Raw genomic sequence first — 60,948 nt, forward strand, 5'->3', positions numbered from 1 at the left:
GGCTATTAACTGACCTTCTCTAAGAATGGTCTGAATCTGTTCTTTTTGTGTTTCCAGTAATGTTTCAGAAACATCCTGAGTTTCCCAAGTTTAACAAAATTGTTTTGGCCATGACAGTTCGGTAATTTATGATTCTAAACAGTAATGTTGTTGATGAATACACCATCTTGCAAAGCCTGATCATATGGAGTTGACTTGGCATTATGTTGCTTGCTTCATGCATTAACCACATCCACTATGATGGAGTTGGGTTGTGGATGTTGAAAACAAAGTCTGCCTCTTTGGGTAGAGATGTAGGGTTCTTTTTGTTTACACTCTGTTGCTGGTTGGTGCAATGGAGGCTGGCTCTGCCAGATGATTTTGGTAGGATCTAGAATCAGCTCATTAATTGGAAGGACAATGGTAAATGGGACAAAATACAACATGGTTTTGCAAAAGATAGATTGTGCCAAACCAACCTGATCTTCTTTTTTGAGGAAGTAACAGATTTTTTAGATAAAGGAAACGCAGTGGATCTAATTTACCTGGATTTCAGTAAGGCGTTTGATACCGTGCCACATGGGGAATTATTAGTTAAATTGGAAACAATGGGGATCAATAGGAACATCGAAAGGTGGATAAGGAATTGGTTAAAGGGGAGACTACAATGGGTCCTACTGAAAGGTGAACTGTTAGGATGGAGGGAGGTTACTAGTGGAGTTCCTCAGGGATCAGTTTTGGGACCAATCTTATTTAATCTTTTTATTACTGACCTTGGCACAAAAAGTGGGTGTGCTAATAAAGTTTGCAGATGATACAATGTTGGGAGGTATTGCCAATTCAGAGAAGGATCGGGATATCATACAGGAGGAACTGGATGACCTTGTAAACTGGAGTAATAATAATAGGATGAAATTTAATAGTGAGAAGTGTAAGGTTATGCATTTAGGGATTAACAACAAGAATTTTAGTTATAAGTTGGGGACGCATCAATTAGAAGTAACGGAAGAGGAGAAGGACCTTGGAGTATTGGTTGATCATAGGATGACTATGAGCTGCCAATGTGATATGGCTGTGAAAAAAGCTAATGCGGTTTTGGGATGCATCAGGAGAGGTATTTCCAGTAGGGATAAGGAGGTTTTAGTACCATTATACAAGGCACTAGTGAGACCTCACCTGGAATAATGTGTGCAGTTCTGGTCTCCCATCTTTAAAAAAGGATGAATTCAAACTGGAGCAGGTACAGAGAAGGGCTACTAGGATGATCTGAGGAATGGAAAACTTGTCTTATGAAAGGAGACTTAAGGAGCTTAGAATCATAGAATCATAGAATATCAGGGTTGGAAGGGACCCCAGAAGGTCATCTAGTCCAACCCCCTGCTCAAAGCAGGACCAAGTCCCAGTTAAATCATCCTAGCCAGGGCTTTGTCAAGCCTGACCTTAAAAACCTCTAAGGAAGGAGATTCTACCACCTCCCTAGGTAACGCATTCCAGTGTTTCACCACCCTCTTAGTGAAAAAGTTTTTCCTAATATCCAATCTAAACCTCCCCCATTGCAACTTGAGACCATTACTCCTCGTTCTGTCATCTGCTACCATTGAGAACAGTCTAGAGCCATCCTCTTTGAAACCCCCTTTCAGGTAGTTGAAAGCAGCTATCAAATCCCCCCTCATTCTTCTCTTCTGCAGACTAAACAATCCCAGCTCCCTCAGCCTCTCCTCATAAGTCATGTGCTCTAGACCCCTAATCATTTTTGTTGCCCTTCGCTGTACTCTTTCCAATTTATCCACATCCTTCCTGTAGTGTGGGGCCCAAAACTGGACACAGTACTCCAGATGAGGCCTCACCAGTGTCGAATAGAGGGGAACGATCACGTCCCTCGATCTGCTCGCTATGCCCCTACTTATACATCCCAAAATGCCATTGGCCTTCTTGGCAACAAGGGCACACTGCTGACTCATATCCAGCTTCTCGTCCACTGTCACCCCTAGGTCCTTTTCCGCAGAACTGCTGCCGAGCCATTCGGTCCCTAGTCTGTAGCGGTGCATTGGATTCTTCCATCCTAAGTGCAGGACCCTGCACTTATCCTTATTGAACCTCATTAGATTTCTTTTGGCCCAATCCTCCAATTTGTCTAGGTCCTTCTGTATCCTATCCCTCCCCTCCAGCGTATCTACCACTCCTCCCAGTTTAGTATCATCCGCAAATTTGCTGAGAGTGCAATCCACACCATCCTCCAGATCATTTATGAAGATATTGAACAAAACGGGCCCCAGGACCGACCCCTGGGGCACTCCACTTGACACCGGCTGCCAACTAGACATGGAGCCATTGATCACTACCCGTTGAGCCCGACAATCTAGCCAGCTTTCTACCCACCTTATAGTGCATTCATCCGGCCCATACTTCCTTAACTTGCTGACAAGAATGCTGTGGGAGACCGTGTCAAAAGCTTTGCTAAAGTCAAGAAACAATACATCCACTGCTTTCCCTTCATCCACAGAACCAGTAATCTCATCATAAAAGGCGATTAGATTAGTCAGGCATGACCTTCCCTTGGTGAATCCATGCTGACTGTTCCTGATCACTTTCCTCTCCTCTAAGTGCTTCAGGATTGATTCTTTGAGGACCTGCTCCATGATTTTTCCAGGGACTGAGGTGAGGCTGACTGGCCTGTAATTCCCAGGATCCTCCTTCTTCCCTTTTTTAAAGATGGGCACTACATTAGCCTTTTTCCAGTCATCCGGGACTTCCCCCGTTCGCCACGAGTTTTCAAAGATAATGGCCAAGGGCTCTGCTTGGCTTGTTTAGCCTAACTAAAAGAAGGTTGAGGGGAGATATGATTGCTCTCTATAAATATATCAGAGGGATAAATACAGGAGAGGGAGAGGAATTATTTCAGCTCAGCACCAATGTGGACACAAGAACAAATAGGTATAAACTGGCCACCAGGAAGTTTAGACTTGAAATTAGACGAAGGTTTCTAACCATCAGAGGAGTGAAGTTTTGGAATAGCCTTCCCAGGGAAGCAGTGGGGGCAAAAGATCTATCTGGTTTTCAGATTCTACTCAATAAGTTTATGGAGGAGATGGTATGATGGGATAATTTGATTTTGGTAAGTAATTGATCTTTAAATATTCAGGGTAAATAGGACTAATCCCCTGAGATGGGCTATTAGATGGATGGGATCTGAGTCACCCAGGAAAGAATTTTCTGTAGTATCTGGCTGGTGAATCTTGCCCATATGCTCAGGGTTTAGCTGATTGCCATATTTGGGGTCGGGAAGGAATTTTCCTCCAGGGCAGATTGGAGAGGCCCTGGAGGTTTTTTGCCTTCCTCTGTAGCATGGGGCATGGGTGACTTGAGGGAGGCTTCTCTGCTCCTTGAAGTCTTTAAACCATGATTTGAGGACTTCAATAGCTCAGACATAGGTGAGGTTTTTCGTAGGAGTGGGTGGGTGAGATTCTGTGGCCTGCGCTGTGCAGGAGGTTGGACTAGATGATCAGAATGGTACCTTCTGACCTTAGTATCTATGAATCTATGACAGTTCTAGATGAGAAGGCAGCGTGCAGAATTTCCATCAACTTGTGATGTGTATCTGCCACCTCCTGTAAGGGAATCTGCAGCTCGTCTGCCACCCTCTTGGTAATATCCAGAAAGTTCTTAAATCTTCACATAGTGATGCGGGGTGGGCAACACAGTCTCATCTGGGAGAGATGAGGAGAAGTGTGTTGAAGAGGTATCTTCCTCTTCAGGTGTGTTTTTTCTCTCCCCCCTGCCCCCCACTTCTTTCCTGTTTTGAAAAAGCTTTCTCCTTCCCTGGCTCAGCTGCCAGGCTGTAGCAAACCATCTGGTGGACTCTTCCTAAGAGATACCAGAGATGGTCACGCCATGTGCGTGTATATACCCAAAGAGTTACAATATGGCCTTGGGAGGGAGAAGCAGGAAAGCAGGCATGGGCGGTTGGCGTGATGGAATTGGGGATGCAACCTTGTAGTGTGGTGGTGGGCCACCTTGAGGGGCCAGGGAATGATCACTTCCTGCCCAGCGTCAGATTCGTCAGTGCGTAAGGGTGCCGCTGACTGGGGTATTGGCAGTATACAGACCAGTGCTAAGAGCGATTCTGGGTGCTGGGATGTGTTCGATACCGGGGTCCTGGTACCAAGTAATGGGGATTGTGGTTCTTCCCCAAACATCAGGTCTCTGGGGTACCAGAGCTCATACAGTACCATGGGTTCATTTGGTACCACAGAGGAGGGTCTGTGGTACATTGTCAGTACCGATAGTTGGGCAGAGCACTCCCTAAATGAGAGTTTTGGCCAGTAGAAAAAGTTTGTTGGTGCCACTTTTTTTTTTAGAGACGGTATGGTAATTGTCTCTCCCTGGGTACTGAGGCCACAGGTCTCCAGAATATCAGAGTACCTGTATTACCATGGGCTCATCCAGAACCCTAGAGGAGCATCTGTACTTGGTGTCAATGATTGGGAAGGTGCAGAATGCTTCCTACACGGGAGTTTTGTTGCATCTGGTACCAAAGGGTTTCTCTATGCCGCTCTACTAGATGGGGGGGGGGAGAGGAATGTCGCCAGACAGGGAAGGAAAGGAAAGTTCTTTTCCTTTTTCCTCTTTTCTTTTTAAAGAAAAGAAAAGAAAAGGAGTACTTGTGATACCTTAAGAGACTAACACATTTATTTGAGCATAAGCTTTCGTGAGCTACAGCTCACTTCCTCAGCTGCATTCAGTGGAAAATGCAGTGGGGAGATTTTATATACAGAGAACATGAAACAATGGGTGTTACCATACACACTGTAATGAGAGGGATCAGGTAACACTTAGTGTTTACTAACCCAGGAACCTATCCTTGCAACAAAGCCCATTGCCAACTGTGTCCACATATCTATTTAGGGGACACCATAACAGGGCCTAATCATATCAGCCACACTATCAGAGGCTCGTTCACCTGCACATCTACCAATGTGATATATGCCATCATGTGCCAGCAATGCCTCTCTGCCATGTACACTGGCCAAACTGGACAATCTCTACGTAAAAGAATAAATGGACACAAATCAGACGTCAGGAATTATAACATTCAAAAACCAGTCAGAGAACACTTCAGTCTCTCTGGTCACTCAATTACACACCTAAAAGTTGCATTCTTCAACAAAAAAAAGTCAAAAATAGACTCCAATGAGAGACTGCTGAATTGGAATTAATTTGCAGACTGGACACCATTATATTAGGCTTGAATAAAGACTGGGAGTGGATGTGTCATTACACAAAGTAAAACTATTTCCCCATGTTTATTCCCTCCCCCCCCACCCTACTGTTCCTCACACGTTCTTGTCAACTGCTGGAAATGGACCACCTTGATTATCACTACAAAAGGTTTTTTTTCTCTCCTGCTGGTAATAGCTCACCTTACCTGATCACTCTCATTACAGTGTGTATGGTAACACCCATTGTTTCATGTTCTCTGTGTATATAAAATCTCCCCACTGTATTTTCCACTGCATTCATCCGATGAAGTGAGCTGTAGCTCACGAAAGCTTATGCTCAAATAAATGTATTAGTCTCTAAGGTGCCACAAGTACTCCTTTTCTTTTTGCGGATACAGAATAACATGGCTGCTACTCTGAAACCTAAAATAAAACACTGAGTACTTTTAGGGAGAACAAAGGTAACAAAACAAACACTACTTATGCTAATGACACAGATAAGGAAGGGACAACTGCTCAGTTCAGTCAGAGAAGGATTCGCCCTTGCAGTGCTAAATAGCCTTGAGGCAGACCAGAAGGGAGGGAGACCACATGCCTGGGCTCAATGGGACACTGCTACCAAAAATCTCCAACTAGAGGTGCAAGAGCACACAGATGCCTGAAGTGGAGCACCCATAGGGACACTCCTTGAAGAAGAAAGTATGTTCTGCAGGTGCACCCAATTGACACTGCCAGCATGCTCATTAGCCTATTGCTAGGATGGTGGGGAGGGGCATATGCCAGACACCTGAGGAACTGCAGTACCATTTTGACTTTTCTTCCTACACTTGCATTCTCATCAGTTCCAGCTCTCTTGCCGGTATTTCAAATGCTCCTCCCTGTCTCAGCAGGGAAAGTTGGATCAGACCAACCGGGGGACGGATCAGAGTTAGGCGGACACAGGTCATGCTAAGACAAGCTGGTGAAGAGGCCTCTCCTTCTGGCTCAGAGTGCATTTGTTTCCTCTGCTTCCCATTGGCCAGCCAGGGAGGGATTGAGAAGCCCTTTTCTCTCCTCCCCTTATCAATTTAAAGCCGAGACCAAGGGCTATCTTGCTGCTTCCTCCTCCCCCATAGGTGGGAATGTTGATGTGTCCAGGATGCTGTGGGTCTGCGCTATAGCCTGTTTTGAGGACTATGAAATAATTGTTTCACATTAGGCCACACAGACCAGCTGCCAGGAGGTTTTTGCCTTCCTCACAGCACCATAGAAGAACAGCTCAGGTTGAAAGGAGTAAGAATAGGAACGTATTGCTTGCAGGAATAGAGGAATGTTCAGTCTGCTGCACTACGTGGCCGGTATCCAATGTAGAAGTAGGTTAAAAAGGCCAGCTCCCAGCAATAAATGAGACCTGGACTATGGCTGGAGAACCTTTTGACCATGAAGAGAAGGGGAATCCTAAAGTCTTCACAGATTGAGGTCCCCATTGGTTCCCTCAGTCACCTCATTGAGGGGGCATGCAAGGGGATTTAGAAGTGAGCTGACGCCTACGGGTCAGGCTGAGGAGGATCAACCTCAAGTTGTTGGTTATATGGTGTGAGCCCTTTAAACACCACACAGGAACCCAATTAAACATACATGAAGGGGGAATGGCTAGATAACTATGGATAGGGACACTAAGTTAAATACACTTAAATTATTTGGGTCCATCTTTCATGCACCTGCTTGTCCTGAAAGGCGGGTACCTGCAATAAAAATCCTATGGCACCGTATCTGAGGCTGGGTCAGCTACCTCTCAGGCTTGGGTTGCAGGGCTAAAAATAGCAGTGTAGACATTTGGGTTTGTGCTGGAGCCTGGGCTCCAGCCCAAGCATCAATACTGCAATTTTACAAACCCACAGCCAGAGCCCCATAAACCTGAATCAGCTGACTCAGGCCAGCCATGGTTGTACCAAGGGTCTTCTATCTACACCCCCTTAGTCAACTGTGTAAATGATACAGTTGTGTAGGGAAGATCACAAAATGGAGTTTTTATTTCATGTGTGTTTGGCACTATGTTTCCTACCTTAAAAGCAATTTCAGATTTCTCACACACACTTTACTACACTGGGTATTAGCCAATGTGTAAGGCACTTGTTGATAAACACATTAGACCAATGGTGCCCAACCTTATTACACAGGAGGGCCACATAAACCTAAGAATGAGCTTGTGTGGGCAAAGCAGATTCTACATATTTTCATAAAATTTAAAGTCCCCTGTATTGATTTATGGCTGCACAAAATGGGGAAGAGATGGCCAGCCCTCTGTAGAGATAGAGGTGGTTAGGGACTATTTAGAAAAGCTGGACGTGCACAAGTCCATGGGGCCGGACGAATTGCATCCGAGAGTGCTGAAGGAATTGGCGGCTGTGATTGCAGAGCCCTTGGCCATTATCTTTGAAAACTCGTGGCGAACGGGGGAAGTCCCGGATGACTGGAAAAAGGCTAATGTAGTGCCCATCTTTAAAAAAGGGAAGAAGGAGGATCCTGGGAACTACAGGCCGGTCAGCCTCACCTCAGTCCCTGGAAAAATCATGGAGCAGGTCCTCAAAGAATCAATCCTGAAGCACTTAGAGGAGAGGAAAGTGATCAGGAACAGTCAGCATGGATTCACCAAGGGAAGGTCATGCCTGACTAATCTAATCGCCTTTTATGATGAGATTACTGGTTCTGTGGATGAAGGGAAAGCAGTGGATGTATTGTTTCTTGACTTTAGCAAAGCTTTTGACACGGTCTCCCACTGCATTCTTGTCAGCAAGTTAAGGAAGTATGGGCTGGATGAATGCACTATAAGGTGGGTAGAAAGCTGGCTAGATTGTCCCGCTCAACGGGTAGTGATCAATGGCTCCATGTCTAGTTGGCAGCCGGTGTCAAGTGGAGTGCCCCAGGGGTCGGTCCTGGGGCCCGTTTTGTTCAATATCTTCATAAATGATCTGGAAGATGGTGTGGATTGCACTCTCAGCAAATTTGCGGATGATACTAAACTGGGAGGAGTGGTAGATACGCTGGAGGGGAGGGATAGGATACAGAAGGACCTAGACAAATTGGAGGATTGGGCCAAAAGAAATCTAATGAGGTTCAATAAGGATAAGTGCAGGGTCCTGCACTTAGGATGGAAGAATCCAATGCACCGCTACAGACTAGGGACCGAATGGCTCGGCAGCAGTTCCGCGGAAAAGGACCTAGGGGTGACAGTGGACGAGAAGCTGGATATGAGTCAGCAGTGTGCCCTTGTTGCCAAGAAGGCCAATGGCATTTTGGGATGTATAAGTAGGGGCATAGCGAGCAGATCGAGGGACGTGATCGTTCCCCTCTATTCGACACTGGTGAGGCCTCATCTGGAGTACTGTGTCCAGTTTTGGGCCCCACACTACAGGAAGGATGTGGATAAATTGGAAAGAGTACAACGAAGGGCAACGAAAATGATTAGGGGTCTAGAGCACATGACTTATGAGGAGAGGCTGAGGGAGCTGGGATTGTTTAGTCTGCAGAAGAGAAGAATGAGGGGGGATTTGATAGCTGCTTTCAACTACCTGAAAGGGGGTTTCAAAGAGGATGGCTCTAGACTGTTCTCAATGGTAGCAGATGACAGAACGAGGAGTAATGGTCTCAAGTTGCAATGGGGGAGGTTTAGATTGGATATTAGGAAAAACTTTTTCACTAAGAGGGTGGTGAAACACTGGAATGCGTTACCTAGGGAGGTGGTAGAATCTCCTTCCTTAGAGGTTTTTAAGGTCAGGCTTGACAAAGCCCTGGCTGGGATGATTTAACTGGGACTTGGTCCTGCTTTGAGCAGGGGGTTGGACTAGATGACCTTCTGGGGTCCCTTCCAACCCTGATATTCTATGATTCTATGATTCTATATTTTAAGTTGTTTGTTTCGTATGTATTTAGATAGAAACAACCTATGTACAATATTGTCCATTTACCCTCTTGTGTAAGCCAAAATGATGCAAACATTGACACCAAACACTAATGAATCGGCTGTTAGTATATTATGCTGAAACCGGTTGCAGGCCTTATGAAATGCTGCTCTGGTGTGTCATGTACAGGCTGCAGGTTGGGCTCCCTACATTACACCACTGGTTAGCCTCTTCCTTTTCTCAGGGAGAGGGATTTCTGCTATTTTTCAATGCAGATGTATTAAGTAATAGATATTAATTTAAGCAACAGTAGTTTATTTCCTGAACCCAATTCAGGCAGCATATCCATCTTAACAGTATTGTTATTGGCTGGATGGGTTTTAGGTAAAGTATCATTCTTGTTTGCAAAATACAGTAAAATAAAGCCTCAAAAGCTACAGGCACAACTGAACTTCACTTTTCCGCCAGACAACAGCACAACTATGGCTGTACATACAGCTTTACCTTCAAGACTAGACTGACTGAGGTGTGCAACTTGCTATTTCCCTGCTGCAGTAGAGAATGAAATTCTAGAACACTTGGCACTTGTATGTAGGGCTCTACCAAAATTCACATAAGAATGGCCATACTGGGTCAGACCAGAGGTCCATCCTGTCTTCTGACAGTGGCCAATGCAAGATGTCCCAGAGAGAATGAACAGAAGAGGTAATCATCAAGTGATCCATCCCCGTCACCCAATCCCAGCTACTGAGAGACTAAGGACACTATCCCTGCCCATCCTGGCTAATAGCCATTGATGGACCTGTCCTCCATGAATTTATCTATTTATGAATTCACAGTCCACTGTGGTCAATTTCATGGTCATAGGATTTTAAAAATTGTAAGTTTCCTGATTTCAGATATTTAAATCTGAAATTTCATTGTTTTGTAATTGTAAGGGTCCTGGCCCAAAAATGAGTTGTGGGTCACAAGGTTATTGTAGAGGGGGTTGCGGTACTGCTACTCTTACTTCTGTGCTGCTGCTGGCGGTGGCACTATCGTCAGAGATGGGCAGCTGGAGAGCAGCAGCTGCTGGCCGGGAGCCCAGCTTTGAAGGCAGAGCCACCACCAGCAGCAATGCAGAAGTAAGGGTGGTATGGTATGGTAGTACTGCTCTTACTTCTGCACTGCTGCGGGCAGGGTGCTGCCTTCAGAGCTGGGCACCTGGCCAACAGCCACTGCTCTCTAGCTGCCCAGCTCTGAAGGCAGCACAGAAGTAAAAGTGGCAATACTGTGACCCTCCCCCCCACAAAATAACCTTTCGACACCCCCCTCCCCACAACTCCCTTTTGGATCAGGACCCACAGTTTGAGAAATGCTGGTCTCTCCCCATGAAATCTGTGTAGTATAGGGTAAGCGCACACAAAAGACCACATTTCATGGGGAGAGACCAGATTTCACGGTCCATGATGCGATTTTCATGGCACTTTACTTCTTGAAAGTGCTGCAGAACATTAATCCTTATAATATACATAAGATGTATAATCCATAATTTTATAGATTGACAAACAGTAGTTAAGAGACTTTCCCAAGGACAAACACTGAGTTAATGTAAGAGACTGGAATAGAACTCAAGCTTCCATCTCCAAGTACTATGCTCCGGCCGCTAAGTCTACCTTAGAAGCCAAGTGGAATGTTTTTGCACTGATATTAACCAACGAACAAAGCACAATGAAATTATAGCAGTTGTCAGGAGAGAATAGGAATCATACCTAGAGTTTTATTTAAAAAGATATTAAGATAAATTTATATCACGATTGTTTAACAGTTTCTTATTTTGCTTCAAGGTTGTTTATTTTTAGCTGCTGCACAAGAAATGTCTTAGTAATAGTTGTAAAAATGCCTTTCCATATTTATCCTCGTTTTCTGGAAAGAATGGTCTCATTTGTCATACTCTCTCTTCTCATTCAAGTGACTGAAATATCACATCTAAACGTTCATCTCTTTCCTCTACCCTTGATTTCTAGTGTCTCCATTTTTCATTTCGGGAGGGGGAGGGGGGGGAAATCAAGTAAAATATCTCCCTCTTGTGGTCTTCTGTGTAAACTGGTTTAACTAAGTTTGAGTCCAGCAGAAAAATCTCCTGCTGCACATTCTTTAGAAAGATTTCCCTGTATTTTCTGTGTTCAAACATTAACAGAAATTGGAGATGATCACATTAAATTCATCCAACTTCTTTCTAGAAACTATAAGAAAAACTTGCGCTTCACTTTATTTTTGCTCATAAGCTACGAAAATTGAAAAAAGGCAATGCTGTCTCCTGCAAAACACCACAGGAACTGAAATGAAAAAAATGTAGCAATAAGCTATGGAGATGAATAAAACCAAATACTGAGCTGTATAGACTGATTAATTTAGATGACGCCACACAAATTTCAGTTCTAAAAATTTCACTTTAGTTTGAGCAATGCACATAGTGATCTCTATCTTGCAAACCAGCTGAGGAGTGTATGAAGACTTTGTGCAATGTGATCAACAAAGCCTCACACAAATATAAAAAGAGATGTTGTGCCTTTATTGGAATGGTGTTAGGCTTTAAAATATACCACTTTTGATAATCGGATTATTTGTTTTTTAATTAGAAATGAAACTAAGGAACTGCAATACTGGTCCAACAGTCTTGTCTTTACTTTTGTTTTTTTAAGCAAGAAATAGAATGAAAATGCACCGAGTAATCAGAAAGCACTAGCAGGCATCGGTTAACCCAAGATACTAGCTTCTTTGTTCCAAAAGCACTTGCAAAGTTGGAACCCAGGACTTAGACTGGTCATAATTTGCAATAACTAGAGTCACATGAGTAAGCTTCATGTGCCCAATATATATATTTTTTTTAATTTACCATTAAGTTGGTCACTGGTATTTTTTCCTCAAATATTACAGTTTTTCTTTAATTGATATTTTTCCTCAAAGTATAAAAAAGTATGAAATATAAACAAGTTTTTGCGTTGTACACATGTAAGAGTACAATTGAAGCATTAGAGAGCTGACTATCTACACACCGTCAAATCCCATCAAATCTTGGATAATTCATTAATATACAAAATATCAGGGCACAGAAAGAACTAAAACCCACATCTTTGTTTTGTTACGCACAGGTTCAAATATTCAATCTAAAGAAAAACACTTTTAATTATTTTGGCTTTCCACTATATCCGCATATTGAGACACTTATTAAAATATTCCTGTTTAATTGTGTTTGGGCTTTTTCTTATTGTCAAGTCATGTTTGTTATCTTAATACCCGCCCTCCAGACAAACAAATAATCAGAAAGACCCTCTTTTCCCCCCTTCCCTTGCCCTGACCCCTCTGAGGTCAGTCTTAAGACATGACTCCAAACACTGGGTTGTGACGACAGATGCTAGGACCAATCTCTTCATAATCTTTTTTGGTGTGGCATACTTGGTAGAACTCGGGCTGGAAAAGAGGAAAACAAAAAAATCAGATGCTCTGCTGGCATTTCAACTATATGTAAATCTCAATAATAACTAGGAAAACAAAGGTTTATTGAATTTGGTAACCTCTATACTTCATTCTGAATTACTGCTAAACAAATCCATACAACAGACATCACATTTTGCCATAAAGCCAAATATAGTATTCAATAAGAATACTCATTCAGAATCGTGTAACTATTATAAACAAATACATTTCATGACACTTGGTTGTCATTTGCTCCTTTAAATCTCTAAAGTCTTCATTACACTCAAAGGGGTTTATATGTGCCTCCCCAAAACACATCAGTAGGAGTTATGAATGTGCATCAAGGACAGAATAGAATTCCAAAGTGTACCTAGAATGACTGAACCATGTTAAGTTTTATAGCCAACTTACTGTGGAAGCCAACATTGATCCTCCAAACCAAACTGCATATCTTTGCATATGATGAGTAATGACTTGTACATCAATAGGTTTGGGCTACAAAGGAAAACAAAATGAATACAATTAAAACTTATTACTAACAACACTCGAGTTTACATTTTTCTTTACAGATCTAAATTTAGTATTCATAATTAAATCATTTCTTAAACACAGCATGTATATGTGCACTATGCTATATTTACACAACTACCACACACCTACTATTCTTCCAAATAAAAACTATTTTTAAAAAGTTAATTTTTAAAATTTCATGTGGTGATTCCACCTACATAAACACAATAAAAACCATGAAATTCCTATCTCAGATGTGTGTCATCACTTTGCAATCTACAGCCATAACTTTTCCTTTTCTAAATTGGATCACCCACAAAGAAGCGTCTTCCTCTCTATATTCACACAAAACAGAAATTGTCACACCAAAACTTTGAGTGGTTAGAAATGGATGTTTCCTCACTGTCTGGAGTATTGGTGTTACAGGAAATAGTGTGTATGATGTAGTTTGATAACGATGGGTATATTTGGGTGCGTCGTGAGTGCGTGTTGGGTGAGAGTGAATGAAGTTGATTGAAATTTAGCGTAACCCGTAAATTTAGGTAACCTGAGGAAATAAGATGTGTGTGAGGGAAAGAGATTTATTGGAGGGAAGCGAGGTGCTGTGGTTCTGCGAGCGTTTCAAGCAATCACTGCAGATAAGTTACATCATTTTGAAAGGTTACTGTTTGCAACTACTAATAGTGTTATTTAAGGTGATGCAATAAGCAAGTCTGATGTGTTTTGATTTTTCAATAATTGATTTACTATTGGAGAAAACAAAGGGCCTAGGTAGGTAGTCTGGGATGGAGTCCTGTATCTATGCTGAGGCTTCAATGATTGAATGGATGCACTAGGACATTAAAGCAACAGTGCCATGGGGACATAGGACCTGCAAGGTGTGAGGGTCCCAGATCTTGGTCTGCAGCCCAAGTCCTAACATCTACTCTGCAGTTAAACAGCCCCCTTAGCCTGAGCCCCAGAAGCCCAAGTCAGCTGGCACCAGCCAGCCGCGGGTGTCTAATTGCAGTGTAGACATACCCTGAGATTTCTACAGCTCATGAGTGCAGCAAGGGATGGGCAGCCCAGCTGTGAAGCAAGGGAAGCAGCACCATAGCACTCTATTACACAATACTTGTGTTGAGATTATTCTCAAGAGCCCATTACAGTAGATTAATCCTTGTTAAAATAATCTAGAAGACCTTTATATAAAAGAAGAATCAACTTTAGTTCAAAATGACAACACAAACAGAAGAGTGTCATTGCAGTAATTTCTTGTTACTTAAGACCTAGAATTTCCAGTAAAAAAAAAAAAAAAAAAAAAAAAAAAAAAGATATACAAGAGTCATGAACACTAGTTTAATGTATTGGCTAAGGAAACAAACCTTCAGTCTGCCACCACTCAGTTCCTCACTGAGTTTCAGTCGGGCATCAACAGTTCTTTTCAAATCTCGTTGTAAACGGCGACCAAAGTCCCTGAACATGGTCGAACCTCCAGAGAGGACAATATTCTATAAGGAATATGCATATAGATTAGAAATAGGTCATTAAGTAATTTTAAGACTATCAAAAGTTAGATATTAGTCTTGGACATAAGAGTGAAGACAGATGCTGCTTATAATTATATTAAGGGGGCTTCCTGTTTACAAGGACTCAGACCTAAATTTTTGACCGATTAGTGATTTCAGGGGCCTCCATTTTTGGGTACTCTGTGGGAGAGAAGTTGGATACTTGGCATGTCTGAATATCAGACCTCTTTAGGGTGTCTATGTGGGCACCCAAAATTGAGGCATCAAGAATTACTAGTCACTTCTAAAAGTTAGCTCCTCATTATTTATTCAGCCCTGGACATGGATATTCAACCTATGGTCACCAATTTGACATTACACAGAATGTTTTAAATTATTCAAATTTTAAAAGGTTAGATGAAGTACCACACATAATTTGGGCTGTTACTCTGAAGAAAGGTAAATTGTTTACAAAAAAGGTTTAAAATTCCCTTTGATCCCTACCATCATCTTTTCTTTCCCTCAACTTTTCCCCCCCATTTTTAACCGTTTTCCTCCTCCTTTTTTTAAAACAATATTACAGTACCGAAAGATTAAAATAGATTAAAATGTTCAAATTGCAATTCTGGTTAAAATTAAACAGTTAGTGAAAATTTCTTCACTCCGAGTGCTCTTCTGTATGTTAGACCCAATGACAGTGCAGTTTGCTTTTAATCAAAATCTACCACTAACTGTATAAAAAGATGACATCTATATCTAGTAAAGAACATGCATGTTTGGACCCCACTGAAACAAAAAACTATTTTAAAATAACTTCACTGTTACTGACCTTATACAAAGGACGTCTAACATCAATAGGACAATTCTGAATAACTTCATCTACTACTTCTGAAATGGGTTGTGTGAAGTCAGGATTAGCAAACTAAAATCAGAAGTCAAATTGGATATAAAAACCAGCAGTCATTAGGTAACTAATATCACGATTTTAAACCAACATACTTCAAAAATCTTGCACTTTTAATTCGAAAAAGAATCAGAGTGCAATTTGAAACAGCAGTAATTCTTTTCTGGGTTTTAGAAGCAAAACCCTTTTTCTTGACCTACTATGTGTATGCAGGTTACTCAGGAGATCCCAGGAAAGTGAGAAAAGTAAGAACACAATTAAACTTGAAAGACAAGAAAGCTCATTAGTAGTAGGGAGTCGGAGTACTTGAGATCAACATGTAATAGAGAGAGAGAGAGAGAGAGAGAGAGAGAGAGAGAGAGAGAGAAATTCAAGATTAATCCCAGACATGTCCTTAATTGAAAAAACAGTGTTAGTACATGCAGGAGTAATAGGAAGGATTTTCTGAGGGTTTTCCCCCTTCCCCCTCTCATTCACAAATGAGAAACGGTGAAGTCAAATGCTGCACAGTTTATACCAAACAGAAGATGGGAGAAAATAAATGAAGCAAGCCATCTTATTGCACTACATGTCCAACCATTAACCAATACTGGAAACAGAAACCTGAGTATTTATTTCAATGGCCATTTAGTAAAAGGTTAAAAAAAGAAAAGAAAAGTGATTAGATTTTTTTCCCCATTTTGCCAATTGTTCTCTTGTACTGCTTTTGTAACTTTAACGATTCTTTAGCAACAGTTCAGAGACCTCCCACCCTTCTCAGATGCTCAGTACTGAAGCGCACAGTTTAACTCAGAATGAGGAAGTGGCCATGACAACAGAAGAAAGAAAGAAGGGACTGAGGAAGAAATAGGTAGAGTTATTCCTATCTGCTTTTTCTAAAATGACCCTGAAAACAGGACTAGTGGCACAGAATTGAAAGTGAGAGGGAACATTAATTAAAATTGGTATTTTAAATGACTGGACAGAACCATGCACGATGGGTAAGAAGAAATTTAAAAGATAAATGCTTAGCAAGATGAAGAAGAGGACCAATAACCCATATTAGCAAAACAATTCTTTAAAACATTCTAGGGTGTACTGTTTGTGTCTGCTCGAGTGCTTTAATTTGTATACTGAAAGGTTCCCCAATAGCAAGAAGTAAAACTCACTCGCTTTTTACAGCAGCAATTATCTACTTTAAAATATAAACTGAGATAGGCAAGTTTTCACATCTTTCAAATGCATTTAGATTTTAGTGTACCAATTTTAAACTGCTGTTCTACAGCTTGAATTGAAAAAAATCTGAAGACCATTATAATTCACAACAACTTACCTCAGGATGAAAGAAGATCTCCGGCCCCAGGAATCTCTCATAGCCAACATCAATGGTGAATTCTTTTTTTGAGATTGCATTGATTCCAGTATACTGTTTAATCCATTTTGTACCATCTGTGTCATACTTGTTAAATTCTTTTACTAAATCAGGGCAGACATAACTAAAGCGCTCCTGAAAATTAAATACACACATTTGTAGAAATCTTCCCCAAAATAGTAGGAAAATGATGGTATGTACTTACAATATGGAACCGTTTGAACCCAATTAAATATAGTACAAATAAGGCTCCTTAAAAAAAAGATTCAGGCTCTCGGAAAGAGTTGGAAGCTGGTAAGTAGCTACATAGTAGAGTACCCCCCCGCTCCCTCCAAAAAAGGTTCAGCTGACACTATGTATAATTAAATAATAAACTCTGCTTCTACAAATCATTTCTATGCATTACTGGGAGCAAGTTGGTTTTGATTCCATTTTTCCCCTCAAATTCTATGGTAATGAAAAAAAGGAGTATTAAAGGTATAATGTATTTCATAGATTAACATCCTTCAGTGGATCAGTTATAACAGATTAGTACTGCAGGAAAAAAAAAAAGACAGCTACCTATGCAGAAAAGTCATAAGGACATAAGAAAGGCCATATTGGATTAGTATCCTGACTTCAGACAGTGGCCAATGCCAGATTCGTCAGAGGGCAATTATTGAGTGATCCATTCCCTGTTGTCCAGTCCCATCTTCAGAGTCTTAGGGGCAGTCAGAGCATGGGGTTGCATCCCTGACCATCTTGGCTAATAGCCATTGATGGACCTATCCTCCATGAAATTAAATAATTTATAGTTATAGTGTTGGTCTTCACAATATCCCCTTGCAACAAGTTCCACAGGTTGACTGTGCATTGTGTGAATCAAAAAAAGATAAGCAATTATAGCTTTTCGTTTTACAGATAGCACCAGGAGAGTTTCCAGTTAAGTATTACAATAGTTACTATCAGGGGAAAAGATGATTATAGATGGACATTGGTATATTAATATCATGTTATATTTTAGGTATTTAAATAACATTTATAGTCTCATTTAGAAAAAGAGCATCATTAAGAAGGGAGTTATTTTTAATACGATTTTAATATAAATGTATATTATGGTATAACTGCCATTCATGAATTCTCATTTTACCTTCACGGCTTTAGCGGTTTCCAAGGATTGCTCAGGAGGAATTCCTACTTCTCGCTCTCTCAGCAGTTGCTGAATGAAGTATGTTATATCTCGTCCTGCAATTGGAATATGTTTGATACAGCTGCCAATCACATAGCCTTCAGCCTGGAAGTAACATTAATTTGGAGAAGGAGAAAAAAATGCCTTCCATCAGCTTCAGAAAAAAATAGTTACTTATTGAAGCATATAGAGTGTGATTCTGAAAATGCTTAGTCACATCCTTACATGATTGGATCCTTCACTACCACAATTCAGATTTATCAGAGTTACACTTACACACACAAGCCCTCTTATAATCTTGTACCCTTGATGGAGTCCCGAGGACATTCCCATTATTCATAGCTCTTTACTCTCCATTTCTGAGGCCTTGCATTTGGTTACCATTCTTACAGGCAACAGAGACCAGACATGTCCATTCTGTCAGCACTTTAAAGTAAACTTCTTACTCTCTATTTGCTCCTTAAGTCAGATAAAGTGAGTGCCATTGAATGATGGGAGGCATTCTCTCACCCATTACTGTTCAATAGCACACAAGAGTTGTAGGCACTTAAGTATGCAAGAGTTTACAATCTATACAGGCAAAAGAGATGAGAGGAGGAGACCAGTAAAGTCCAGCAAAGTGATCAAAATGGCATTTAGCACATCACATCAGTCCACCATTTTTATCATTTTTCATTCAGCAAGGGGAGTACCCCAGGGGTCGGTCCTGGGGCTGCTTTTGTTCAACATCTCCATTAATGATCTGGATGATGGGATGGATTGTACCCTCAGCAAGTTTGCAGATGACACTAAGCAAGGGGGAAGAGGTAGATATGCTGGAGGGTTGGGATAGGGTCAAGAGTGACCTAGACAAATTGGAGGATTGGGCCAAAATAAATCCGATGAGGTTCAACAAGGACAAATGCAGAGTCCTGCACTTAGGACGGAAGAATCCCATGTACCACTACAGCCTGGGGACCAACTGGCTAAGCAGCAGTTCTGCAGAAAAGGACCTGGGGATTACAGTGGATGAGAAGCTGGATACGAGTCAGCAGTGTGCCCTTGTTGCCAAGAAGGCTAACGGTATATTGGGCTGCATTAGTAGGAGCATTGCCAGCAGATCGAGGGAAGTGATTATTCCCTTCTATTCTGCACTAGTGAGGCCACATCTGGAGTATTGCGTCCAGTTTTGGGCCCCCGACTACAGAAAGGATGTGGACAAATTGGAGAAAGTCAGGGGAGGGCAACGAAAATGACTGGGGACTAGGGCACATGTCTTATGAAGAGAGGCTCAGGGAACTGGGTTTGTTTAGTCTGCAGAAGAGAAGAGTGAGGGGGAATTTGAAAACAGCCTTTAACTACCTGGAAGGGGGGGGGGGGATTCCAAAGAAGATGGAGCTCAGTTGTTCTCAGTGCTGGCAGATGACAGAACAAGGAGCAATGGTCTCAAGTTGCAGTGGGGGTGGTCTAGGTTGGATATTAGGAAACACTATTTCACTAGGAAGGTGGTGAAGCACTGGAATGGGTTACCTAGGGAGGTGGTGGAATCTCCATCCTTAGAGGTTTTTAAGGTCCGACTTGATAAAGCCCTGGCTGGGAAGATTTAGTTGGTGTTGGTCCTGCTTTGAGCAGGGGGTTGGACAAGATGTCCTCCTGAGGTCTCTTCCAACCCTAATCTCCTATGATTCCACCCTCCCTATCCTCACCTGACAAAGAAGGAAAGGGGAGGCAGGTGTTTAATTCTATCATAAGCGATAGGATATTAGTGTTCATGAGGATTAATTTGTAGATTGCATATGTTTTAACAGGAGATTAGATTCCTCAACCTTTAAAAAGGAAGATCAAACCAGAAGACTAAATTATTCTTTATCAGATATACTGTTTGTACAGCATATTCAGTATTCTTTACAGTATTTAAAATATTTGGAATGTCTTAACTATTTCAAGTTCTGCATTATCTCTGAAATTTTAATAATGAGCTAAAACATTTTGTAAGTAGCAAACCCATACTTAAAATGTGTATTTTTAACTAAAAATGATCAAAATGAATATTCACATGTATGTCTGTCCCATTGCGGAGACTACATTTTCATCTATCAATTCCTTTTTATCTACTTACATTTTTAGTGCTTCATCTATTGCATTACATCACAGTATAGATGGGCATTTGACCAGTCCAAAAATAATTAGTCAACTGACTGATCAAATAAAAAGTGTGAAAACTGTCAAATACTTTAAAGCACTAATTTCTTAGAACAGTAACCAAAAAAAAAAAAGAGTAAGACTTTATGGTCGCCAATAGACTTAGCCTAAGATAGATACTTAGGCCTAATTACACACATAAAAAGTACTTTTAACCAAGTTATTTCAACTCAGAAAATTGGGAAACAATGAAATGAAGTTCTAAAGAAAAGTGAAAGAATTACAGAAGTGAGTGATCAAGACAGTTCAGTAGGCTAACAGATGACACCCGCATGCACCCAAAAAAGCAGCTGCTGCCTACATCAGGGCAGTTTTGACGGAATATTTGACAAGACTCAGCTGACCAGTCAATTGGCTGGCTGTCCAAGCCTACATCATGGGTATTTGCTTCAGTATGCTAAAGGTTGAAAAATGTTGGAAATAGGGGACGATATATTTACAAAGGAGTTTCTTAACTGTTCAAGTGATACCAAAAAAAAAAATTACGTACAACCCGTTCATCTATTTCAGTTAAAATAATAAGAAAGTTCTGCTGTCTTTTCATAGCCATTTAAAACCCATTAAGCATAATAAAAATAACCTAACTTACCATTACAAGAGTTGAAATTTCAGTGATTTAATAAGCCTTAGCAAAAAAACACCATCTCTAATCGGAGTCTAATCTGAAATATTTTACATAGTATTTTTCACTGAGCTGAGAAGAAAAACTGTAAAGCACATTTAGATCACAACCAATGTAACTTTCCAATATAATGAATCAAGTAAATGAGCTTACTAATTGTTAATTTACAATTAGTAAGCTCATTTACATAGTTCTTTATTTTGTAAGACTGGTCCTACAAACACCAGAAACCCATTTTCTCCTCAAAGACAGCTATGCAAAGAGATGTATTTCCATTCATCTGGAGAAGAAAACTAGTATATATTCCAATTATAAAATTTTCAGTGTGCAATTCTGTAAATTGCATTGCATGCCTACAGTAAAAACAATACTTTGACATTTAATAAAATTATACATTAGTTATAAAATAAAACAAATTATATGTTCTATTTTTAAGGTCTTATAGAAGATCTTATAAGTCTGTTAACCAACTTTATTATTTGAGACATGTGGGAATTTTCCTACCTGTATGATCATTGCTGTATGATAGTACACTAGAACTGTCATTTTTCTGATTTAACAGTTTAGATAAGTGAAAACTCTGACCTCAATATGAAACATTTGATGTACATGAATATTAGGGTTTTAGTTTACAGATGACAAAATTGATTCCCAGTGAGGGCCAAGTTCTGTGAGCTTCTGAGGACACTGAACACACACTGACTTTTAATGAGGAAATGAGAGTGCTCTGCAGTTCTCAGCACCTTAGCATAGGAGGGCTGCAGGTGAGAGTTGCCAGAGGTCATTCAATAACTATCATGTTTTAACTACAACAAAAGCCACCTCCCATATCAATGTTCACTTCAGCAAGGTTACAATGTGTGATATAGCATTACATTATGCGGCTTTGATATTTTGATACTTACCACAGGAATGACATGAGTAACACCATCTCCACTGTCTATAACTGTGCCAGTCAATGTCCGTTCCCCTACCTGTCTCGATGTCCAAGATGCAGCTAAGGCAAGGACAGCCTGGCAAAAGAGAAAGCAGAATTTGAACCTTTAGTTTTACATTGATGCATAAAGCCTATACTGAGGTTCCTCTACAGCTGATGTTTTATACCCTTTGAATGAAGATACAAAAAAAAGTCAAAGTGAGCAAAGTCTATTTAAACACAACTGAAGCAAAATAACCTAAGCCCTCAATATTTGAACACTTATTTTTTCCCTTACAGCACAATGGAAATGAAACAAGTACATCTTGTTTTGACACTACTGTAGCATAAATTACCATGTACTGAAAAGGGAATTGAAGATGTATTGCATTCTAAACAGAAGTACTAGAATTATCAGAGTTTGGCATTTAGTTAGTTTCCTTTTATAGGCAAATACACTTATAAACTAAGGGGCAGATTAGTGATTTTCCACCTTTTTTCATTTGTGGACCCCTAAAAAAATTTCTAATGGAGGCGGTCCCAAAGGGTCCATGAACCACAGATTGAAAACCACTGTTCTAAGGTAACAACCATCTTTCACGGACCTCTGAGACATAGTCTGTAGACCCCAGGTTGAAAACCACTGGGCTAGATCCTCTGTTGGTTGATCCTTTGGCATGGTTCCACTGATTTCATGGAAGGATGCAAGTTTAAGCATCAATTCTTGTTCGAACCTCCACTTAAGTGATTTACACAAGCAAGGAACATCAGACTGTATTTCTATCTGAACTGTTGGAGGAAATGAACTTCAAACTGTTAGGAGACAAAACACATCATCCTCTGTACTCCTCACACTGAAGATTTTTTTTTTTTTAAATGTTCTAATTGGAGAGCAGGACACTACTGGCAGAAAATAACCATATGATGATAGGTGCCACTTGGAGAGGTCTACACAATTATACAAATGAATGGTAAATGCATGTTTGAATATCAAGATCGCTGCCTGACACAGTACTAAGACAAACATCTGTCCAAGGAAGTGTGAATGAAAGAAGTGGAACATACTTTATATTTTGGAGGAAGAGGATGGGTCTAGACCTGTGGATGAACAACTAATAGAAAATGTGAAGGAATCTAGATGAACCTATATGTGAGCCAGTATGATGTTCTCCAATGGCAAATTAGTACCTATATATTTGTTATTTGCGTATTTGATTATACATCAGGATAGAAGAAAGAATTTGTCCAGTAGTAAAAAGCATAATCACAAAATTGAAACTGATTTCTAAAGGGAATCTGCTTAAGTGCTATTGTGTTCCATCTCCTTGAACAAATTAAACTATATCATGCTCCTAAAACAAAAATTCCTAAGGAAACAGATCAATGCTTTCTAAAAATAAAATTTTTCACTAAAGCTCAAGTTACAAATCTCTCTGAATAATCTTCAATGTAATTCACTAATTTGTGTGCATTAGTACAATTTATGTATTGGAAAGTAACAATGGAGTGGTGGAATATCTATATAAAACAGCTTTTCAAAAACAAAAAAAACAAACAAAAAAAAGTATTGATAGTTCCTGTCCCTAATGTTTTCTAGCCGCAGAATAGGCATAGCACATAAATACAGCAATGCAGTTCTGCAAAACAGAGGTACTCCCATCCGAAGAGCTACCTCTAAACATGAAACACAACTTCCTGTTCTTGGCTTATTGCTACTTATTATGGTGTGTTTTCTCATGTGAAACCTGTCCTTCACAAACTGAGTTGAACCCACCAGTTAATTTTACATAATATCATTTGGCTGCTAGCTGAAGTAAGTATTTTTGACCACTAGACTGGATTTGAGCCAGTCACCCCATGAAAAACTCTGACCCAAATTCAAACTCCAAAACATCTTCAAACCACTAAAATTATGCACAATTTTCTCATTGGGTTTAAAGATTATTTAAATTAAAGTTGAGAAAAATCATCCTTCCTTCCCTCCACTTAACAGTTGCATTCTCACCTGAACAGCAATGTACAGCCCTGGAACGTTGAACGACTCAAACATTATCTCAGCAGTATATTCCCTATTTTCCGGAGTATTTAGTGGAGGTTCAGTCTGTATGACAGAAGTGATTTTTAAAAATCAATTCAAATCTGATACTTGCATTTATTCAGATTTTAAAAACACACCAAGAAAAGTTTTCAGGTTGTGAGCTTAATAATTTACCCAGCGTACAAATAGCAGGAATTCACACTGTGCTTTAAAAAGCAAACTATTTAATTTAGTAAACCTGTCAATTCCCATGAAGGCTGGAAGACTAATGCAAACAGCTCCATAGGGATATACCACTCTATGCGACAATGCAGGAACACAAAGTGATGTGAAAATTAATTCTTGCTGCAATTTACCAAGATATATTGGTGTCGTCTTATCTTGGGCAGTTATTTCACTGCAACATTGTATCCATTGACAGAATATAGCACTATCACCCAAAAAAAGGACTGTTGTATATTCCAAGTATTTTGATATCCCCAATTACAAAAAGGCTATTTTTTCTCAGCCATTCATCTAACTGAACAAAGATATTATGTTCTATTTTCTTCTCAAAAAGGCAATAACTGAAAAAGATAGTCTGTTACCATCGGAATGAATTATATTAAAAAGAGACTGGGACACAGTACATATGATGTGCTATTATAGTGAACTTGGACTTATTACAAACTATAGTTCTCTTTGTTCTTTGAAAGTATGCATTCTGAATGTTATATGAGTGAGGAATATTTAAAGAAATAAACATAATATTTGTTGCTACCAGTTGCTTTCGTGTAGGCATATACTACAGGTCCAGTAGAGGAGGAATATGGACTTCAACCTACAACCCTCATTGAAGTGCCACTGATTTCAATGAGATTCAATGTGGTTTGTTAGTGGATGCAGATTCAGGCTCTATATTCATGAAACAAACTATGGTTGTGATACTAAAGCCATTTTCTGCCTTTACCTTTTTTTTATAAATAAGAGTTATAAATTGGTCACGAATAAATTTAAGCTGAAAATTAGAAGAAAGTTTCTAACCATCAGAGGAATGAGATTCTGGAACTGCCTCCTAATAAGAGGAGTGGGAACAATTGCTTAGTTAGGTTTAAAATGGAGGTTGATGAATTCATGAACAGGATTAAATAACAGGGAGGCCTGTGATAGCATGGGACTGAACTTAATGATCCAGAAACTTCTTTTCAGTCCTATGTTTTTAACTTCTATATTTGGACATTTCTTTTTAAAAAAGAGTCTTGTAAAAAAAGACTGAAGTTGTGGGCAACTTGACAAGTTAATTGTAACTTAATTGTGCAGCAAATTCAATTCTCAAAATCCAAGAAAAAGCTTTCAGCAACAGTTGTGAGGAATTAAGAAGGTTCATAACTTGCCCCAAATCCAACCATAAAATGTCTAGAACTACTCAAAGCTGCAAAACAAATCCCACTGAATAAATTTACACTCCATGTTTCCACAGGCTCTGTAAAAAGTACGGCAACTGAAATGAAACTTTCAGCAACTGCATCCAAATGATACAGTAATTGTTCCATTTTAATACAACTGTTATTAACACAGCGCACAGACTGACACTGCATCACTGGAGAAATACTTACCTAAAATGTAGTTTCCAAGACATCACTATTCACTTCAATGGAGAGCTGTTGCAACAGAGAAAGTTTGGGGCAATAGAAATAAAGGAAGAACAGGAGTTTGTAGATCAGACACTCCTTTGCTTTTAAAACTCAAAAAATAAAGCAGCAACATATGGAAAAGCAGCCAGACCGGCCTGGCTTCAGCCAATGCACATAACTTAACTTCCTACACAAGTGGCACAGCTTAAAGGTTTATTTACATAAAAGGTTTTGTGTAATAAACACAAAAATCTTACATATTCTTTCATAAACAGGAAGTAATTTGTACTCACCAAAAGAAAGTAATGATCTTCCGGTTCTGCTCTTAGATATTTAAAGATAACTTGCTCCATAAACCTCTCCATCAAGTCCCAGTCTTCAACTATACCATGACGGATAGGCCACTGTTAAAACAGATGCCTCAGTATATATTTGGAAAGTTTAAAAGAAGAAATCTTATTGATTGTAAGTGCAGGAAAAAAAATTCACTAAAAGTGGCGACAAACTACACAGTAAGAACACTGTGCTATAAGGTCTTCCTACCGCAGAATGATTAATACATTTGAAATTCTGAAGTCTTTTTAAAGCACTCATCTATGGTGGAAAATAGACAGTAAACAAATGTGCTTCACTCTCCAGTGTTACTTCAAAGAAAAAAATTAACATACTTTTTTCCAAATGACGACAAAATGTCTTGAAAGTTACCAGAACTGGTTGAATATTAAAATCACATTTGAATATCATTTTCTTTTAAAAAGTACATGTTAAAAATGGAAAAATAAAGAGTTCTTTACAGTTAAGGATCAATGAGAAACCATTTATTTTACAGTGGATTTTTTAGAAGTATTAAATTCATAGAGAAGAACTATCCTTTAATACCTTTGTTGCATAAGTTGGTTTTTCTATTGCTTCATCCCCAATAAAGAAGTCTAAATCATCCACACCTTTCGTAACCCTCCTTTGTGCTTGATCAACAACTTTTGCCGATTCCTTGATTGCAATACCTTTAATAAGCAACAGATATACAAATGACATTGTAGATTGTCTATCCTGAAACTTCTGTCATACTTCAAAGCTTTATATTCTGAATTAAAAGATTAAAACATTGCCACCTGGAAATAGTTTACCATTTCTAGCTTCGGTGCAGGTACAACGAGTCTGCACAGAACACTTAAAAATCTCATTTGAAAGGCCACCTATAATGAAACACTATTAGGATTGAATACAACAGTCATGAAAAACAAAATATGAATATGGTGCAATGCGAAGCATACAATGCAGAAAGAGAGGTTACTTACTTTATGCAGTAACAGTGGTTCTTCAAGATGTGTATCCCTCTGGGGGCTCTACTTTAGAAGCACATACACCTCTCAAGCCCTTGATTGAAGATTTTCAGTTAGCATCCATTTGGCCCATGCCTCCTCATGCAATATAAGGATGTGTGGGGGAGCTGCCCTCAGTTCCTTCTCTACCCAAACACCCCTAAGGAACGGTCCAAAGCAGAGGGGAAGGAGGGTGGGTAGTGGAGCATGCATAGGGGGACACATCTCAAAGAACCACAATTTCTGTGCAGAATGAGTAACTTTCTTTGAGTACTGTCCCTGTGGACGCTCCACTTGAGGTGACTTCTGAGGGACGAGAGAGGGCGGACGTGATATAAAATGTATCGTGAAGCCCAATGCTCTGACCTATTTATCCGTAGTGATCCACCTCCAGGCATGTTGGAAGTAGGCAGGGCAGTCTCCAAAGTGCAGGGAGGTGGGCTAGTAGAAGCAGCTGTGAATACAAAAGTGCGGGAAGATTCAAACCCTTGACCAAGCCATCAAAAATGTTGCTTCAAAGATGGCTAGGTGGTCATGGAAGGCAGTTGGGAAGCCCTCTTTCTCTGAAACTTGTGTCTTTTTCTGGGGTGTTTGGTGGATCTATGGGACCTGGAAAATGGAGCAGGATGCAGTCTCTGGGTAGTCTGTGACCTCCTGAACCTTTTCTTATTTGTAGGTGTATATGTGCCCAGGGATTGTAAAGTAGCCCTAGAATTTGTTAGAGTGTTCAAGAACTCATCTGTGGTTTACAAGAACAGCTTGTAACTGTTGAAGAGGAGCTCCTCCATGGTGTTCTGTACTTCTCTTGGAAACCCCAAGAAATGACCATGATGCCTTGTGCATAACCACCATCAGAGATGCAACTGGTAGCAGTGTGTGAAGCATCAAAGGATGTTGAAGAGTGGTTATGGCCACTAACAGTCTTTCTGAGATGATGGACTGGAATTGCTCCCTATGATCTTGTGGGAGATGCTCAATAAAAGTTGTGAACCGATTATAAATTTGCAGAATTATACGTGGGCATGACTGCCAATAATCACAATCCTGAACTGGAGGGATGCTGAAGAATAGGCCCTTGGCCCAAAGATATCCAGCCTTTTCTGGTCCTTGTCATATGGGGTAGACTTATTGAAATACTGATTACCCTGCTCATTTACCACATCCACCATCAGAGAATTAGATGTGGGAGGTGGGAAAACAAAAAGACAATAATACTTTTTATCTGCCCGTTTACATGTGGGCAGAATAATGTCAGGTGTCTGCCACGGCAGTATAGCTGGATCCAGGAGTACCTCATTGATGGGTAACTATTCTGGGGGTGTTGCTGATTGCAGGATAACCATCAGTTTTTGCTGTGAATTCTTGATACCTCCGAGAGGAATTTGAAAAGTGTCAGTCATTCTTTGAGATCATGAAATTACTGGAAAAAATCAGCTGTGGAGGGTGGTGGAACCACAGCCACCTTGTCCAGAGGTGAGGATGAAGTAGGAATTTGAGAGGTGGCCTCCTTATCTGCCCTAGCCTCCTGCTCCTCAAATATTTCCTCCTGTCAGGGGGCTGGCTGGGGAGGAGAGGGCTATACAACTCTGGCCGCCCTATGATATGGTACCAGTGGTCTGGTAAATTGTCGCCGATAGGCAGCCGGGGGGGGGGGGGGGGGGGGGGGGAAGAAGAGGAGAGCATAAGGAAATAGAGATGGCATCCAGGGTTGGTTCCATTACCATTGATAATAAGCCCAATTTTCCCTCTGACTTTCAGAAAATGGGCTCCTGAAGGGATACACTGGAGAAGCCTGGACAAAAGATAAAACTGAAGTTGTCTTCCTCCCACAATCTCATCCAAACAAAGAGCACCCTCATTGGAGAGTCCTGTGGTACTGAGGACGGTAGTCCAGAGATCAGAGTCTTGGTACCAAGAGACCCTCGGTACCCATGAGGAGCGGAGACTCTGGTTAAACCAATCTGTTATCAAGAGGTCCTTAGTATATCTGAACTCCTGCGGTACTAAACAGGGGATCAGTACTGAAGCAGTAGCTAAGGCCATTGTTGCCGAAGCTGCTCCTGGGCTCTTATTATACAAATATTAGAAATATAGGAAGCCAAGGCAGGCTCAAGTTGGACAAACTAGGCTCAGTCTCAGGCTGAGGCAGCTGAGAAGGAACTGAAGGCGGTTCACACCACACACCCTTACATAGCTTCGGTGTCTGGCATGAGGAGGCAAAGGGTGCATATGCAGGTTGAATGGACACTGCTAACTGAAAAATCTCTGATCAAGAGATTCATGAGCGCCTGAAGTGGAGCACCCCTAGAGATACTACTCAAAGAAGAAATTAGTATTTTAGCAGAGTCAATAAACTAGCTGTTAATTCTACCTGTTGAAGACTTGCCTCAACTGGCAATGGACTACTTTACCTCCACATTCAACTAACAACCACTCAGCAGCCAGAAAGACAGGAGAAAAAAGGAAACATCTGTTCAATGTGCACCCACATTCAAAAAAAAAAACGCAGAGAAGATACTAAAATGTATAAAGAATGGGATAAAGATATTTTCAACACCATGCCATTATATAAATGGATGTTTCGCTCTGATTGAACTCAGAGTTTAGTTCTAGACACCTCATCATAAAGACAAACAGACTAAGAAGGGATTCAAAAATGCAATTAAAGTCAGGGGAAAAAAGATTTCCACAAAGAGAGAGAGAGGAATATTAAGATTCTTTATCTTTTAGAGAGGGGACATGAGGGAGGTATACAAAATAATGAATACTAATGAAAAGATCAGTCAAGTATTCTTATTTACCTTCTATCACAACACAAGAATGAAAATTAGGAAGACACTTTCTCTTATAGGCACCTTGTTTATTTATTATGGGGGTTTTGCACACTGTAGTTTGAGGTACTGGCCAATATCAAAAACAGGATACTCGGCAGATAGATCATTGGTCTGATCCAGTAAGGGTATCATGCACCTGACCTTCGCTTCCAATCTTTTGCAGCTTCATTTGGCTAGCTGGGTTAGCAAGTGCCTGGTAAATTTTTCAACCCTGCAGATCACCTTTAAAATTAAACCCTCTCCTGAAGTCAGGTGTCATACACTTCCATATGCAAGTCTAAAGGTATTTTATTGGTCAATACCTAGACCTGTGAAGGTATTGACCAATAATTGTGAAGGATGCTGATGCAACCTTAAAAATCCTAATCCAACCACTTGGGGATCGTGACTTTTGCTAACGAACAGAGGATCTTAACTGAGCACTTGCTCATCATAAAAATCCTAAGCATTTACTACTGAATCCTACTTTGCTCCTCAGAGCAGTGAAACAAGACAAATCAAATATCAACAGAGACAGCAAGAACCATAGAAGAGCCAAGACTGAAACTAAAAGTAAGACAGAAAGGGATGAATGATATTATATATTTATAAATTATAGTAGCTTACTCATAGATGGTAAGGGATACACCCAACAGGAGTAGAACTGAGCAAAATAATTCATTCTCTGTTCTGTAGCTGAACTGGGGGGGAATCTTTAAAATATTCAGTTTGTTTCAGACCCAAAACAGATTGTTTTTCTTGCCAAATAAAAAAAAATATCTTTCAGGTTGAATGAAAGGCTTTGAATTTTGTTTCAAGAGCAAACATTTTATTTCAAAAGTGTTACTTCCAAAGCAAAAAAAAAGGGGGGGGGGCATATTTTTTGGGAGATTTACTCTCTGAAAATTTTTTTGTCCAACTCAAATAGGAGGATGCAAGACAATCTTGTGCTACACATAAAAGGAAGAGTTGTGCCAAGTATTTTAAAGAGCTCTATTATAAAGCTCTTTGATACTTTAGAGTAAGAAGGCTCTTGCTGCCCAGCAGTGGCATCTTAAAAACAGTTTTGAGACAGACACCGCCACTTGCTATAAACCTCCAAAGCTTTTCCACTTGAAGTGATTTACTGTTGCTCTAACCTAAAATAGGATGACTCCATATTTCTTGTTGGATGTGAAACTAGCCTACATTGTGGGCTAAATTTGAAAATAAAAAAAGAAGCAATTTAGAAAAGCAACACATTGTGACAATACAAATTGGAAATTAAATCTGGGTAGTGAAAGAACTAGGTTACCATGGTGTTTAAAGATGGTAACTTCTCCAGCAGTATCAGAGAGCAATTGGCTTTGGTTCTTCAGCACAAGATTGAAAAGCTTTTAGAAGAAAAAGGATGTATTTGTGTCATACTGACTTTTGAGCTCAAAAACTGATGGGGCCATTTGTTTTAAATGTAACAACTGGAAAAAGAAGAGAATGAGTCTTCAAAATTTGTACTCATACAAAAAATATTTTGATATGGACACAAGAAAATAGGAGTGCTTGCTCTGGAGGGATATCAATTACTTGATATTTTGAACATATATCACACAGTAAAAATTAAAGACAAGAAAGAAGGTTTGCTGGACATTAACAAATGGCTGGGAGACAGCAAAGAAAGAAAATAAACCATTGAACTCTAATGGGGACAAAAGAGTCTTCCAGGCCAATGCAATTGGCCTAATATTTCACATTCACTTTATTTTTCTAGCAAGTTTCCTTGTGCAGTACAGATGCATATTCAGAATTAAGCAGGAAATCTATATAAAGGAACAGTGGGAGAGAAAAATATTCTTTGAGAGTGGGAGATCGGGAAAGAGAAACAACTGATCAAGAGAGAAGGAATGCTCCTCAGACTGGTTATATAGTAAGCATTCTCTTCCCCCCCCCACCCCCCCAAGAATCAAATAGAGAGCAATAGACACTATTTAAAGTCAAAAGAAAAAAAAATTAAAATAGCAAAGGTGGAGTGAAAGAAGCTAAAAATATAGAAGCTTTTAAGAGAGCCTCACTTATTTCAGTATGATTTGATGTATATGTACTACTGCGATCTATCTAATTATAGATTCTATTTTACCCCATTTTGGGTGGTGGATTAATTTATCATGCAGTTAGTGTAATTATTATATAATTTGGCCTAAAGGACAGATGACGAAATATTTAATTTAATCAAATGATAGTGTTGCAGACTATGATCCTTTCATAAGCAGTCCCATTTAGACTGCAGCTATTTCCACAGTATGGTAATTTTTGTGTTTGATATCCAAATAACTGAACTTGCTCATGGATATTTAAAATCCATTATTTCCTCAAAGATTTAACATATATATGTGCCAGTATCTCTTTTCTTGATGACCGGTTACATAATTTCCCTGCTTATCTCTTAGGTAATTCCCATTCCAGTATTTAATGTCTAAAGCAGACCATTATGATTATGTTAGAATTACTAGCAAGGAAGAAGATATGTAGGAAGAATAAATAGAAGAAACATCTGAATATCCGGGAGTGTACAAATGCAAGTTTTAAATATTCTAACCCATGTAATTAGATTTATGTCCATATTTGAAGTGAAAAGTCTATCTTTAATATTATAATGCAAAAAGAATGACAAGTGGATTATTTAGTTAAAGGCATTTGTTCAGCAACATTTTCTGCAAATCCAACATTAGCTCCTAAATACTGTTCTCAATGTCCTGTTGAGAAATAGCGATTTCCACCACACACTTAATACTAAAATTTTAAAGGGAAGTAACTGGCTAGCAGTTGCTAGCTTTCAGTGAAATATGCAGTACTGACAAGGCAACATCGAAAGTGAAGGTTTAAAGGGAAAAGCAAAATTGAGGATAGTACACTGGAGAGGATATATCAAGTAAACATATAAAAAAGCAAAAAATGATCAAAAACAAAAACAAAAAACGGTGGATAGTTCCAAATTAAAAACCCACTGTAGAAAAGAAATGGTTCTATAGTACTGGAGTAAATCAGCGGAATATTAAATGCATCAAGATTAGTTTCCCATACAAGTATTTTGTTGCCAAAGAAGCAAGACAGCCCAAACTATTCACAATATTTACTTTGCAACAATAATTTTTAAGCACTACTGCTTCTTATCCTGTTTCATTTGGTACTCATTCAGTGAAATTCATTTGTGCTGATTAGTTTTTTCTACCAAGAATTGATACTTGATTGGTTTGGCCCAGGTGATCAATGACAGTGCCAAATCTTTTAACCTTCCGGATGGATTTCCAAAAGGAAATTAATTGAATTCTACATTCTACTCCAGTTCGGCAACAATCACCAGGAACCCCTTCATGAACAGGATGGAATAAAGATGTAAATTTTACACGAAAAAAGAAAGTTAAAAAAAATCAGTTTCTACAAGTACCATTTGCAAAACTGAAGTTGGGAAACTGTTAATGGAAACACTGAAAAAGTCTGGGGAAAATACATCAGGTCAAAAGAACTGAAGATATGAAAAAATACCAAAAAATTGTAAATTAGGCTGTTTTCTCCAGTTATACATGGTCACAACTTGAAATATTTACATGGTCTTTTGAAAGGTGAACCATACCTGTCCTACTATTATTTTAAAGCCTATCCTTTACCAGCCTTTCAACCTCAAAAGCTAGGTTTCGTTTTGTTTTTAAATGAAGCTTACTTTCTGCATAAATTGAGGCTACATTTTCAGGAAAATTACCTAAAGCCCAGGGACAAATGCTTACGTTCCACTTCCAGCCCTGTGCATGGTGATTCTGTATTCCTGGCTACCTTTCTAATTTTAAAAATAAATAGACCATTAACTTTAGTGCAAGTGTAAACAAATACTTACATGAAGGAATGATGAACTGTGGTTCTGTATTTCCAGCATATCCCAGTTTTGTATACCTACAAAACAAAAAGCAAAAATGTTATTAATATTCCCATCAATACTGAGTCTAAGACAGGTTTCAGAGTAGCAGCCGTGTTAGTCTGTATTAGCAAAAAGAAAAGGAGTACTTGTGGCACCTTAGAAACTAAAATTTATTTGAGCATAAGCTTTCGTGAGCATCCGATGAAGTGAGCTGTAGCTCACGAAAGCTTATGCTCAAAAAAATTTGTTAGTCTCTAAGGTGCCACAAGTACTCCTTTTCTTTTTGAGTCTAAGATACTATGTGATGATTAAGAGTAGTCTTAAAGGCACAAACTAAGACTTCCCATGGAATTGAAATCACTTAAATCAAGCCTGAAACTGACAATGTTTTTCTAAAATATCTTACTGTTTAAAGCACAACTCTAACCTTATTTATATACTTCAGAGAAAAACATCCTCATGAAAACAAATATTTACAAAAGAATAGCTGTGTGTATGAAAGGAATGTGTAATATTAAACCCCACCCTCCTTTGAACATCAAGAGAGAGAAACTACAAGTTCTTAAAATTTTAACTTTTCCTTAAATTATATTTATCACTGTTGAGGAATGGAGTCAGCCTTTCACAGCAAGTTACTGTAAGTTTGCTCTTCTCTGTCCAACATTCACCAGTTCCATAAGAATCTTTTTTATGGAATAAGAAAACAAGTTTTTAGGGCTATGTCTACACTACCATTTATGTGGTATAAATTACGTCCCTTAGGGGCATGAAAAAGCTACCCGAGTGACAAATTACACACACCTATTCAGAGTCACATATGGAATATGCAGATTTTAAAATATTTTTACTTTACATAGAGGAGGAAAACTATGCATCCATACTTTCCAGATTCAATCCCTATAGTTTCTTTTGGACATTAATGTTATTCAGTGTATCATACATCACTTATATTATTGCAATATGGTGAACTTCAGATATCTCTTATCAAAATGCCTGACAATATAATCTGATTCTACTGAGTTCGCGAAACTGTAATAAAAACATCTTGGCTTAAAAGCATGCAAACTATTTGCTACCGCTGAAAAGTTAATTACGATATTCTTACTTTTGATGTATTGGACATTAAATTTTGATGTATTGAAAATTAAGACCTAGCTATAACACAGATGAAGTGTTTAAATTAGTAAACTAACTATGCACTACACCTAAACATTGCAGGCTATGTACCTATTTATCAATATGTAAATACGGGTGCATCCAAATTTTCTCAATTTCTCTATACAGTCAGATGCTTGCATTGACTATATAATAATCAGTTAAAAGTACAAAACATATGCAGCAGCATACAGGCATCTCTATAGATCTGACATTTCAAATACAGGCAGAGAAAATGGCAAACCACAAATTTTAATAAAGTATATAGCTCCATATTAACAAAAATTCAAGAAGTCTTGCAAAACAGACAGGAACGTGTTGGTTTTACAAGCCATGGGCAGGAGTGCTGCTCCGTTATTTTTTGTTCACGATAATCTCAGAGGCTGCTGTTCTGTTCATCTAATCACTAATGTTTCCATATCTTCTGATCTTGAAGACAGACTGGTATGAAGCTAATCATCAACACGATGTTCACAATTTAAAAGATTATCAATTTCTCTTCTGATGACAGAACTATTACCACAGAATGTCAGTGTTACAGAATGTAACACTGGAAGTTGTTTTATGAAACTAGAGTCAGAAATATTACAAAGGCTATGTAGACAAGAAGCATTTAGATAAGTTAATTTTGACCAATGCAAGGAAAATTAATTTTTCTATAAAATAGAATAGGCAAAACGAGATTGGTTTGATTGATGTTCAAGGACAGCATATTAGAACTTAATACAGTGGAGAATGATGGAAACAAATGAACCTCTTTTGCTCTCACAGTGTCGTGTTATATGCTATTCTGAAATCTATTTGAACTTGTGGATTCATTCTCAGAAAAATATTGATCTTTAATGTGTTTGTTTTAAAAATTCTATAATTATGTCCAGTTACTAAAATAACTAAAGATCAGGTGAGTGTTCCATTACACTTATACAGAACTAGAGTTAAGTTTTGGCACTTCCACTTTAAACATCATTTTCGAAAGTTTACCATTTCACAACAGAAGTTAACTGGAATACCAGCAGAAGACAGTTAATGGATCAATCTTCAACTGTGCATTAAGGACTATCCCACATGTGGCCCTCAGTCTCTCAACTAATGAATGGGTATGTCACATAGCAAAGAAAAACCCGCATCTGGCCCTTGCTAGCTGACTCAGGCTCCCAGGGATCAGGCGGTGGGGTCGTTTGATTGCTGTGTAGACTTCTGAGCCTGGAGCCCAAACCCCATGAGCCCAAGTTGGCTACCGGGGCCAGATGCGGGTTTTTCTTTGTGGTGTAGACATATCTATTTCCAAAGGTGACAATGGGTGAGCTTGTCCAAACACCAAAGTTTCTGTTGTAAGAAAACGTGTGATCCCCAGCATTTATGGATTTTATAACACGCACATTAAAAGATCTTAAAGTTGTGTCTGTTTAGTTTTGTTTTTAAACACAAATTTAATTGCAGAACAAATCTGAACCTAAAGCTGTGCTGTTTATTTCCATATTCAGTTGCTGAGAGTTCTCATGAGTTCCCCAACCACCCTTTATAGATAACAGATTCTACTGTATTCAAAAAGTAATGAACACCACATAATTTGTGTGCTTCCTTAGTAACTACCTTGCATACATTTAGTGAATTATGTTCAGTCTCATGGACCTCTTACCTCCAAATGTGAAATTATTTTACAGATGTATTCAAACTTAGACTGGCATGGTATTTCTCTCTCCATGGACAGCTCTCATTAGAGCAGACACAGTGTCCTATCTGTAGTTAACTGTATCCTTATATTCATACAGGTTCCAAGACTAATTTTGAGGCTTTTTCCCCATACCTAACTCAGCCTCATTTCTTTCCTTGTACTATAATTTCTTCTCCTCTAACGTGTCCTTGAGAGTTCAGATTGCTCAGAGATTTACTTTATAACACAGGTTTCAACTTGAATTTCAATTTCCAGTTAACTGTTTAATATAGAAATCTAGTTTGTGTTATTCTACAGTACTACTCTGAGTTCAAATGAAAGTATTAATACGATAAGTAAAGGCCTGTTACTGGGACTATATCATTTCTCTCCTCCCCCCTGGAATCATTTTTACATCTCCTTCCCAGTTCCCTTCAGTCTAGCCCTTATGTTCTCTCCTCACTGACTGAAAGACCCACAGCAGCAGTGAAGCATCCGTTATGATCCCACCTATTAGGGTTGTACCACTGGCGTTAAAACAACACTACTACAAGAGAAGCACAGGCTTAATAACAGTATCCAAAATTGCTGTAGTGCCCAAATAGGTTGAAATTCACTATGTTACATTGTGATTTTTTTTTCTGGCTTTGAGTCTTGAACTCAACACTATTTTAATGTAGTTACATTTAATTACATCCAAGCTAAGCTTTAAAGAGAAAATATATATAAAACAGAATACCAGTATTGGCCTATAAAAATAATAGTGCTGTTCAAAGGAGCAAGTTTCACATGCTGAACAATGTATTCTTAGAATTGTTTAATAAAACATTCTTAAAATGTACATATAGTACAATTATATTGGCCTTTCAGTTTTGGAGCTCCATTCAGGTCGTAACAGAGGATTTATCTTTTCCTAGTCTCCATTTATTATCAGAGCACTCACTCCATCTGTCATCACTGGAAAAAAAGCTATCCTTAAGACATGTCCAAATCCAGGTTAGCATGGGTGTTGCTGATCGAACAGCACTAGAAAAGGAGCGCAAGGAAGTTTGTATATTACCCATCTGACTATGGCTAGTTAAAACCTACTGTTGGACATTCTTTTAGCAATGTTCACTCAAAAAAAGGGAATATTAGATATATGTATTATTAGAAAAGCTGATTAACACTTTAAAGTTAACTGCTAGTATTTTCTAAGGAATGTGAAAATTGTAGGGTTATGCACTAATGCCCAAAACAACAAGTATAACATTAGTAAGCAGCACTCGATTTTCTTTTAAGTTTTTATAAATTACTTCTGTGCAGAATGCCTACTTTACCCTTGCTTTTGGGGGGCATTCAGGACTTAACCCTACAATTAGCTCATTTTACTTAAAGACTACTTGTTGCTCATATTTAACTTTTCACATCAAGGATGACAGGTTTCAGAATTTTATAATGCACTTTGAATTACTGTTGGAAGCTTTCATAACTACAAGCGGCAGAAATCAATTAAATGAGCATCTACAGCAGGGGTTCCCAAACTTGATTTGTGGCTTGTAAGGGGTAAGCCCCTGGCAGGGCATGAGATTTTTTTTTTTACCTGTACAAGCCTTCTCACATCAGACACTCCTAGTGAATGTCTCATCAAGAAGTGTGGTATGACTGACAACTAAAAAAGTAGACAGAAGAGGCAATGTGTCTACTAGTTAGAGCAGTGGGCTCAGTTCCTGGGATCTAAACCTGCCTCCTACTTATGCTGTGTGACAGGGTCAGGCCAGAGGGCTACAGGAAAGTAATAGAAGGCAGATATATTAGCCCCAGGCTAAGTAGGTCCCTTTTCCCTGGGTAAGGTAACAGGGAAGGCTCCAGAACAATCAGTAACCTTCTGGAGACAATTAAGACAGACAGGCTGATTAGAACACCTGCAGCCAATCAAGAAACTGCTAGAATCAATTAAGGCAGGCTAATCAGGGCACCTGGGTTCAAAAAGGAGCTCACTTCAGTTTGTGGTGCGCATTAAGGAGCTGGCAGCAAGAGGCACTAGGAGCCGAGAGTGAGAACGCATACTGTTGGAAGACTGAGGAGTAGATGCATTATCAGACACCAGGAGGAAGGTCCTATGGTGAGGATAAAGAAGGTGTTGGGAGGAGGCCATGGGGAAGTAGCCCAGAGAGTTGCAGCTGTCGCATAGCTGTTCCAGGAGGCGCTCTAGACAGCTGCATTCCACAGGGCCCTAGGCTGGAACCCGGAGGAGAGGGTGGGCCCGGGTTCCCCCCAAACCTCCCAACTCCTGGTCAGATACAGGAGGAGTTGACCTGGACTGTGGATTCACGAAAACGGCCAAACTGAGGGCTGCCATGAAGCTCCAAGGCGAGCAAATCCACCAATAAGTGCAATACCCACCAAAGTAGAGGAGGAACTTTGTCACAGCTGATACCAGAGGAAAAAAACAATACTGGAACTTCAAGGTTGGATACAAGGAAGATTCTTCTAACTGCCAAACACACACACAACCCTGAAACTTGAAATCAAGTCTCTGATTCTAAGTTTTTTAAAAAATGATATGTCTGCAGGGCCAGCATCTGCCCTCCATTTTATCTGTATGAACACTGGGCAGAAGTTGCTCCTACAATTGCAATTTACTAATTAGCCTGCTGGTAACGTGAAAGTCAGAACAGAATCCAGCTCACTTTTACAAAGGAGAAAAAAAATGGACTTCTGCTTAATGCAGCAAACTAGGACTCAGGAGAACTTGTTACTATTTCCAGTTCTGGCACAGATTGCCACTATGGCCAGTTCCCCATTTGTAAAACAAGGAAAATATTTACCTCACTAAACTGAGGAAGATTAATGTTTGTAAAGAACTCGGAGATCATTGGAAGAAGTTTTGAATAGTTGTACTTCTGGGAATAGTGTCAGTAAGTGCTGGAAAATTATACCCTACCCTGAAAAAGCTAAAGCCTCATCAAGTGCAACATCCAAAACAGAAAAAAGTCAAGAAGTGTCCTAGCATATAAAAAGGAGTTAAATAGTTTTATATCAAACTCAGCAGATTCTAAGAAAAACAAAAAGTAGGTTGTTGCAGATAGCAACATGCTGCTTAGTAGTTTTGTGGTGTAGGAAACAGTCCAGTATACACACACACACACACACACACACACACACACACACACTGAAAACTGAAAGAAAAATATAGCCAGATGAAAGATGGATTTTCAATAAAAAGGCTGTATTCAAAGCATACAAATCAGCAGATCTAAAAATACACAATGCTTATTCAGCTAGAACACAGCAGCCTGACTCCTGAAAATAAAAATAAAAGTGTTGAACTTTGTTTTGTTTTGTTTTTTTTGTTAGAACAGAAACATTCATTCTACTTTGGTCTCTGAGGGCATATCTACACTACAGCTGCTACATGTACAGAGCTGCAGTTGTGCTCCTGCAGCAAGGTAATGTAGATGCTTCCTACATCGATGGAAAGGGTTTTTCCATTGATTTAGTAAATCCATCTCTCCAAGAGACAGTAGGTAGGTCAATGGAAAAATGTTTCTGTTGATCTACTCACATCTACTCTGAGGTTAGGTTGACCTGACTATGGCACTCAAAAGTGCAAAACAGGCCTGTTATGAGCTGTACTACCAATGTAGTCTCTTAAAGTGATGATTCACCTTTAACAAACTAGAGTAGACTTACAGATACTATTCCCAGGTTTCAGAGTAGCAGCCGTGTTAGTCTGTATTCGCAAAAAGAAAAGGAGTACTTGTGGCACCTTAGAGACTAACAAATTTATTAGAGCATAAGCTTTCGTGAGCTACAGCTCACTTCATCGGATGCGAGCTGTAGCTCACGAAAGCTTATGCTCTAATAAATTTGTTAGTCTCTAAGGTGCCACAAGTACTCCTTTTCTTTTTGCAGATACTATTCCATAAGCTAACATGGAGTGGTCAAAAATTGAGACATCAGAGAGGAGGGGAAGGTAGAAAAGTGAGGAAGAAAAGTGAAAAAACAAGGGGGGAAAAAAGTCATAATGAATACATTTTTAATGATTACTTTTTATATAACTAATAGCACCCTCTAGCTTTGCATAACTATTTTTCAAATTTACCAGATCTACTCATCCAACGCTGATGTTAAAATTGAAAGATTCTACTCACTGAAAAAAAGTGACGCCTTAAGCAAACTGAAAAGGAGTACTTGTAGCACCTTAGAGACTAACAAATTTATTAGAGCATAAGCTTTCGTGAGCTACAGCTCACTTCATCTTAAGCAAACTGGATTTTATAAATTCCCTAGTGCCGCCCATGTAAACCAAGATGTGTCTGACTAATGTATGAATCAATGAAGTATGAGACACACCCTGTTATCAATCCTATTTGCAGTAGTAATTGAGTCCCCTTCTCCATTACTGAAAAGATCCCAATAAAAGAAAGATTGCAGAAGAGACTACTGATATAGCACCACTGATTATAGATTACACCCTAAAGTACTTTCTATAAATTTGAAAAACCTTATTAGATTTGGGGACCTCTCTCAGTCAGGACTGACTTACAGGGAGGAAGGTGGACACTTTGAGTTCTCTTGCCCTAATTTTACCAAACAGAATTCTGTACTACTAATAGCGTATTACACATTGCTCCAATCAAGTTATATTGCTCTATAACATTCTTCTAAGATGCCACAGTACCAAATCCACACAAATGAATGTAAAACATAATAGGAAGGTAGATCACCTTGTATGACCTGAATTACAGAACTCTATTATCAATGGTTTTCAAGTTTCTAGAAGGGAAAAATAATCTTATGATCCTCTTTGGTCAAGCTGTCATTAAGATAATTTTCTCCAAATTCAGCTACCTATTATTAAATGTTCTTGTTGACCTACTTATTTTTCTTCATTAGAAGAAGGGAAAAATACTAAGATCATTCCTGTGAAAGACAAGATGGGTGAGACAATATCTTTCATTGGACCAACTTCTGTTGGTGAGAAAAACAAATTTTCAAGCTTACACAGAGCTCTTCTTCAGGTCTGGGAAATGAAGACCTTGTCTACACTAGAATTTACTTCAGAATAAATTTCATCACTTAGAGTGTGAATAACCCACACCCGAGTTACACCAACCTAAGTGCCAGTGTAGACAGTGCTATGTCAGCAGGAGAACTGCCTCTTGGGGGAGGTGAAGTAACTATGACAACGGGAGAGCTCTCTCCCATCAGCTAAGAACGTCCTCACCAGAAGCACTACAGTGGTGCATCTGTGTTGGTGAAGCTAGACCGCTGTAGCACTTCTAGTGTAGATGCAGCATAACTCAAACTGTCACTGCTAAACATAAGATTTGACAGGCTTGTTTACTGTAAGTAGTTAACACATTTCAAGGGACCATTCAAGGTGAAGTGGCCAATTAACACCCGTTCAATCATAGGGAAGAAAGAGGGTGGGGGTTTGTTAGTGGGTTAGATTGTCCTAACAAGCCATAAATCCAGTATCTCTATTCAGTATATGGCTTGTCTACACTGGCAATTTATAGCGCTCCAACTTTCTCGCTCGGGGTGTAAAAAATACCAAACCACCCGCCTGAGTGCAGCGGGTGGGGTGTTTTTTTTTTTAAACTCCCCAGTTAGAGTGAAAGGGAACAAAAGGATGTTGTTAAAATGACAACTGTACTTAACATTTCCAATGCTTTACCTGTTTTTCCTTCGTCTGTATCTTTAATAAAATATTTAAAAAGATTTTCAATAATGTGTTTGCCATGGTATTAAGCATGCTAGAGCTCTCTGCATAACAAACCCCAAACCTTGTTTAAAACTGGTCGATGTTGGGCAGTTTCAGGGTCATGTTAAACACCTTTAACTCTTTGGGCCCATATATTCCATCTAAATTAATACAACACAGCACTAGACCTAACACCTCAGGGTGTACTCAGAGAGACCAGAATCGGGACACAGGTCCAATCAGCCACGTAACCATGACATATGCAAATAGGACATCTTTAAAGGGGTAACATTAAACAAAACAGACCGCAGTTTGAAAATTTTCTTCACCACTTACTTCTTACTCTTACTTCTCTTCATCCAGATCACACCACACGATCCATTGTCTACAGCCAAGCTCTACGATACAACCGCATTTGCTCCAACCCCTCAGACAAACACCTACAAGATCTCTATCAACCATTCTTAAAACTTACAATACCCACCTGCTGAAGTGAAGAAACAGATTGACAGAGCCAGAAGAGTACGAAGTTACCTACTACAGGACAGGCCCAACAAAGAAAACAACAGAATGCCACTAGCCATCACCTTCAGCCCCCAACTAAAACCTCTCCAACGCATCATCAAGGATCTACAACCTATCCTGAAGGAGACCCATCACTCTCACAGATCTTGGGAGACAGGCCAGTCCTTGCTTACAGACAGCCCCCCAACCTGAAGCAAATACTCACCAGCAACCACACAACAGAACCACTAACCCAGGAACCTATCCTTGCAACAAAGCCCGTTGCCAAATCTGCCCACATATCTATTCACGGGACACCATCATAGGGCCTAATCACATCAGCCACACTATCAGAGGCTCGTTCACCTGCGCATCTACCAATGTGATATATGCCATCATGTGCCAGCAATGCCCCTCTGCCATGTACATTGGTCAAACTGGACAGTCTCTACGTAAAAGAATGAATGGACACAAATCAGACATCAAGAATTATAACATTCAAAACCAGTCGGAGAACACTTCAATCTCTCCGGTCACTCTATTACAGACCTGAGAGTGTCTATCCTTCAACAAAAAAAACTTCAAAACCAGACTCCAGTGAGAAACTGCTAAATTGGAATTAATTTGCAAACTGGATACAATTAATTTAGGCTTGGATAGAGACTGGGAGTGGATGAGTCATTACACAAAGTAAAACTATTTCCTCATGTTATTTCTCCCCCCCACCCCACCCCCCACTGTTCCTCAGACATTCTTGTTAACTGCTGGAAATGAAAACCTTTCATGCAAGCAAGGTGGGCCCTCCTTCCCCCCCTCCTGCTGGTGATTGCTCATCTTAAGTGATCACTCTCCTTACAGTGTGTATGATAAAACCCATTGTTTCATGTTCTCTGTGTGTGTATATATAAATCTCTCCTCTGTTTTTTCCACCAAATGCATCCGATGAAGTGAGCTGTAGCTCACGAAAGCTTATGCTCAAATAAATTTGTTAGTCTCTAAGGTGCCACAAGTACTCCTTTTCTTTTTGCGAATACAGACTAAACACGACTGCTACTCTGATACTTCTCTTAGAAATCACAAGATTTTACCACGACATGGCCAATTGTTCATAAGAGATACGGTAAGTGAATAATTAAAATTAAAGCTGCATATTTTGGATTAAGCGCGGGAGGGAAAGGAACAGAGAATACAACTGAAGCAATACCTCATAATAATTGCATGAAACAGTGAATAATCTGTGTAACTTGCTGCCTCCTACACATGAATTGTCTGCATTACTGTGGCCTGCAGAACATTCTCTCCCTTCCCTTCAAGTGAAATCTCTGATACAGAGGTTGTCAATTTCCACCTTCCTTTTTTCTCAGTCACGACACAGCTGCACAGCTTCCACTCTCCTTTGGATACCAGTCCATCTAGAAACATTTCCAATGTAGATGGTTCTCTTTCTTCCTCTTCCTGGTTTGTCTGCAATCTTGTCTGATAGTATGAGTACTGAAATTGAGTCACTCTGTGATAAGCGAACAATATGTCCAAAAAGATTATATTCTTTTACACAGAGTCTCTAATAACTGTGCTCTTTTTACATTCATCCTTCTCATCACCTCATCATTTTGTTGATCCAGCTAATTTTTAACGTTCTTCTGTAACACCACAACTCAAAACCTCTGAGTTGTGTCTGTGTCCTTTCTAAGAGTCCAGTTTCCACATCTGTACAGCAGGGGTGACCAAATGTAGCACATCAGCAATCTAGTGCGGATATGCAGTTTTAACTTTTGACTACACGGAAGTCTATGTTACTGAATACATTTTAGGTAAGCTGTATCCTGATCTTGATGTTTTGGTTTTTTTTTTTTAATCACATCTTCTGTCTGATGTTATTAGACTCCCCGAGTAGGGGAAACTATTCACTTGTTCCACAACAAAGTACGAACTGAAGAGCAACAGTAAAATGAAAAAAAGAGTGCCACTCAATTACATCACATGAAAGCAGACAAGTAAATATAAAATTTGTCAGTAAGTGCTTGTATACAAATGCTATAATTTTAAGTACTATGGATAAGTGAATTTGAGAGTGTGATATTAAATGAGGATATTGATATAACAGGCATCACAGAGACTTGATGAATTGATGATAATGATCATCATCAATGGGACATGATAATACCAGAGGAACAAAATATATAGGAATGACAAAGTAGCTTGTGCTGGGGGTGGAAGTGGCATATATATTTGAAAGAAAGCATAAAGTCAAAGATAGTAAAAATCTCAAATGACAAACTGTATCAGAGAATCTCAATGAATAAAAATTCCATGTTTGAATAACGGTATAGGTAGTAGGAATATACTACCAAGCAGCTGATCATGACGACAGTGACAGTGACTGTGAAATGCTCAGGGAGATTAAAGAGGCTACAAAAACAGAAAAGTAAATACTAATGAAGGATTTCAATGATCCCATATTGGCTGGGTACATGTCACCTGAGGATGGGATGAAGAGAATTTCTAGACACCATTAATGATTGCTTCTTGGAGCAGCTAGCCCTGGAACTCAAAAGGGGAGAGGCAATTCTTGATTCAGTCCTAAGCGGATCTGGTCTAAGAAGTGAATATAGCTGAACCACTCAGTAACAGCAGCCTTATAATTATATTATAATTTAATATAATTAAATTTAACATCCTTGTAAGTGGGGAAAATACCAAAGAAACCCATCACAGTAGCATTTAACTTCAAAAAGGGGAACTACAAAAAAAAAAAAGATGAAGTTTGTTCCTTTTAACTTCTATTTAACTATCACAAGAGTGAAATGCCTTCACACTGCATGGAAACTATTTAAAAACCACCACAATAGAGGCTCAAACTAAATGTATACCCCAAAAAGTCAGAGAACCAAAAACATGCTACCATGGCTAAACAGCACAGTAAAAGAGGCAGTTAGAGGCAAAAGGCATCCTTTAGAAGGCTATCCTACTGAGGAAAATAGAAAGGAGCATAATGACAGGTTTCAGAGTAGCAGCGTGTTAGTCTGTATTCGCAAAAAAAAAAAATGCATCCGATGAAATGAGCTGTAGCTCACGAAAGCTTATGCTCAAATAAATTTGTTAGTCTCTAAGGTGCCACAAGTACTCCTTTTCTTTTTTTGAGAAAGGAGCATAAACTCTGGCAAGTCAAATGCAAAAATGTCATTAGGAAGGCCAAAAAAGAATCTGAAGAGCAACTAGCAAGACACTAACTGCAGATTTTTTTTTTTTAAAGTATATCAGAAGCAGGAAGCCTGCTAAACAATCAGTTGAGTCAATGGATGATAGTGGTGCTAAAGGAGTACTCAAGGAAGATAAGGCCATTGCAGATAAGCTAAATGAATTCTTAGCATTGGTCTTCACTGCACAGAATGTGAGTGAGATTCCTACACTTGAGCCATTCTTTTTAGAAAACAGATCTGAGGAACCCTTCTGGATTGAGAGGTCAAAAGAGATGGTTTTGGAACAAACTGATAAATTAAACAGTAATAAGCCACTGGGATCAGAGAGTATTCACCCAAGAGTTCTGAAGGAACTCGTTTGAAATTACAGAAGTACTAACTGTAGTATATAACCTATCACTTAAATCAGTCTCTGTACCAGATGACTGGCAGATAGCTAATGTGAAGCTGAATTTTTAAAAAGGCTCCAGAGACAATCCAACTGCAGGCCAGAAATGCCAATGTACTGAAGACAGGCTATCCAATGTTGTTGATGTATATGCCATTGACCGATATGCCCTGGCTGGTGTCTTCAAAACTTTCCCTCATTATATCTTCTTCATATACATTAAATAGCTGTGGAGTAGGATGTAACCTTTTGTGACGCTGCCATACTCAGATATTTCACAGTTCATTTGGATTGATGCTTTCTCTCCTCATTACAGGTTTTGGGGTTGGGTTTTTTTGGACAAATTGTAGGTCTTAAGTCAATATTACATTCTGTAGACCATTACCTCCACTATTTAAAATCCCTTTTCAAAAAAAAAAAAAAAAAAAAAAAAAAAAAAAAAAAAAGTACTTCTTCCATATCACCTAAAATAAAATTTACTATTTTGTATTTTTATCTATAGATAATTTTTAAAAATGAGGGAAAAGTAACTTCAAGTACTACTCTACTCAAATGCCCCTTCCAAATTGTACCTTATTTAAGTACGTCTCCCTAGCTGCTGTTTGACACACTGACACAAACAAGATGATAATTACCTTTAGCACAGGAAATAATGAAACTTAGAGGAGAGGAAAGTGATCAGGAACAGTCAGCATGGATTCACCAAGGGAAGGTCATGCCTGACTAATCTAATCGCCTTTTATGATGAGATTACTGGTTCTGTGGATGAAGGGAAAGCAGTGGATGTATTGTTTCTTGACTTTAGCAAAGCTTTTGACACGGTCTCCCACAGCATTCTTGTCAGCAAGTTAAGGAAGTATGGGCTGGATGAATGCACTATAAGGTGGGTAGAAAGCTGGCTAGATTGTCGGGCTCAACGGGTAGTGATCAATGGCTCCATGTCTAGTTGGCAGCCGGTGTCAAGTGGAGTGCCCCAGGGGTCGGTCCTGGGGCCCGTTTTGTTCAATATCTTCATAAATGATCTGGAGGATGGTGTGGATTGCACTCTCAGCAAATTTGCGGATGATACTAAACTGGGAGGAGTGGTAGATACGCTGGAGGGGAGGGATAGGATACAGAAGGACCTAGACAAATTGGAGGATTGGGCCAAAAGAAATCTAATGAGGTTCAATAAGGATAAGTGCAGGGTCCTGCACTTAGGATGGAAGAATCCAATGCACCGCTACAGACTAGGGACCGAATGGCTCGGCAGCAGTTCTGCGGAAAAGGACCTAGGGGTGACAGTGGACGAGAAGCTGGATATGAGTCAGCAGTGTGCCCTTGTTGCCAAGAAGGCCAATGGCATTTTGGGATGTATAAGTAGGGGCATAGCGAGCAGATCGAGGGACGTGATCGTTCCCCTCTATTCGACACTGGTGAGGCCTCATCTGGAGTACTGTGTCCAGTTTTGGGCCCCACACTACAGGAAGGATGTGGATAAATTGGAAAGAGTACAACGAAGGGCAACAAAAATGATTAGGGGTCTAGAGCACATGACTTATGAGGAGAGGCTGAGGGAGCTGGGATTGTTTAGTCTGCAGAAGAGAAGAATGAGGGGGGATTTGATAGCTGCTTTCAACTACCTGAAAGGGGGTTTCAAAGAGGATGGCTCTAGACTGTTCTCAATGGTAGCAGATGACAGAACGAGGAGTAATGGTCTCAAGTTGCAATGGGGGAGGTTTAGATTGGATATTAGGAAAAACTTTTTCACTAAGAGGGTGGTGAAACACTGGAATGCGTTACCTAGGGAGGTGGTAGAATCTCCTTCCTTAGAGGTTTTTAAGGTCAGGCTTGAAAAAGCCCTGGCTGGGATGATTTAACTGGGACTTGGTCCTGCTTTGAGCAGGGGGTTGGACTAGATGACCTTCTGGGGTCCCTTCCAACCCTGATATTCTATGATTCTATGATTCTATGAAACTAACTATTCAGAAAATTTCAGAGTAGCAACCCTGTTAATCTGTATTCGCAAAAAGAAAAGGAGGACGTTCTTGTAAACTGCTGGAATGTCCCACCTTGATTATCACTACAAAAGTTCCCCCCCCCCAACTCTCCTGCTGGTAACAGCTCACCGTAAGTGATCACTCTCTTTACAGTAACACCCATTGTTTCATGTTCTCTATGTATACAAATCTCCCCCACTGAATTTTGCACTGAATGCATCCAATGAAGTTAGCTGTAGCTCACGAAAGCTTATGCTCAAATAAATTTGTTAGTCTCTAAAGTGCCACAAGTCCTCCTTTTCTTTATTCAGAAAGTGCTGTCAAAGACACAAAACAAAATGGAAAGAATTTTTTTCCTGTAATCTTTTAGTTAATGAAAACTTAAGTGTTACACAGAACGATGGTAGGTACAAAATGTTAAGACAAGTGATTACGTAGATGTCCTTAACGACTGGTAAAATGGATAAAACTAGTAAGGATATTCAAGCCAACTGGAAGTTTATAGACTAACTTCCTTGCTACTCTACATTGTTACTTTTTCCACATCGCATATATGCAAAATATTATGTGATGCACAATTTATTAGTGAATAAAATCTACTACACATTTCTACAGTCTTTCATCATTAAACTGCAGAATCTCCACACTCTAGATGAAACAAGAGTCTTCAACATTCATTTTACAACTGAAACAATTATACTTAAATAAATTACATCTAGTCCACACAAATGTTGCTGCTTTTTACTTCCTTTCAGGTACACTCTCAGTAGCAGCTTTTACAACAACAAACAGCACAAAATACATATGCTAATGTAAACTTTGAAACAAATGAAACAGTACAATGATGTTCAATGACTAGCAATATCTGATGGATTAAGTCATCCAAAAAAAATGGCCCACGACTGGTCCTTTCCAGCAAGGAGACCTGGAAAGTCTGCAGTCCAGTAATGTCTTATCTACAGTAGAAAATTTTGTACTAATTTTGCATCAGTTGTGCCTGGTGGTATTCTATTTAGGGTTTTCATACTGTACTCAAAGCATTATTAGAGTTATTTCCACAGTTAAGGAGGACATTTACAACAGTGGAAGCACTATGTGGAAAAGGATCAGATGTTTTTAAAGCATCACAAAAACTCCTTCGGCACATCACTGCTAAAAAATGAACATATTTAATCTTTACATATGTATGTTGAAGTGACCACAAGAAGTGTGGACAAAGCTGTGGGACTGCTGAAGACTAATTTCAGTCTTTTATGTTGTTGCTGTATTTGAATCAATATGGAGATTCAGGACAGTTAGGGAGCCCAAAAAGAGTGTATTTTTCATTTCTCCTGAAGAAGAGAATAAAGGAAAATAAATTGCAAATCCTCTCCTGTAGGATAGATTTTGTGCTACAGCTGGAGCAGATAAAAGTTGGTCAGGAAGCAGTGAAGCCTCTGAAATCTCCTCAATACTTGAATTACTGCGAAATGACACGGGAAGAAAGGGCTGTTCATAGAAGAAATTAATTAGCCTAATATCTCTTCTCAAATGCTCTTAAGAATTAGACATGGGATGATAAGTCTAGGCAAGAACTGAGACCAAACTAAAATTCACTATTTGCTGACAAGAAAACTTTCAGTGAGCACTGTTTCTTCAATCCAGTGCCCCGAACTTCTGTACTAGTGAAGTTCTAATTATTAGCTAGTATGGGACTGGTCTTTATCTTAAGAATTTTGATTTTTGTTTTTGGTTTGCAACTACTTTAATCATAAATGTTGGGTTTTAAATAACTTTAAATTCACAGGACTAAATTACTACTAGTCAAAAATGGAAACTTAACATTGAAACTGAAGGAGAAGGACACAATTACAAATTATCCCAGACAAAATACTCTGTAAGGATGCAGACTAGAAAACCAGAGACAGTAATCTAAAAGTGTTTCTAGACATAGGGGATGTTATGGGCAGTGCAAACCAGACAACTGGACCAGGCAACTATTGCAACGCTGGATATTTGAGAGGATGCTGTAGAACAGAATGTAGGAGTTTAAAACAAAACAAAACAAAACAACATTCTTCCCCTAAACAGAGACTATTGTAAATTCACTTTGGTGAATATTTTCACTGCGACAATACATACTTACCTGCCTTAAGCCATTAATATTAAATAAGGTCTTGATAAAATGTAAAGTGCAACCAGGGAGTTATAGCTGTGTAAAGAGAAAGGAAGCTACCATTTATTTTGACAATTGTCTAGGTATCTTGGAAAAGAAAGGAAAAAAACTTCTAAAATGCTGATTTACATTTCAAAGTATTATTGTTTTTCTTGTATTTAATAAACAGAACTACGATTTATCCAAATTCTGCTTTTATCTGTGTCTTTATTTCCTGAATCTGAGTAAACCTGTACAAAATGGAATAGATTCTTAACACAAAACAAATCCAAAATTCAGAAACTTCTTAACTACTCTAAAGCATTTGCTATATGGAGAAATTCACCAAAACATTCCCATTCATTCTTCTACCACCAGTTGAACCAGGGGAAGCAACTGAACCACAGTGAAAACAATGAGAAGCAGCAGTGCAAGCAAACCTTCTGTGGCCAAAACCATCTTATCACAAAAAGAAAAGGCACCTTGTGGCACCTTAGAGACTAACAAATTTATTAGAGCATAAGCTTTTGTGAGCTACAGCTCATTCTTATCACAGTTTCAATTAAAATGGCAATTTTTTAAAAAATGGCACAGGCCACCAGAACCTTGTTTAAACTGGGAGCTGCAGTATAGACATTCAGCAGAACCTGTGGGAGTGTTTTGGTTAAATTTTCCCAGTGTAAACATAGCTAATGAGTCTATTGCTACCATGTTACGTTTGATGGTAGAAACAGACTTTAGTAGCTAGGTTATAAATAGTTACTATTAAGGCTGCTTGGCATCCACAACAGCATGATAAACCTGTCCAGGATCAATCTTTTTATAATAAATTCAGATATTTAACAGTGTCTTGACCACAATTCATAGTGCCATAAAGCATCCTCCAGAGACTCCAGTCTCAAAACTCCCACCCTCTTCTGATATCTTAGAGCTCCTAAGATATCAGAAGAGGGTGGGAGTTTTGAGACTGGAGTCTCTGGAGGATGCTTTATGGCACCATGAATTCCAAACAAATACAAATCAAGCCCACAGGATCTGAACAGTTTCTGGACAAAATTAGGACACCACAATGTTTTTTCTCACTTGATGCTGCTGTTTGTGGTATAGCACTCTCCTAAAAAAACACCACGAGGAGTGACCTCCAACACAATCTATGCCAAGGGTGGCCAAACCACGGCTCACAAGCTGCATGTGGCTCTTTTACAGTTGAAGTGAAGCTTCTTGTTGAATATATCGTATCTAGCAGCACTACACATATCTAAAAATTGTTACCAGAATACAACATGTGGGCGGAAGGAAGTAATTTGGGAATCTATTTGCCAGTGGCCAGAGAGAAGTTGTTCTTGGGGAAAGTAACACTAATCAGTGTCTACTATACTTAAGTTTTCAGTAAATTAAAACATATCAAATATGCCAGGCTGTCATGGTTAGTAAAATAAGTTTTCTAGTGGGAACAAACAATCAGACTACTGTCTTTGAGTCAGCACAGACAGGTTTTGTGTGTGGTACTACTTATGGCTTTTTTAAGCAGCAGCAGCAGCAGTGAAATTAACAACATTCTGGTCAGTCTCACTGCTGCCATTCAGAACCCACTAGGTAGCAATAAAAATTTCAAGAACCATGTCAATTTCATGGTGCAGCACAGAGAAACCAGAGCTGCAGAGGCCACACACTGGGGTTATTCATGGGTGATAACACAAAAATGGAGACTAGAAGAGAGGTAGAGTAGCTGAAACCTATTCCTCCTGAAGCAACCAGGAGGCTCTGGAGTTGGAAAAGTAGTTTCTAGCAGCAGGGGGGAGGGTGGGAGAGAGAAGAGAGACACAGGATTAAGGATAAAGAGGGAGGATAAAGCTCCAAATTAAGATACCTATATTTTGAAGCAGATATTTGTGTGAACACAAATTGTACCTATCCAGTTCCTTGGGTGTGTCTGACAATCAAGATATGCTTGTGGGGAAAATAATTTTACCCAAACTGGATAAAAATGATTTCCTTAATTTTATATTTCACATATTAAGATATGCAACAAAATTGCCAATTTTGATAAAGCAAACTAGATGTTGTATTTTAATTCTCTGGAGCTTAAAAAGTTCAGTAGAAATATTGGAGGAAGCCATGTGCTTACAGTTTCTAATGCCGTTGCATTTAAGAAGAATGTTCTGTTATATTGCTGTTGTGATGGCTATTAATATAGATTTTAACATCTGTCCCAAACAAAAAAAAAAAAGCAACAATAAAAGGATCACAATTGTTATATCAGCTAATTTTTACTCAGATTTGGGATAAAGATATACAAATGAAAGCCCAATTAAAATCATGCTTTTCCATGCTATGTCATTTCAGCACCTACCTTAAGATCAGGTTAAACAGCCATCAGCACTATGGCAGCTACTAGAAAGGTGTCTCCTCTAACTGTTCAAACTGGCTTGGGTACCTAAATATAATTTTCTACTAAGTTAAATTCACAGGTATTCAAGGTTTGTAAAATAACTGCAGTAGTGACTTGACTCTTTAGAAATTATATCTTTATATTTGAAAGTTAGAGCGGACGATAAGACGCATTTAAAAGTATACCATTGCTCAAAAAGGGAACTTACTCATAATCTCCTCAATTTATAGTTTAGCCATCCCTATATAAAGAAGATAATATCTGTAAATGTTATACCATAGCAGATTAACAAAGCCAAATAGAGGCATGACTACAAGCACTTATTACCATACCACCCTGATCTAACTTGTAATTCTAAATCCATTTGCTTTCTATTTGTGAAACTCCTTTCAAGTAATTATTTTTAAAATGCTAAAAATATATATCTTATTTGAAAGCAGTTCTCAAAAATAAGAAATGGCACATAGCTTTGAATGTTACGTTTGTATTACAAGTGTAATTTGTGTTGGCATTGACAGAATGCTCCCTTTCTCCTACCACATCCTTTGGGACCTGCACATTCATGTTTGAGTGTCCTAACAATATGCCTCTGTATTTCAACACAGAAGACAGAGCTGGACATATGCTGTATTGCTAATTGGTCATTACTTTCAAATTCATCCACGTAATCTACCTATCTTAAAGAAAAACATTAAAATGTACTTTATATTATAGCTAATACATGTGAAAGTGCGTCCAACTAAAGGGTAAAACAAAATGCCCTAGAATTTTGGAAGAGATTTTAGCATACAGGTATGTATAAAATTTCGTAACGTACCACTACACAGACAAAAACAACAAAATCAGGCCCACCCCTTAGAATAGGCCAACAGCTTTCCAACATCCATCAGAAGAAGCCTGAGAGAAAAGATTTATCATCTATTAAGCTCTGAAGTCAACTAGCCAGGAGTCTGCTGGGCAGATAGAAACAGCAAATTCCAAAGTCAAGTCTTCCACTTGAAGAAAACCCTGCTATTGGCCCCGACACAAAAAAACTACCCCCACTGACTTCTGCTTTCGTGACAGTACACAAAGGAAAATTAAGACACTTTACTCACATCAATCATGACTTGCTAATGATTTTCCCCAATCTTTTGGGGAAGTGTGTAAAATGTACAGCTGTTTAACTGCATTTCTTCCATATAATGTGATGCAGGCATTCCGCACAATGAATAAAAATGTCCAGAGCATCATACACATTTGTGCTGGTTTAACCGCTTAACATATTAATTTAAGGAGGTAACCAAGTCGTGTTTGTCTGTCAAGAGCAGACTTGCATTAAAATACCAGTTTACATAGTCATGTTGCAACATGTTTCTACATCAGGACAATGTTTAAATTAGAAGCAGTTGTCTTCTGAAAAAGAATCCTTCTGAACTGTAGACAAAACTTGCAAATAAATCTTGTCTTAATAAAAGCTAGTCTCGTTTAAGATTTTTTTTTAAACCACATAGGCTCAAGTCTGACAGTAAATATACAAGGGCAGTGATATTTCTGAAATCTCTTGCAGATGCTGAACGTGGAGATAAATCTAAGGCAACTCATGACCAAAAAAACCCCAATGCTAGTAAGTATGCAACATTCTCAGAAATAAAATAATCAGAGATATTGCATCACCCAAAGAATTAAAACTGGAATCAGTCCAGTGACAGCATGCACTGTCTCTCACTCCTCACAGTCTAAATTAGTCCACATTACGCAGCTGTAAAGTTCTAAGCACCATGCAATTACCACAAGCGGGAAAATAGGAGCCTCACAAGAAAGGCATCAGAATAAGACACTTCCCACACCTAAACACTAATTTAGAGTCAAACAAAATGGAGAACCCATGTTCAGATGAGAGAGAAAAATAGAATGGTGTTCCAGCATTAAAAAAAAAAAAAGGTTCAGAGATTGGTTCAACAACATTTTCAATGTAGGAGGTATCCTCATCTTTGACTTATTCAATTATTTCTCAAAAACAATAAATATTGGCAAGATGTCATGTGTACCACCTAAAATTCTAGTAGTACTTGCTTCCCTTGGTAGTTTATATAAAGATTCCTGAACCAGGTACACATTCCAAGGCCTACTTTCAGACTAGGAATGTTTTAGAAAGGTAGCTTGTCCAAGGGTAACTTTTGCATTTCCTGACCCTTTTTGATTAAGTAGCCTTAGCATGGCATTCATATATTTGATTTATTCTTCTTCTTCACATTTGATAAAAAAAGAAACTGTTCATACACTAAGTCAATGGTGTCAAACAGCTGACCCATAGTCCCACCTAACTATTTATCCAGCCCGCATGACAGATTAGATTCTCAAGCTTTCATTTTGTTAAGAAGTTAGCTTCTAGCCCTTATGGTTCTGAAAAGAAAACTTGCATTCAGATCAGGTTTGGAACTGAGGTACCACTGTCCTTCTGAATTGACAACATGCCACTGCCCCATATTGACGATAAATAGGCCCATGAGTTAAAAGCGCATAACTGACAATTGCTGCATTTCTTGCACCTTCCTCTAAATCATCCACATAGTATTGCACTAGACAGACCACTGGTTCTGTTTTCCTAAAAGCCAAAATTTTCAACTAATTTTGGTGCTCAAATGTACATCTCATCTGCACATTTACCACATTACCTGTGTGGTGTGGGCAACCCAGATACTAGTATGGGCAAATGGCAAAAAAAAACCCAAACACCAAAACAGAAGCTGAAAAGTACCCCACATAGTTTCTCTCATTGCATTAATATTTCTCAAGTAGCCTCAACTAAATGTTAGTTACTACTATCAGGACCATATTCTCCCTTGATCTTTGTGCAAGTTTTCCATCTGGCCAATGGACAATATAAAAGTGATTTGGCCTTCTTTTTAGAATTAGTTTGATTCTCCAATCACTTTTCTTCAACAGGAAATTTAAATGACAGTAGCAGATTGAAAAAGAACTGCAATGGCAGCAGCAACAGAAAGATAGACGTATAAATTACATTATTTTTGATGAACTGTGATGTGTATTTCAATGAGACACTTAAAAGTTGTGTCAACAGCTAGAGAGCTGTACATTTTAATGTCACAAAGTAAACTAGGATTCACTAGGCTCTTCTAAAAGTCCATGCAGCTACTAAGTGTTCATGGTCAAAAGTTATTTTCAATCTTATAATAAAAAGTTATAAGTTTTAAAAATACTTAAAAAAAATTAAAAAAAAAAGTTTAAAATTTTCAACTCCACCTCCAAATCTAGCACAGAGCCTATTCACACATGAAGCATAGAGGGCACCCCTCTGTCCACACCAGAGTTACTGGCAAGCAGAAAAGCCCTTAAAATCCTGAAATGGTATTTTTCCCTTTTCCATGAATGAGTGGCTCAAGAGATTTTGCTCATGGTTCCCCACACACACAAAAAATCAATTCTAAACGTGGAAAATTTAACCCCAAAAGGAGAATTTTTAAACATCAAAGCATATGAAAACTGGGGTTATAAAAAAAGTCTCATTGTAATCTTAACTATTAAAAAAGATACTATAATTAACTAAGTTAATCTAAATAATAAAGATGATAGTTTAGTGCAGGTTTCAGAGTAGCAGCCATGTTAGTCTGTATTCTCAAAAAGAAAAGGAGTACTTGTGGCACCTTAGAGACTAACAAATTTATTAGAGCATAAGCTTTCGTGAGCTACAGCTCACTTCATCGGATGCATTCAATGAAGTGAGCTGTAGCTCACGAAAGTTTAGTGCAGTAGTTCTCAACCAGAGGTACAAGTACCTGTGGGGGTACGCAGAGGTCTTCCAGGGGGTACATCTAGATATTTGTCTAGTTTTACAACAGGCTACATAAAAAGCACTAGCAAATTCAGTACAAACTAAAATCCCATATAGACAATGACTTGTTTATACTGCTCTATGTACTATATACTGAAATGTCAGTAAAATATTTATATTCCAAATTATTTATTTTATAGTTATATGGTAAAAATCAGAAAGTAAGCAATTTTTCAGTAACAGTGTGCTGTGACACTGGTATTTTTATGTCTGATTTTGTAGACATGTAGTTTTTAAATGAGGTGAAACTTGGGGCACACAAGACAAATCACACTCCTGAAAGGGATATAGTAGTCTGGAAAAGTTGAGATCCACTGGCTTAGTGGATACAAATGAAAACTGGTGGGAAGAGTCTCATAATTAGAATGTCAGTACAAGACTCTCTAAGTACATTTTAGTGGGGCCTACAAACACCAAAGTATCAAATAAATAGAGAAACAGAACCCTCAAAACCTGTACATGTCTTTGCTGAGTAACCACATTACTGTAATAATGACTGGTTTCAGAGTTGCAGCTCTGTTAGTCTGTACTCGCAAAAAGAAAAGGAGTACTTATGGCACCTTAGAGACTAACAAATTTACTTGAGCATAAACTATGCATCCAATGAAGTGAGCTGTAGCTCACGAAAGCTTATGCTCAAATAAATTTGTTAGTCTCTAAGGTGTCACAAGTACTCCTTTTCTTTTTGCACATTACTGTAATCCTTGTTCTATATATTCTCTTACTCCCCTATTTAAATGTAGGCCCCAATAATAAAAAGGGATCCTTTACTCCTGTACGAAGACCGCTATAAAAAAATGGAAATTCATTGCAGGTATAAGTTATTCTCTTTACAGGCTCTAGGCTTGGTAAACTCTTCAGGGCAGGGGCCATGTATTCACTTGTAGTAGGTGCTTCACTGAAACACGTCATACTCAAAAAAGACAAATATGACAAAGCGCTCCCTATCTAATACTTAAAATGTGATATACAAAAGGAAAGAGTACATTCACACTTCAATATAAATTCAAGGTCTTTATTTCTGCTGTAACTCTAAATGCAACCTTACCTATGACAGGTTTCAGAGTAGTCGTGTTAGTCTATATTCACAAAAAGAAAAGGAGTACTTGTGGCACCTTAGAGATCAACAAATTTATTTGAGCATAAGCTTTCGTGAGCTACAGCTGAATTCCACTGAATGCATCTGATGAAGTGAGATGTAGCTCACGAAAGCTTATGCTCAAATAAATTTGTTAGTCTCTAAGGTGCCACAAGTACTCCTAACCTTACCTATGTTACCATTAGTGCACCACCATTATATACATATATACATGTGCAAGTTGTGCAGTTTATAAAAATGAACATTTATTGATGCTGTTATTCCAAATTGGCACTTTTAAATTTAAAGGGGGATGATGGGCTCACATTACTATTGTGAACCAATTTTCACAGTTCTGAAAGATCAAATCCCCCCAAAAGTTAAATATGCATATTATAGATACCCACATCTACTCTCAGTTTGCAATATGCCAAATAGATTATGTAAGATTCAATTTTAGTTTAAAACAAAACTTTCTATAAATGATCAAAAATTGATGGGAAGTTAAACAAGAGTAGTTTAGATAGCACAAAAAAAGGAGTACTTGTGGCACCTTAGAGACCAACAAATTTATTTGAGCATAAGCTTTTGTGAGCTACAGCTCACTTCATCGGATGCATTCAGTGACTGTCTGATGAAGTGAGCTGTAGCTCCTGAAAGCTTATGCTCAAATAAATTTGTTGGTCTCTAAGGTGCCACAAGTACTCCTTTTCTTTTTGCGGATACAGACTAACAGGGCTGCTACTCTGAAACCTGTCACTTAACACAGTCACTTTCCCTAGAGAAGAGGGAGGAGCTAGAACCACTACAAAATTTTTTTGATAGATTCTACAATAAAACCTTCTGAAACGTTTAAAAATAAATCATTCCATCTTTAAAATCCCACAGTAATCAGTAGCTCACAGGAGGAAAAAAAAATCCTTGCATTTCTTCAGTACACTACTACCATTAAGGATACAATAATCCTTCCAAGTTCAAACTCAGTCTTTACTTCCTACTTTTACCCACAGGGTCTTGCACACAGTGGGAAGACTAGGAGCAGCAAACACAGGCAACAACTGAAAGGAATTCTGAACCTCTGTCCCTTCCATCTATTTGCATTAGCTATCACTGGTACTTTCTCTCTACTCGTCCTCGGGTAATTGCTAAATACAAAATAGTTTCTAAAAAGGATTTGGTTCAGGTTTGACACTGAAAACTGCCATATAAGGTATAAAAGCCTGAAAGCAGGAAGAGGCTTTGACAAAACTAAGGAAGTTCCGCTGCGCTTGCTCACTAGAAGGGGGGGGAGGGTTTCCCCTATAGAGAAGTAATATTGAATAAATGATTTGATCCATATATTAAAAAAAAACATGGTATTTAGCAATAACCGGTGAGCTCAAAATATTTAATGCACACAATTACATGACTGAACAATAGAAATAATACTTCTTTTATCATTTTGCTATCCTATCTGGATTCTGAGTAGGGTCCACCCTAACCTCAGCAGCCCCTGAGCAGGAGCCTGCTTCCTGCAAGACACAGGCAGCAAGCTTGGTCTTGGGAGATTCTCAGTCCAGGGTGGGGAACACTGCTTCCTGAATGACCGAGACAGGAAGATTTCTAGAGCAGCAAATGGAATGAGTGAGATGAGGGTGGAGAGGGGACCCTACAAAAAAACCCAAAAGGGCGAGGGGAGAATGCTCACCTTAGGGTACTTTATTTTCCACCCAATGCACCCGATGAAGTGAGCTGTAGCTCACGAAAGCTTATGCTCTAATAAATTTGTTAGTCTCTAAGGTGCCACAAGTCCTCCTTTTCTTTTTCACCTTAAGATGTGACCCTGCCCCGAGAGTCAGGCTGATTTTTGGAGGGTCAGAGCAGACCCTGCCCCCGCACAGTCAGCCCAAAATAAACTGGGGGCGGGAGAGGGTGCGACTTGGAGAGAGGCCCACTCCCACAGGGAGTCGGGGGGTGGGTGCTGAAGTCAGGGTGGGAGCCCGCGCCCACCCAGATCTGGGGGACGGGGGGGGGGCTCCTGGGGGCGGGAGCCCGGGCTCACAAAGCCGTATGCGGAGGAGGGAAGGAGCTGCGCTGAAAGGGGAAGATGGGGGAGAAACGGGAGGAGGAGGGCACTTCAACCCCTTCCCCCGCTTTCTAGCCTCCTCTCCCCGCTGACACCCCCATCTTGTGGGGCAAGACAGCTCCTTGCAGCCTCCCCACCGGGGCGGGATCCGTGGGGTGGAGGAGATACCCCACCCCCCACGGGAGGAGGAGGAGGGGGGGGCACCCCCCGGTACCAAACTGTCAGCAGCCTCCCTGCTGCCCATTCATCGCCGGCTCGCCGCCCCCGCGCTCACCCCGTGCCGCAGTCCACCACGCAAGCCGGTAGCCGCCCTGCCATCCTCCTCGCTAGAGATGGTGCTGGCCGGGGAACGGTGGGGGACCCTGGACTCTCCTTCTCTCCCTCTCCACTACGGCGAAGCGAGCGCGGTCACTTCCGCAACACAGCCAGTCCCTCCCCCGCTCGCTCGCTCGCAGCCCGGCCGAACCCAAGATGGCCGACTCCCTCGGCCCTCCCAGCGCAGCACGGCGAGGCGGGAGGGCGCAACAACCGAACCATTCACTGACGTCCAATTTCTCGTCCTCGCCCATACGACCGGGTGTGAAGTAAAGCGGGCGGGCTCCTCTCCGCCCACTTATTTTTCTTCAAAGAGCCTTGGTTTCCGACGAAGTGAGCTGTAGCTCACGAAAGCTTATGCTCTAATAAATGTCAGGTTTCAGAGTAGCAGCCGTGTTAGTCTGTATTCGCAAAAAGAAAAGGAGGACTTGTGGCACCTTAGAGACTAACACATTTATTAGAGCATAAGCTTTCGTGAGCTACAGCTCGCTTCATCGGATGCGTGTATGATAAACCCACTGTTTCATGTTCTCTGTGTGTGTATATAAATCTCTCCTCTGTTTTTTCCACCTAATGCATCCGATGAAGTGAGCTGAAGCTCACGAAAGCTTATGCTCTAATAAATGTGTTAGTCTCTAAGGTGCCACAAGTACTCCTTTTCTTTTTTCTAATAAATGTGTTAGTCTCTAAGGTGCCACAAGTCCTCCTTTTCTTTTTGCGAATACAGACTAACACAGCTGCTACTCTGAAACCTTGGTTTCACCATGTGATTCTTCAAGGTCCTTTGGAAGGAGGATCAATTAACAAAAAAGGATCTGCCAGTTATTTGAATAAAGAGGCAGAAAGAATTATTCGCCTTCTGTTATTTGGGAAAAGACACAGGGACAATTGAGTGTTGGATGGAGGGAGGAGGAGTTGCAAAGATTAAACCACAATCAACCAAGTTCCTGTAAATTGGCCCCGTTGAAATAGTGGGACTGGGGAGGAGGGCTGCAGGCAATGTTCCCTCTAATTTCTGACAGACTGTGTGCGCAAAAAGTTTATTCTGTGCAAATTTTTGTGCACGCGGTGTTTCACTGCGTGCGCGGGGTTTAGGATCTGTGTGAGTACGCGCACAGCTTAGAGGGAACAGTGGCTGCAGGCATCACCAAACTCAATTCCCAGTAATTAGGGTCTTTTGAAATGGTGGGATGAGGGAGTACTCAGTT

At 39.4% G+C, this 60,948-nt stretch overlaps 1 protein-coding gene across 1 annotated transcript; it reads right to left on the reverse strand.

Annotated features, from left to right (window-relative positions):
* Window positions 1-11,722: 11,722 nt before the first annotated feature.
* On the reverse strand, window positions 11,723-60,061 carry ACTR3 (actin related protein 3). The gene is made up of 12 exons (XM_038421992.2): window positions 59,700-60,061; window positions 33,329-33,384; window positions 26,208-26,332; window positions 25,622-25,732; window positions 23,683-23,778; window positions 21,667-21,774; window positions 17,920-18,063; window positions 16,752-16,925; window positions 15,365-15,457; window positions 14,413-14,538; window positions 12,950-13,033; window positions 11,723-12,532 (listed from the first exon to the last, which is right to left on the reverse strand). Exons 1-12 carry the CDS (start codon window positions 59,741-59,743, stop codon window positions 12,437-12,439), a joined length of 1,257 nt encoding a protein of 418 aa, XP_038277920.1. The 5' UTR covers window positions 59,744-60,061; the 3' UTR covers window positions 11,723-12,436.
* Between the last annotated feature and the right edge of the window lie 887 nt (window positions 60,062-60,948).

The sequence above is a fragment of the Dermochelys coriacea genome, chromosome 11 (genome assembly GCF_009764565.3).
Source record: "Dermochelys coriacea isolate rDerCor1 chromosome 11, rDerCor1.pri.v4, whole genome shotgun sequence".
NCBI lineage: Eukaryota > Metazoa > Chordata > Testudines > Dermochelyidae > Dermochelys > Dermochelys coriacea.

Excerpts from the sequence above, each read along its gene's own strand:
- ACTR3 (XM_038421992.2), bottom strand. The coding sequence starts at position 59,743 with ATGGCAGGGCGGCTACCGGCTTGCGTGGTGGACTGCGGCACGGG. Across the intron at positions 25,733-26,207 it reads AACCAACTTATGCAACAAAG|TGGCCTATCCGTCATGGTAT; the intron begins GTATTAAAGGAT and ends CTGTTTTAACAG. Across the intron at positions 23,779-25,621 it reads AAGATCATTACTTTCTTTTG|ACTGAACCTCCACTAAATAC; the intron begins GTGAGTACAAAT and ends TCTGTCATACAG.